Consider the following 59,924-nt stretch of genomic DNA (forward strand, 5'->3'; position numbering starts at 1 on the left):
CAGATTAAAGAGGGGAGAAAATCATCACACAAGGGGAGTTTTCGGGTGAGAAAAGCAAAATAAAGAGAGATTCGAACAGAATAAAAAATGAAAAAACCAGAGAAAAAAGAAAAACATTCAAACCAAAAGGAAGAAACCGAAAGATGAAATGAGAGAAACCTACCTTGGTCGGAGGAACATCAAGAAGCCCAAGGGTCATTGGAGTGCCACGTTTTTTCGAAAGGTAAAGGCTTAGATCTAGGGCTCTAGGGTGATTCTTAGGCTAAGTGGGGTAGTTTTTGAGTTTAGGAGGACGAGAGGAAGGTTTTAAGGGTGTTTTGTCTTCTCCGGCCACCGTGAGCCGCCGTGAAAGTTATCGACGAACGGTGACCCTTCTTCCCTGACGAGGGAAAGTTGAGAGAGTTTTGAAAAAACTATCTCTTTTGGGTTTTCTAAAACAATATGAAATGAAGAGGGTGATGGGGGAAAAGCCTTAAGTTCGAGCTTATATGCATGGCTCGAAATTGTCGTTTCGCACACACACCATTCCCGTGTTTTCCTTATTTTAGGGGAAAATTGTAAGTTTAGTCCCTTGAGTTTGTAATCTGGTGTATTGGTTCAAAATGAAATGGAATATTTATGTATTCGAGCGTTTTATGTTTCCATTTTTATGTTTTAGTCATCATGTATATGATTTAATGTTTTGGTTAAATACTTCGATTGATCCAACAATTTGTTTTTATTTCATGTTAGTCCTTTGTGTTTAATGTTCATTTGATTTTAGTTTATTTAGGTTATCAGTCCCTATGTATTTTAGTATTTGTAAATTAATCATTGTTCCATCTTAAAAATGTGTGGATATTTACCTGTTAACCCCTATTCTTGTTTTACTTTATTGTTTTGATCCCCGTTTATTTATTTATTATAGATTAGTACTTTAGAATTAGGGTTTGTATATTCGTGGGAAATATCGCTATACATGGTTTGCCATATTAAAAGTTTTATGTTTGAATGTTTAAATCTTTTCATCTATTTTACATATTTTTTTTATGTATGTATTTATATTTTCGTTAGATGTTTTATTACATAATAACATTGTAAATGCCACTCGTTTGAATAATTTAAAGAACAATTTGTAGAATGGACGTGGAAAGCATTGCTTAATCAAAGCAGTGTGATCCGATACGACATTCGAATGAAATATGAACTTGAAATAAATCGAGTTTATTTCACAAATTAATTCGTTTATTTTTTATTTATTTAAATGATGCAAGACATGTTTCTTTAGATAGTAATTTATTTTTTTTATGCAAAAATGTCGATATGCAATTTATATTCGATTCACATTTTTATATATTCGAAGATAGAATATTCTTTTACGAATGGAAAATAGTTGAGATAGTTTTCCCGACGGAGGATTGTAAATTTCAAGATTTCTTATCGAGTAAGAGAATTTTCTTTAAATAATCAATTCGAAGCGAATTAATCAATGCTTAATGCATGGATCATAATTTAACTTTATATTCGATTTATAATTTCCACCATTTACGATGATGTGTAAGCGATTTAGTACCAATTTTTTGGCGTTGTGGGGGTGTTTATCTTTTCCCACACGTAACCGACTCCCGAACCCGTTAAATCATGTTTTTGGTAAACACAAACAAATTTTTGTCTAAAAACGATTTTTCTTAAAATTGTTTTAAAAGACGTTTTTAGGTATTCGACCTACCTGACCCAAAGGTCGATCATGACTCCTTTCAATTTTATACAAATTAATTCATAAATCATCAATTGTTTAAATAAAAAGTCATTATTGTTTTTTTTAAAAATATTTATGACAGCTTGACGACTCTGCAGGGAACTTTTTTTTAGAGAGTTAGGCTATAAGTTGCTTACACATTGTCGTTGTGGTGAAAATTATGAGTTCGAGTCTATAGTTAACTTATGATCCATTTACTGAAATTTTTAATTTCTATATTTTTATCGTATTAACGCTTTAATTTATTTTTCAGCTTTGTCAAAGTTTTATCAAGTTTTTTTCTTGTTTCGTTTTCCTTTTAAGTTAAAGGTCTTTACGCCCATCCTCACACACATCACGTGCATTTGCATGATATAAGCTCTAGATCCGAGCTTCATTCCAAGTAAGTCGGGGTGAATGCTTTACTCTCGTAAGAATTTATTCTTTGTATGAGTTTTAGCATATAACCCCTGGGATACATGTCTTATATCTTCTTAGGGATTTATTCCTCGTATGGGTATAAGGAAGTGAATCCCCTCGAATTGAACTCATTCCGTTCGAAACCTGTAATGAGTGAGGATCGAGAGTTTGACAGCCCAATGGGGCACCAACAACAAGGACAATTCGAGTACCTTTTCTTGTTAGAGCCGAAACCATGCATATAGTGAACCGTAGAACGGTCACCCTAGGTATAGTCATATCGAACCTCTGTCCGTCAGTAGGTACCCAAAAATAAGTGTACACAAAGGAAGAGTGTTTTCGAACCTTTCATTTTGCTTTAAATTTTGTTGAATAACAGCATGTGAACTAGATACCATGCAGTTAAGATCAATTTCGTGAAAATAAATAATTGGGGGTAGAAAGCATATCCGGGTAGGATTGCTATCTATTGAAAGTATGCTCGGGTAGATACCATGATTGGGTAGGTGTTATAGTTATCTTTAAATAGCATTTTTTAATTTTATTGATCATCTTGCCCGAACTAACTTATTTCTTTTCTTTTGTTTGTATCATTTTTCATCATTTTTTTGCATTGCATTTCATCAACATGACATAATGCAAAAATGTTGATCCGCAAGGGGATATTTGAGAGAAAATTTTCATAAAAAGAGGTAAAAGTTTTCAATCAAGTAGTCGAATACACAGGCATAAACCAAGGGCTTAAAGAAGTTCAGAGAGTAGAAGGATGAGGCTCGCTCGAAGATTGTGCAATATTCGAGACTGGAAATATAATCCATTGATCCGATGAGAAATCCAGCAGTGGAGTCTTATCTACGATCATTTCATCGCTAATCATCAAGGAGCGACGCACTGGCTTCAGCACCGCCTGGACATTGACGGAGTTAGGTTACAAAATGCTGAGGGGCATCATTTTCAAGGACAAAGATCTGAGATGAAGCAGTGATCCATTTCAGACTCAACATCTAAGCGAAAACATGTCTGTAAAATAGAATACCTTGTAATGTGATGGCTTTCATCTCTGGTGAAAATTATTATATAATATTCACTTTTGGAATCAACATTTTGTATTTGCATCTTTTCATTCTGCATGGCATTCATTTAAGCATTTTTACATGCATTAATCATTAAATCATGGGTTTACCTTGTGGAAGATTTTGAGGAAGTGCTTCTAATTGTGCGACTTCGTTCACATAGTACTGAGACTGGAAGCAAAATTTGAGAAGATGAAGAAAGAGTTGGAAGAGAATTTGCGAAAGATGCAAACAGAGTGGGAAACTAAAATGGAGCAAGAGCAAAAGGCCACCGTGGATCGTATCTTACAAAACCAAGACAACCTAGTAGACCAAATTGTAGCACAACTGAATGGGCTCAACCAAGAAAGATGCAAAAAGAAGATTTACTCGACCAAAGGAACCTCCGAATGTGTGATGGCCCATGCTAATCCACAAATACTTATTTCGCCCGACAAGCTTCCAAGCCACCAAGTAGGCTTCTCCACCACTAAAACTCAAGCAACCATGTTAAATCCTCGAGATAATCCTACTGATTACAACATGCCAAATAGCCAAAAATGAGATCACTGAGAACTTAAAATAGCGGTGCAGATAGACATTCAAGGGAATGAGAGAACAAATCTCTTATAATGAAATGGATGCAAGAGAAATAGTTTTAGTTCCTGGCCTGGTGCTCTCGCCCAAATTCATAATCCTCGATTTTAAAAAATATAATGAAACTAGTTGTCTTAGTTCCCATCTCACGATGTTTATTCGAAGAATGACTGGATACACCAACAATGATCAGATGTTAATCCATTGCTTTCAAGACAGTTTGATTGGACCTACTTCTAAGTGGTATAATCAATTGAGTCGTACTCAAATATGCTCTTGGAAGGATTTGACTCGTGCCTTTTTGGGTCAATACAAACACATGACTGATATGGCCCCTGAACATACAACGCTATAAAATATGTAGATGAATAGTGATGAAAGCTTCCGACAATATGCACAACGATGGAGAGATGTTTCATCTCAAGTGTATCCATCGATAATTGAAAGAGAGTTCATCACTTTATTCATCGATACATTGAAATCTCCATATATTAACCATATGATAGGAGCTGCTACTAAGGGTTTCTCCGACATCATCATGTACGGAGAAATGATTGAAAGAGTTGTCAAGAATGGCAGGATAAGGGGCACTAGCAGTACTGACATTGAGGAAGAAGCTGAGATTAACATAGTGGGATCTTATCTAGCTAATCGAGGGACCATGCCTCATAAGGTGTTCCGTGAAATGACTCGCATCAATCCAATTCCAATGATGTATGAGGAATTACTCCCAACGCTAATTAAAAAGAACCTTGTGATTACAGTTCAATCCAAACCAAGAGAGGCCTCATAACCTGAAGGCCATGATATTAATGCCATATGCAGCTATCATATTGGGAGGTTAGGGCACACCACTTAAAATTGTAGGGCATTGAAGAACAATGTCCAAGATCTGATTGATTCAGGGGCATTGACATTCAATGGGGCATTCTAATCGTAAGTAGACAGTGGCATCCATTAGGAATTTTGTTGTATTCCCCATAAAAAGCATGTCATCTTGTTTGATCTTATTTTTCTTTTTCTTTCTATTATTGAATGTTCGTAAGTTGCTTGACGTTCAAACATTTTAAATAAAATGCAACCTTCCAAGGAAATGAGCAATGAGCAAATTTTAATCTTGCAATTCCTTGAATATCATCTTAATTAAAAGTTTTTTAATAATTGAGGCTGTAAATCGTTGATAAATGACAAGATTGAACCCTACAAAACAAGAATCCCGAATCTTACTCCAGACGATACACCATAATACATACCCCTTCTCTTGCAGGGACCAAGCTAACCATATGTATCATGTAGAATCAATTAAAATATTGACATTTAGGTATGTGTTGAAGGGGACAAAATAGGGCATCTAGCACATGAAATTGCAAAGCTAATTGGTTTCCACTTTCCTTGATGATGTTCAATGATGATCATGATCTTCTCAGATGGAATGGCCAAGTAGGTGAATCTAGTTTATGTTAGTTGCTTGGGGATTAAACTCTAACGATGAGATTTTCTAACCTTCAACAAACACCGGGAATATAACAGGTTCTCCTTGACAAGCTTAAAAAATTGGACCCGTATACCCATAATATAATTATACATGTATACAATAAAGCTGTGCTATTCCGATAAAGCAATTGGTTATAGAGGAAACACAAAAGTCCTGACTTTATTAATAAATTACATTCAAACCATGACATTGATCGGGTACTTGGAAATTCGGTGTTTGCTCTACTGTGATTGTCAAGTCAAAGACTTTGTGACGACATGAATTCTTCAGCTAGCCGAACAAAGGCAATTATAAAAAAATATATATGTACAATAAAGCTGAATTCAACTAGCCAAACAATGGCAAATTAAGTCAAATTTACTAAATAAGGAGTTTTAGTGAATATAGACTAAGGGAGTTGAGGAACACCTGTTATAGTCAACTTCACATGAGCACTCAAAAATCTCATTTTTAGACCGACATTTCTGCACTACTTTAGCTAGAAAAGCTTACGAAGCTTGAACAAATGGAAGATTTCAGAGAACTGAAATATAAGTGTTCTAAAAAGGATAGCAATTAACTATGCTATTTGTGTCATTTTGTCCGCCTCCAATTAAAATGACAAACCAAGAAAGAGGGGCATGTCCTAATTTTCATGATGACCGAGAAAAGGAAAAAGGACGAATCGAGGAAACAAACTTTAAAATTTCGGTAGCCAACCTCAAAACCAACCTTTCGATCTTAATATTTGTCAGATATTTACAGCTATCAAAGATTAAAAGAACAGTTAATTGTTTTAATATTCAATGAATTCATGTTTTGTGATTTTTGTTTCAAGAGAAATTATGTCAAGCGAGACAAAATTTGTTTTTAGAGAAATTAATCTTAGTGAGATCGATTTTGTTTAAAGAAAAATTGTTTCAAAAGAGACGAAACTTCGTTTCGGGAGAAACAATCTCTAAGGTGACAGATAATCTACTCTTGCATGTTGAGGAGATCTAGTTGCCTTTAGAAGATCTGATCGTTCACTTCAGGATGTAAAATCTGTGGATGACATTGTTCCTTCGTGTTGAAGACGTCTAGTCATCACCAAACTTTTATTTCCTGAAAGATCAATATAAAAATGATGTATTTATGAATGACTATCTTGAATGTTTTTATGAATGTCAAGATGAAGTTTATTTCATATATTTGATTTGAATTTTATTTTGATAAAAATGACCTTTTAAATTCGTCCTCATGAGACGAGAAAATGACCTTAAGGGAGAAAAATTAGATGATGTCCTCAAGAGAGGAGAAAAATGTCTTTTAAGAATGAAATAAGGATTTCAGGGAAACACAGTCTTAAGAAAGACTAGATTGATGTTTTTGGACGAACAATATTGAGAAATACGAAACTAGTTTCTCAAAAGAGATTATAAAAACATCCTTACTAGAAGGGAAAAACCTTTTTATTGCATGCGATGCTGAATGTATGATGCAAATGTGCAAATTCATGTGATGTGTATGTTTATGTTTATTCATGTTTTCTTGATTTGTGATTGGAATGGTTGAATGAGCAGTCTCCCCTCTATTCCTGATTCGGTTGTATGTGTTTTCCGCCAGAGTGTACCCCTTGCAAACTTGATTCGTATCAATTACTTATTGCCCCAGCAAAAAAAATTTTGCCCTTGATAAAATTGGCTTTCTCTGCCCGAACTTGTGTATAAATCTAATAGAGATTTCCTTCTTTCTTTGAAAAGATAATCCATCATTTCAAGCTTTGGAGACTGTGTACGTGCTACTGCTCTATAGCGAAAAATCAAAGGCCATTGCCTGGAACTAACCATCGCAGTAAATGATGGAATATCATACTGCCCCAGAGAACCATGAGACATATCTCTACCAAGGATGATGGTTGGAACCTTAGAAACAACTGGAATTCAAGGTGTTGGCTCAATTGCTAACATCGAATTCAATCCTCCAAGCTTTGCATTGATTTTTATAAGCAAATTCGTAAGGTATTGATCATTGACCCTAGTTGAAGCCATATACTATGTAATTGATCGCTTGTAAATGTATATGCTAAGGCAAGAAAATATGTGTAAGTATACACAGTCGAATCAAGTAATAAAGGGTAAGTGAGTTATCGTTTCCTCAGGGATTGGTAGGGTATTTGATGTTTCACCACAACTAGAAATAGGTGTCTAAAGCTAGTTCCTGAATTATTGTCAATATAGAAAAACAATTAGCAATAGATTATACTAACAAGTGTCAAAGCATTACTAAAACAATAAAATATTATGAAGTATGATTGTAGAAAAGTTTGGTCGAGGCAAAGTAAATATGCAAAAGGAACAACGTAAAAATAGACAAGACAAAGAGAAATGTTGATTCAAATATATTCAAAATAACCTCACATATTTAGACTTTTCACAGAGCACTCATGTTAGTCTTTTGCTATGCCAAGAAATTATTCTAAGTCTAGAAGGATTTGTTATGATATAATTAGGCTACCCGAAAGGATTACCGAGTATTCTTAGACGGTTTTTATGGCAATACCACTCAGCATTAACTACAACCCTTGCTTTGTCAGACTGTTGTTGTAGCAATACCCCTCAGCGTAGATCTGTCTTAATTCTCTCAACTCTAAGAATCAATTTCTAGACAAACAAAAATCTCTCGAAGCTCTTACAATATCCATACGTGTTTCACCTAGGCCCCAGACAATCTCTCGAAAGCTCTTACAGTGTCAAGGCAAATATTAAAACAATGAACAAAACACATAAGAAAAATCATATTGCGTCATTCGTAAACCATAAAATAATTGTCTCTACAAAACAAAAAATAATACCAAGTAAAGCAGTTCATGGTGTTACCAAAGAGTCATCCAAGAGTATCATCGTTTAATATAAACCCCAAAACAAGTTAAAGAAATTAAGAACAAAGGAATAACAACTCCCAACAGGGGGCTCTACCATGACAGCTCTGACCAGCACCGCGTCTGCTCTGGCGGCCAGCCTCTCTCGAGGCCTGACTGCCACTCTACTATACCCGGACTATGGAGGACACCAAGTACAATCGGTTTGGAGAACGGTGAAAGGTAAAGCACTGTAGCTACTTACTCTATGCCTCAGGTAAAACTCTTCTTTCTTCCTTGCCTCATCTCTTTTGGTAATTGTGACTGGGTATTATTAAGGGAATTTTCCTAGGGTTTCACATAATTAAATATTCCTTAAATACCCGTGTTAATTTTTCCAAGCTATAAATGGAAATGCGGCTATATATTGTTAGAATCTTGGGGTTTGATTGCACGTGAGGTCAGTCATACAACTGGCAGGTGACATAAGTAATTCGTTAGATCCGCTTCAGACTTGCAAGATAAATCTTGCCTTGTCAAAACTTGCGAAATATATTGTCACGACTAAAATGTTCCTCTTAAGTTAATTCATGCACACACAATCCACACAAGCCTTTTCTTCTCAGCAGCATCAGTCAAACCAAATAAATCTTGCATAGGCAAAACTTATCCACCATATGCAATTTTAACCTAAATGCAACTAATATGCTATGACCACCTTGTTTAGATGAGTAATAACTTAAGTAAAAAGACTAAGAATAGAGTTTTTTTATGGAGTTATCAGTCACTATGCCAAACTTGGTAAGATTCATAAAGATCAGAATTTTTCTTATCAGGTAAAACACAAAGAAGGAACTGTGGAGCTTTAGGAAGTTCAGATTGGGTTTTCCTGATCATTTCTTCAAATTCTTTCAACAAGATAGTAGTGTTTGCTCTAATTGGGCTCTTGACTCACCTTGAATAGAGGATCTATTTGAATTAAATCCTGAATGAGGTTATTTGTATCACATCATGTTGAGAAGTTAACGACAACCCATCGTTCAATCTTAGTTGGCTCTACTAGTTTCTTGCTGTTAAGATTTCATTGTTCATTCCGCGGCAAGAAAACTTCATCACTTTTAACCCTGGAACAGGAAAACACGACATTCTACTTGAGTGAAATTTGAATTTAGAAACCCCATAGGATCGAATCATTGGTTTAGTGCCATAGTTACTAGTTCGTAAAACATTTTAAAACTTATTCATACTTTCATGTGGCTTCTGCCAAGATTTTTCAACCAGGAAAGCTCTTTATATTGTTCAGAGCTTTTGTATAGCATTACAAGGGCATCAAATAACAAAGCTCAGTGGGAATATAAGTGGGACGTTTTGGCTTGTCGACATTAATGCATGAGAAATCACTAGAATAATGCAATTGTATGTTGTGATAATAGACAAGATAATCATATATAGCGAGCTCCACTGTTTCTGCTTCGCCATTTTTGACCTTCACGTCTTTCTGCCTCATTGAAAATAAATATCTGCTCAATTCAATGATCTTGTCTTCCTGGAAGATATAGGCTTTCAAAAAATGCCCAACATTTATCATTTCTTGCTCCAATATTGATTCTAAGTTTGAGCTTTTATGTTTGGGAGACATGTGTCAATTATCAAGACCCACTCCAGAGAGATTGTCTTGTTTGAAAATGTTTTTCTTCTTCTTTTCATTTCTAAAAAATTGAAAAATATCAATTAAAAGAATTTTAAAAAATGTTTAATAATTTTTTTAAAATATTGCTCATTTCTAGGTTTTACAATTGAGACAAGTCATAAAACAAGAGTTCATTGGATATCAAAGAATTATTACACTTTTAATCCTTCAAAAAATTATAGTTATTTGAAAAGTGTCAAAATTAATGCTAACTTTGATATAGGGTTAAGTAAGGAATTGATAAGTTGTCTCAGGTTATTATCTTTGGTCAAAAGTTTGGCATTCTCATTTCTTTTATGTTTACTGATATGATAGAGTAGCTTTTGTGCTTATCTACTGGAAGTGTTCTCCAGCTCTCAGCTCTTATGAGCATATTTGGATTGTGTGATGTCTTGTAAAGGGATTTGTGAAATCGCATCCTATACAACAGTTGTACAATCTTTCTTATTCGAGCCGTCGTTTCAGGTTTTCAACTCAAATTCTCATTTGGTTTCAAGACGTTATTCAAAATTTTACGTCTTGATCCCCGCTATTTCATTTTTTCTATCATGTATTAAAGATTTTAGAAAACCTTTTGTGAATAAAAGATTAATTCTTAAGGGCGAGATGAAATTTGAAGATAGTCTTATGTTTAGAAATACATGTATGATTAGAAGGGACTTTTAAGACACATAATTCAGGTTATGATTAATGATTATGAAAGAAATAGATAAATTGGCCCAAATAAGTTTAAGAGTAATTGAACCAATGATCAATTCATTCTGATACCTTCAATCTTGTCTTGATTGATTTGAGTCTGCTTGTATGTCTTTTATTTTATTGATTTCTATGATCTTCTGGTGAATTGATTCTGTAATGATTTTACTTGATCAACCTTGTGTCTTGAGGTTCAACGAGTCACTCATCTTGAAATACTTGATTAGTTTTCTTTCTTTTGCTTTTTCTTTCTTTTTTCTATGTCCTCAGCTTGATTTGATCTTCGCACTTTGCATTTGATTTACCTTTCAATATCTTATTTGGATTGATGGTCTTTACTCATGCGAGCATTTTCTTCACCTTACCCCCAGTGTAGAGAGTGATCCTTAGTTAGGTTAAATTAGAAAAAATATAATTCAGGCTCAAATTGGGACACAAGGGATATATATTTTCTCCTTTTGTAAAGGGATAATGAAAGAAAATCGTTCATAATTTCGTACACTGAACTTTTTTCAGAAGTGGTATCCCTAGGGGATAGATTTTTAGGATTAATTTTATTCATATGAAAACAATGTAATTAATCCATGATAGAACTATTTTGAAATAATTTCCTATTTTTCCGCTTCCTGCTTCTAGCATGTCTCAATTGTTTAGGCTCATTTTTAGGAAGTTGATTCGAGATGCCCTACATTGTTTCTTATTATAGGAAGGTTCACGTTCAAATGAACATCGTGTACTCAATGCCTTTAGGTTTTAGTGGTAGAGAAATGTCAATTTTGCGTCTAGAAAGATGATGGTGTGACTTTATTAGCTCAACAAAAGGTAAGGGTATGATCTTTTATGTCTCAAAAAAGATAAAGGTAATATTTCAAAGTCTCGAAGAGATGTAATGTTAAAATTTAGTCTTTTGGTAGTTACCATGAATTATTTAGGGTAAAGAATCGGGAGGTTTTATTTTTGGTTTTGGATGGTATAAGAAAAGTCTAATCTTGCCATATGTAAAAAATTTATAATTCTTAATAACTAAAAGAATATGTAATTCATTCGATATTCGAAGAACTACAAGATTACAACTTGTTCAATTATTTAACCCTAGAAGGTAGCATAAAGTTCAATCAAAACAATGCTCTTAAAGCAATTACAAAAAGCTTCCTGGTAGATGCAAAGATATATTCTTGATTAGCATTAGAATACCCCATCATTATTTGAATATCCATGCCCCCCCCCGATTCAATCAAATTATGGACCTTTAGCTTCAATGTCCCATAATTCTAAATGGAACGTCCTGAGCTTCCTATGTGATAGCTATATATGGCATCAACATCATAACCTTCAGGATATGAAGCCTCTTTTGGCATTTGGGAAGTTTTTTTAGGTGAAATAGTTAGTTGTGGAGCATGTATCATCACACGTTTAAAGGTTTCCATGGAAGAAAATACATGTTTTTTGCCTTTTTCTTAATTGAGCCCAGCCAATTTCCAAATCTCGTTGCATTCTCTGTAAATAATTTTGCAATTCTTCCTTCAATTTTTTGAAATTTGCTTCCATTACGTCATGTGATTAAGGTCACTTCCATTGAATTTCTCCATGAATTAATCCTCATGTTTTCATGGATAATGCATGTGAAAATGTTTAAATACACGCAGTGCATAATGTAAATATATAAATGCATATGCAAAAAATGTGGATCCCAACGATGAATATCATCGAATAATTTTCACCAGAGATAAAAATCTTCACATTATAAGATAGTCCAGTTTACAGACATGCTTTCGCTTGGACGTTGAGTCTGAAATGGGTCGATGTTTCATCTCGTAGACTTGTCCTTGAAAATTATATCCCTCAAGTGCTATAACCTAACTCAATTAATGTCCCTACAGTGCTAGAATCATACGTCACTCATTGGATATTAGCGATGGAATGATCGTAGATAAGACTCTACTACTGGATTACTTTTCAGATCAATGGATCATCTTTATAGTCTTGAATGTTGCATGGTCTTCGAGCAAGTATATTTCTTGTACTCTCTGAACTTCTTTTAGCCATAGGTGCATATATGTGTACGCAACTGCTTGATTGAAATCTTTTATCTCTCTATATGAAAATTTTCACTTAAATATCCTCTTGTAGATCAACATTTTTGCATTATGTCATGTTGATGAAATGCAATGCAAAAAAAATGTGAAAATGACACACAAAAAAAGAAACGAGTTAGTACAAGTAAGATAATCGATATAATTAAAAAAAATATTTAAATATAACACCTACCCAATCATGGTATCTACCCGAGCATGCTTTCATTAAATAACAAACCTACCCAAACATGTTTTCTACCCAAAATGATTTATTTTCGCGAAATTGATCCTAACCGCATGGTATCTAATTCACAACTTTTAAATTAAATTATTATATGAATTTTAAAGCAAAGGTAAAGGTTTAGAGTCGTTCCTCTTTCGTGTACACCTATTTTGGCACCTACTAACGGATAGAGGTTCTGCATGGCTCTACCTATGGTGACAGTTCTATGGTTCACTACATGCATGGTTTAGGCTCTAACGGTAAACGGTACTCGAATTGTCCTTGATGTCAGTACCCCCTTGAGCTACCAAACCCTCAACCCTGACCCATTACAGGCTCATACGAATTGAGTTCAATTCGAGAGGATACATTCCCTTGTGTCCATGCAGAGAAACAATTTATCTCACATAGATATAAGGTATATAAACCCCAAAGGTTACTTGCTAAAACCCATGCGGAGAAACAAATTATCTAACGTAGCTTAAGCTTTCACCTCAACTTAAAAGGGACAAAGCTCGTAAGTGAGCTTATGGTATGTAAATACATGTGTAGTGTGTGAGGAGAAACTCACAAACCTTTAAAAACGACAAAAGACAACACTTTTACAAGTTCAAAAAAAATATGTTCAAATCTAAAAGCAATAAAATCAAAAAGCAATTAGTTAAAAATAAAATAATGCATGATATGTTGAAACTCAAATAACAAAAGGATCATAAATTAAATGCAATTTAAGTTTGTAATTCTCAAGAATAAAAACAACGTATAATCGTTTATGGCTTGACTCTCAAAAGTCCCCAGCGGAGTCGCCAAGCTGTCATAACGTCTCTCTCGGGGATTCGTTAGACTTAAAAATTAATTTGGGCAAAGACGATGAAATTTAGGTTTGAAACAATTTGATTTTGGAGTCGCCATCAACCTTTGAATTAGGTAGGTTGAATACCTAAAATATCATTTTAATGAGTTCAGAAAAATCATTAAAAGACGAAACATGGTCTACGTTTTGCCAAAAATTCATTTTTAAGAGTTCGGGAGTCGATTACGTGTGGGGAAGGGTTAGCAAACCCACAACGCCCAGGTTTGGTATCTAAACGATTATATTATGGCTAAATGTTGGGAAATTACAAACTCAAAATATATTTAAATTACGATCCTTCTATTCATTCGGAATTTATTTAAAAAGATATCAATTCTCTCAAACTAAAACAACATTGCCTTTCCAAATAATAATATGACGACAAATAATAAATAAAATGGACAGAAAATTAAAGAGCAAAAATATGCTTTTATGGAGTAAAACTATTTATTTGACCCAAAAAATATATTATTTTTTAAGAGAAACTACATCGTTTTGTACGGATAATCCTTGAAAATGCACTTCCATTATAGTTAGGATACTTTTTCATGGATTCCCCTCACAAAGGATGCTTCTTTAATTTTATGGATAATATAATTTAAAAGAGTATAGTATCATAAAAATTAGAGATGCTTGAATAAAAGAATTCTTTTCGTACGAATAATCCTTGGAAATGCACTTCCTTTATAGTTATGAGACTTTTCTACGGATTCCCTTCACAAAAAGATATCGCCTATATATATTTTTATATCAAAGAAAAAATAAAATAAACTAAAAAATAGAACAAGATAGAATAAAATAAAATAAAACAAATAATAAGGTAAAAATAAAGCAAAAAAAACTATCGAATACAAAAAAAAATGACCCTTTGTGCGAAAAATCTTCGAAACACATTCCCTTGTAGTTGGGAGATGTCTTCATAGATCTCCCTCACAACGAAATTTATTATTCTTGTATGTATAAAAAAGAAATACGGCGATTTATAATAAATAAAGTTTAAGTAATAATAATATAAATATAATATGAAAGTACGTAGGTGAAAGGGATAACAATAACAAAGGTAATCAGTTTGATTTTGAGTATAAAATGCGAGTCAAGCATCGGTAGTCTACTAATATGAACAAGGGACTAACATGAAAACTTTATAAACTAACAGACAGATTAAAACACCAACTAAATATGATAAATAAATAAGGCTAAAACATAAACAATGAAGAATATAGCCATTGGAAATAAATAAACCACCATGATATTAATGACTAAAATAAAATGAGATGCAACTTAAGATGCTTTAATGAAACTACAAAAATTAAGGGCTGGAAATTAAAAGGACCGAAATAAAAGATTAAAAAATAAAGGGTAGGGAAATAAAGTACTGAAAATTAAAGTGCTGGAATAATAAATAAATATATAGAAAACATAAATATTAAATTGCATAAATTTAAAAGTTAGGGGGGTTATTTTTAATCTTTTAACCAGGACCATAAATAATGTGGATCGTACCTCAGAGCGGGTCACCGCAAGGTCGTACGATATTTCGAACATAAAATAAATAAATAAATAAGTAAAGAAATAAATAAAAATTAGCAGTTAGGGGTTAGCAGTTAGAAATGATAGTTGTTAGGAAAGTTAGCGGTTAGTGTTTAGCATAGTCTAGACCATAATAATGTGGATCGTTCCCCGGATCGAGTCACCACAAGGTCGAATCGAATATGAGAAATAATAAATAAATAAATAAAAACAATGGTTAGAATGAAAGAAAATAAAAGTCAATGGTTAATGTGTGATAAAATAAAAGTTAGTTGTTAATATGCAATTAAATAACATAGAAGAATAGTGACCAAATTAAAATAAAACAAAACAGGGGGACTAAAATCAAAGTAAATTAGTTACCACAATGTAAAAGAAAGGCAGAAGTGGAGGACTTACGGTGATTAGCCCCTAAAATGACCAAGAGTGATAACATTTTAAGATTGGGGTACTTAACGCGTGATTAACTCAATTATTAAAAAAAATCCCCCAAAACTTAACAGAACAACACGTGAAATCCCAGCGTAATATATACAGTCCTTGGGGCTTTTAAGATACAATGAGAAGGCAATGTCTGAAAATAGAGCGGAAAGGTTAACTTGTTTCAATCAAACTCCTAGGCAATTCAACTATATGTGTGTGTGTGTACATATTTAGAGTCTAAACGGATCAGCGTTTGCCGTTTAGGGTCTAAATGTTTCGATCCCCGGTTGTTCTCTGAGCCCCACATTTCTTTAACTGATCTTATCCAATCTAATCCGCTTCTTCTTCTTTAATCTTCATTCTTCAATTTCCCTCAAACAATTCAATAACAACTTGAAAACGGAAAAAGTTAGAAAACGGAAAGAGAGGCCCCTTTGGTCGTATCAGTGACCAAAGGAAGGCCAAAATCAATCTCTTTCCAGAAATAAAGTTTTAACTTTTTTATAAAATGATCCAACCCCATCCGTAAATATGACGCTTTCAAGGTATTTATTTCATTCCTGAAAGAAAAACCCTTTACCCTTTGTTCTTCATACATTTCTGCGAAGAATCCCAAGCGAAACAGTTGAAAAGAAAAGGGTTCGGAGGAAAGCTATTAACTTGTCTCGGGAATTTTAGTCTTTTCCTTTCTGGAATTGGGTTTTTTTTTCTTTGGGGATTTTAGATGCGATCTTACGGTCATCTTCCACCTTGGATCTCTGCCCTTTTTGGCTGCGTGGGGTCAGTTTTCTTATTCTCATCTTTTTCCTGGTATTATCATGTTAACCCTTTGATTCTTAGCCTTCTTTAGTAATAAGAATAGAGTTTTGATTCTTTTTTATATGTAGCTTTAAGTTTGCTATTGTTACTATTGAATTTTTTGTTTATTTCTTGGTGCTTACTTGTTGTACTAAAGCTATAAGATATGTCCAGAGGGAAGGGCTGAGAGCATCTGAGACTCTTCGATTTTGGGGCATTCTTTGCTTTGAGTTCTGGGTTTCTGTTTTTATGATGCAAGGGTCTTTGTTTTGATATCTTGATTATAGGTGTTATTAATTACCTTAGGTCTGGGAAGAAACCCTGTTCATTTATTGTTTTTTCTTGGAGCTTATTTACATGCTCTTACACTCTGATTGGTGGAGCTGTAATGGAGTTTGGATTGGGGACTGAAAGGGCTTATAAATTTTTTGCAATTAAGCTATAGGTAAAAGCGCTCATAAATTTACCTTCCTTGCATTTATTGTTTATTTTGTTGATAAGAACGAATGCCTAGTTGCAATGTTTCAAATGCCACAACTCTTTGATTATGTTCAAAATCACACGTTCGAAGTTGAAGTTTAATTTCATTTTCTTATTTCCAATGTATAGTTGTGAAGTTGATGGCTTTGCTTTCTATATGCTAGATCCAGGATTTAGTTGTTATAGTTGATAGACCGGTTATATGTGGTTAATCCTGGTTTGTAACAGAGCAGAGGTTGTTTTGGATGCTTCGAGCTATCTAAGGGTGTATTGATTCAAGACTGGAAAGGGAGGAGCTTTTCTGAAGATTTCTGGAGTAGCACATGTGAAATCGAACATGGAGCACTCAGGTCCCAAAGAAGCATTCCGTCAATCAGCGTTCCGAGTCATTCCCTTGACCTTTCTGGAAGCACTAGCCATCCTTCTGAGTTTGTAAATCATGGCATGTTCGGATGTGTTAACTTTATGCATGCTACTAAATAAAGCCAAATAGCATCCCGTTCTTTCATATAATATCATGTCCTGTTGTAAGGTTTTAATACTCTTGAAAACAGTATTGGTGGTAAAGCTTCTTGACGAGAATTTGTTTTTGCAGGCCTTCATCTCTGGAACCAAACAAGGCAACAATGGCTTGGAAAGAAAAAGTGTGAGAAGAGTGTACAACGTCGAAAATCCACGTTAAGGTTAGAAAATTTCCAGTGTTTCCTAATTTAAAAGTTGCACCTTAACCCTCTTAAGTAGAAGATAACAATCATTAAGCCAAGTTTAACTTGTTTCAACCATTTTCATCTTTTCGTTTAAGACCTTATCGAGTTCATTGTTTACGTGTTGAAGTTGCAGTTGCAATTGGAATGTACTCTATCATAGTTTACGTGGGAATAATAAGCCATTCTCTCATCCAGTTCCCCTGTCTGTAAGTTTACACTGCCGACCGAATGGTTTTGGATTAAAAACCAGGATTCATCCTTGTATTGTTTCTCCTATTCAAAAATGTTTCATCCCTGTATATTTACTCCAATTCTTGTTTGGGTTCACCGGCAGGAATTGGTGGATTTCCTAGACGAGGTTTGGGAGCAAGAGGGCTTGTATGACTGAGCAGGATGATGCTAAATTAAAGCTAGAAAACACGGGAAAATGTCGAGATTGTCGATTGCACCATCCTCTTCTCCGTTGGACCCTTCTTCTGTATATCAATGTATTGTAGTTTACAAATCCTTTGGATTGAAAATGCAAGTATGCAACACTAATTATCCAAAATGAAAAGAAATGCAATATTTCAGTTTTTTTTTCTTGGTGATTACAAATAGCCATTTGTGAATGCATACATGTAGGCCACATAAAGGATTTGGTTGAATACAAATTCCAGAACTTAAACAGTATTATGATCCAACCCATCGAATTTTTCATTTTTTTGAGCTACTTTTTGGAAGCTATGGGAAATTTGATTAATGACTAATGAAATGGACCACCATGTCATGAATGATGTTATGTGGTTCACATTATAATACCTGCTTTAATGGTTGCAACTAATACTAAGATTAGTATTAGTAAAAGTGGTAATAATTGAGAGTTGGAATGAGTCAGCATTTAGAAGCTTCATCAGATTTGACCAGAAATGAAAGACGGCATCTTTCTATGAGATAATACCAAAAATAACATTTTTTTCCCTATTAAATTTATCAAAATGACATCATTTTAATAAAGCTAAATTACTTTTAAAAAATAAATTTATATTTTCTTAATGCGACGGATTTTTCGAACGATTTCTCCTACACTAATATTATCACATATATCATCTATATTTATATATCTCAATTTGATGAGTTAAATGATAACAAGAATCTGTATCTTGCTAGAGATTCTTGCATATTGTTATATTATGTTTGTTAAAGAAAATGTAAGTATATATACATATATATCTGCACGTTTTTTAAGTGGAAGCTTTGGAAAACATCAAAATGAAAGAAAATCATATCCATATTGGTCAAAAAGAGTATATTTATGTAATGAGAATGGTTAATGTTATTAATAATTTGAGTTAAATCAAAAAAGAATTGCTCAGCTCCTTCAATGGAAGATAAGGAATTTCAGAAAAGTTATAAGGAAAGTATTAATATTGGAATCTCAAGATTTAAACAATTAAAATTATGGATATTATTCCTTTCTATGTGTGGCATTTCCTTTCTTCTTCTCATGGTACATAGGTCATAGTACATGCGACCGGATCCATTCGTCCAAGATACTTATCAAATACCACTATTAAACTATACCACTAAAATAAGCGTCTCATATTTTTTTTATTACATTTTTAAGTGTTTACCGTTAAAATATTCCGTTAAGTAATATATGTCACGTTTATATTTTTTTATCTTTTTAAAAATAAAATATTATTTAAGTTTTTTTTGAAAAATTTGAATGTGAAGTGTCATTTATTGAATTTTTAATTGTATGTACCTAAAAGTGTAATAAAGAAAACATTAAACATCTATTTTAACGAATAATTCTTTATACATCAAAAATCAATTTGATAAATTCATCTTTACTTTTATTTGTCACTCATCACTTCTTTGCTTAAGTCAAACTCTATTGTAAGCAGTTTGCCCCCTGTGGGTTAGACATTCGTAGCATTAATTTTCTTCCACTTTATTATTTGGTTTGCGACACGTATACTTGCGTACATGCTGTATCAATTTCGAAGCATCAGTGTTGTGTCTTTGAAGATGAAGATGTTGAGGGTTATGGAGACCTCTCTAGGAGTTTAGAAGGGAAGAAAGCAAAAATGTTGACTTGCTATTATTACCGTCGAAACTTCTAGTCGTGGTGGATTGGGCAAGCTTTTTATTCGAGGAAACCATTCCACACGTGGTGTGACTAGCATTGGACTAAGGGCCATTTCCCGTGGATGCCCTTCTCTAAGGGTTCTTTCATTGTGGAACTTGTCTTCTATTGGAGATGAAGGTCTGTGAGATTGCTGATGGATATCACCAGCTAGAGAAGCTTGACCTTTGCAACTGTTCTGCAATTACCAATTAGTCTTTGCTCGCCCTTGCTAAGGGTTGTCCTTCTTTGATGGATCTGACCATTGAAGGTTGTGAAAACATTGAAATAAAGGTCTCCAAGTTGTAGCTCGCAGCTATCCAAATCTAAAGTCTATTTCAATAAAAAAACTGCTCCTTGTTGGAGATCAGGGAATTGCAAGCATGTTGTCTTCAGCCTCATGTACCCTCACAAAAGTAAAGCTCCAGGCATTGAACGCTATCGATGTCTTCCTTGCTGTTATTGGACACTATGGCAAAGCAGTGACTGATCTTTCACTCACTTGCCTTCAGAATGTGAGTGAAAAGGGCTTTTGGGTAATTGGTAATGTTCATGGGTTACAGAAGTTGAAATATTTCGCGGTTATGTCCTGTCATGGTCTAACAGATTTGGGACTGAGGCATTAGCTAAGGGTTGCCTGAATTTGAAACAGTTATGCCTCCAAAAATGTGCTTTCTTATCTGATAATGGGTTTGTCTTTCTCCAAAACAGCGAGTTCACTAGAGGGTTTTCAACTAGAGGAGTGCCACAAGATAACCCAATTTGGGCATTTTGGTTTTCTCCTTAACTGTGGTGCAAAGTTGAAGACGTTATCTCTCGTTAACTGCTTGGGTATCAAGGACCTAAACCTGGGATTGCCTCTTGTATCCTCTTGCAAATCCCTTCGATCACTTTTGGTCCGTAGCTGCTCTGGTTTTGGTGATTCCAACTTGGTTGCATTAGGGAAGTTGAGCCTTCAACTGCAGCATGTGGAGTTGAGTGTGTCGCAGCCGTTCGGGTGGGTCCGAAATTTGGTTTCGACTTAAATATGTCGGGCTCGGGAGTCAGTTACAATCAAGGAAGGATTAACACCCTTAAATTGCCCTTTCGGTACCATTTTAATTTCTTGGTTGTCTTAATCGCGAAAAGTAGAAGTTTAAATAATAATTTAAATACAATATGAATTATTTTTTCTTTGATAATCATTTGAAATTTAATTGAATCCCCTAAAAAATAAAATTAGAGTTCAGAAAGAAAATAAAATAAATAAATAAATAAATAAAAATAATAAAATAAACATATACAAAATTAGAAATTAAAAGTATAGTCTTGATTACAAGAACTGAAACAAAACAAATAAAAGTTAGTAAAAACAAAATAAAAACAGGAAAAAAATAAAAAAATAAAGTCCAAAGAGGAACGAAATGAAACGAACTTATCCTGTAAGTAATGAATGAAAACATATTAGAGACTAAAATAATGAAAATCAGAACTAAATATCAAAACTAGAATTACAAGGAAATAAAGTAAAGGATGTGTCAAAACCAGAAGACCTTGAGAGGATTTTACCCATAATATTTGAAGGACCACAGGGAGAGTTTACCCCAAAGTCTAACTTCACGTGGGATTTGTTTAATTTTCATGTAACATTTTCAATTCATTTACATTCTCTCTAAAACTCAGATTGCTCTGCCTTCTCCCTTCTACGCAGTCAGGCGTTTACCATCGATGATCTTTGTCGGTTGGTCGTCAGTTGTTGTCAATGGTGACAGTTAGAGCCCAAATTCCATGACGAAGCCCATCTCGATCTCAGGAGCTCGAATCCGAGACTCGTTTCTCCAGAAAAGTCCTGGGGGTTGTAAAACGGGCAAAAACAATTTGGCTTTCCGCTCTCTAATCCACCGTTGTCCACCTTTAAATCGTTCAGATTTCAAAATATGTTGCTCATGATGATCTCTTCTCCGCTCTCACCATTTGGATTCGTGAACGGAGCCTCAAATTGCCGGAGAAGGACTCCATCGTTGAAAGGTAAAGTCCATCGTTCCCATTTTTGCTTGTATCGATCTTTCTCACCTCGGTTTTTAATCACGTTCTTTGTCTCTTTTTGTCCGCTGTTTGTGAGTACTATAAATGGTGCGGATATGTGTGCAAGTTTACACAATCGAACAAGTAATAAAGTGATGAGTGAGTATCGTTCTCTATAGGGATTGGGGGAAATCAAATAAGTTTGTCACAGCACTTTACTCTGCCACCTAAGTAAAGTTAGAGATGGTATATATACAAATGAGAATGCTGTGGCAAAATGGATGGAGATGTCGTGACAAATTAAATTGTGTTTAGTGCAAACAAATGGAAATGCAAAGGCAATATAAAATGTAAATATTGGATTTGATTATCAGGACTTTAGATTTCCTCACACGACAAGCTACTATGGGAATGAGTGATAGGAGTCACTAAGGAAAATCTAAGTCCACTTCTCAGAATGATCTTACTTCTATGCCTAATCTGCTCGACAGAGTTTACTAAAGGTTCCCTATGCTATCTCTAGTCAAGGGACTCGACAGATTGAAGATGCCTTGGCAAAATCGATTGGCGTTATCTACTGCAGGGATCCTATTGGTCCAGATAACAGGATATGTCTTGGCAATACCTTTTTGCAACATCATTAACATCTAACCTATCGCTCATGCATAACTCTTTTTTGTCGAGTGAAATCCTAGCCTTATCTCTAAGGTGGATTAGACCTAGTTACTATCTAGAACCCCTTGCTTATGTGGTTCATCCCTAGTTTCTATCGAATACTAAGGATATGCTACTTAGGCATTCTTTCGAACACTAAGTAATCACCTAAGGAATGACTACTCTCATAGCTTCTACAACCTTAAGGCATTAAAATTCATAAGCAAAACAAATTATAACATAGAAAAACAATCATTCATTAAAGCAAAACTTAAATATCCAAAATAAACTTCCACCAAATAGGATTAGTTCATGGTAGGTTTCGAAATAAGCAAGCACAAAGCAAGTTAATCCGTTCCTTACAACCCAAATAATAAATAACGAAAGCAAAGAGCAAAGGGAATGAGGAAAAGCCTTCAACGTGCACTGCCGAAGCTTCCATCGGCCACCACGAACAGTCCTAGTGATCTAGCTCTTCTCGTACGCCTAGTTCGCCACTCCCTATAGCCTGTCAACGGAGGAATGCCACGGTAAAAACGATTGATGGAAAAAGAGAGAACTTTTTCTCCAAATTTTTAGGCTCTTGGCGGCTGTCTAAAAATCTCAAAGTCTTCTAAAAAAGTCAGGCTTCATCTTTTATTTATAGGGGAGAATGAACCTAGGGTTTTGTGTTAAAATTACACTAGCACCCTAAAGTTCATTCCTTTTATGTGAGAGTCGGTGCAAAGATGGTAACTGGCCCCTCCATTATTACTGATTACAGAAAGCACTTTTTATGTCATGACAGCTGACTCTTACTAAAAATATTCTTCTTTCGTTTTGATCGCTCTCAAAATGCCAGCTGGTTCGGCATTTGCATTCTGCTTAACAGTCTCCTTATGTCATGTCATTTCCTTTTTGCTTTTCCTTTCTCCCAAATCTTGCACATCACCAGACAAACACCTTCCCCATAAAGCAGCACTGATTACAAAATAAAATGCCGCGGCAAACAGAATTTCACCACATGCAACTATATGCTCCTAAATGCATCTATATGATCCTATATGAGCTCTAAGACAGTCAATAACTTAAGTGAAAAGGTCCCAAATATGACCTTTTTACGGAGTTATGACACCCCAAACTTAAGCTATTGCTTGTCCTCAAGCAATTGATAGTATTAAGCAAAATAAAAATATCATGGCAAGTTCAGAAGTAGAATAGTTATATGGGATAAAATTTCAGCCCTTAGAACATTTGGCTTCAACATGCTAAACTGGTTTAAGAAATCAAGTATTGTTCCCTAGGGCAAGATTCTTTGTGTGGGTGTGTGCGTGTTTGTATCAAGTCGTGTTTGTATAAAGTCCATGCTTAACAAACCTAAAAATTTTCTACGCAAGTTTTCTTGTTTTGCCACGATATTTACATTTTTTACTCCCACTTTGTTTTCTTTTCATTTTTTCTTTTTTTTAACACTGCTACGAGGGGAGTCAGCCCATCACACCTACCATTCAACACTCTAGGTGAAAGGGAGCATACCTTCCACCCCCGAGCTAGTCAAGTAGAGTCATCCCGTGACTACTTTCATTCACTCATATATCATAGCTGTCATTTATTTATTTGGAGTTTCCAGGAAATACCATGGCATAGTGGAGTATCCCTCTACAGATATGCCGAAGCATTTATTCACAACTTCAATTTTTTTTACAAAGTGAGGTTTTCATCGTTTATGCCAAGACATAAAAGAATTCTCTTATAAAAAATTTCTAAGTTCCTTAAGCATGAAAAAATATACAATCGTGTATTCAAGGGTTTCAAAGAAGCAAGTCCTAGAGTTGGTTCTATTATCCTCAACAGTCATGTACCTTCAATCCTAGCCATCAAGAGTTCATCATCATCGGGCATCCTTAATTTATTCCAGAAAACCAATTCAACCACTTACTTATGTCATGACATATTCATTCTACTAATACTATCATGCAATGATTTAAGAACCCTACCTCCCCCAAACTTGAGAGAAGCATTATCCTCAATGCTAAATAAAAACTAAGGAAAAATCTAAACTACATGCTATGAAATTCAATGCAATGCAAGGTACCTTGACTTCATGCTTGTGGGGGTGCAGAGGTCGTGCGACGTGTGCGCTTTTGTAATTGTGTGGGGCTGGAATGTTCAGAATATGATGATGGCACGGTTGAAATAATGGACAACCTTTAAAATAGTTAAAAGGAAACTGCAAAATAAACATTTATTTATGCAAAAGAGTAAATCTAAAATGTCACGTCATCATTAAGATGTTGGGCCAGTATCAACTTCATGCAAGAAAAGTGTAGTCTTGTCACGTAATGGTGGGACTCCTTGGTATGCCTTCAGGCGCTGGCCATTGACTTTAAAGACGGATCCATCGTCCATGATCTTGATATCCACAGCGCCATACGGGTAAACATGGTGGACTTCGAATGGTCCCGACCATCGTGACTTCAGTTTGCCAGGGAAGAGTTTGAGCCTAGAGTTAAACATGAGCACTTTCTGTCCAACATGAGAATGCCGTGGAAAAATAATTTTTTCATGCCACTTCTTCGTTTTTCCTTGTAGAGCTTGGCATTTTCATATGCTTGTGCTCGAAACTCTTCCATCTCATTCAGATCGAGCAGTCGTTTCTCCTCAGCTAGTTGTGCGTCGAAGTTTAACTTCTTGATTGCCCAGTATGCCTTATGTTCTAGCTCAATTGGCAGGTGACAGACTTTTCCATATACCATCTTGAAGGGAGACATTCCCAAAGTTGTTTTAAATGCCATTCGGTATGCCCAGAGCGCTTCATCAAGTTTTGGGGATAAGTCTTTCCTTCGAGGGTTCACAATTGAGAATATGCTTGACTTCACGGTTGAACACTTCAGCTTGCCCATTTGTTTGTGGGTGATATGCCGTGGCAATTTTATGTCACACTCCATTTTTCTGTAATGCATTGGCAATTAGCTTGTTGTCAATGTGGGTGCCCTCGTCACTGATAATGGCTCTTGGTACTCCAAATTGAGTAAAGATATTCTTGTAAAGGTACTCGAGCACCTTCTTAGAGTCATTCCTCGGTGTGGCAATCGCTTCAACCCACTTAGATACATAGTCCACCGCAAGCAAGGTGTATAAATCTCCAAAAGAAGATAGGAATGGTCCCATGAAATCAATACCCCAAACATCAAAGAACTCTATCTCCAAAATATTTTGCAGTGGCATTTCGTGTCGTCTGAAAATGTTCTCAGAGCGCTGGCATCTATTGCATGCTTTTCAAAACTCGTGGGTATCCTTAAACAATGATGGACAGTAAAAACCTGATTGGAGGACCTTTGCAGCAGTCCTCGCACCTCCAAAATGCCCTCCATAGGATGTTGTGTGGCAATGGTGTAAGATATCTCGTTGCTCCTCTTCTGGGACACACCATCGAATCATTTGATCAACACATTGCTTGAACAAGTACGGCTCATCCCAAAAATAGAACTTGGCATCATGCAAAAACCTCTTTTTTCCCTGGTTGTTCAATTCATATGGAAAAACACCACTAACAAGAAAATTAACGAGGTCAGCGTACCACGGACTTGCCGTGGCATATAAAATTTTCTCGTCAGAGAATTCTTCTTTAATATAAAAAATGTCATGGCATTCATAAATGTTTTCTAGCCTAGATAAATGGTCTGCAACCTGGTTTTCTGTACCTTTCCTATCAACTACCTCTAAGTCGAACTCTTGCAATAGTAATAACCACCTAATGAGTCTAGGCTTGGCATCTTTCTTGTTCACTAAGCATTTTATAGCTGAGTGATCAGTGTGAACTATGACTTTGGTGCCTATCAAGTATGGCCTAAACTTGTCAAATGCAAATACCACAGCAAGTTATTCTTTCTCAATGGTGGTATAATTTAATTGTGACTCACTCAAGGTACGACTAGCATAATATATAACATGAAAGATTTTACCTCTACGTTGCCCAAGCACAGCTCCCACGGTAAAATCACTTGCATCACACATTAGTTCGAACGGTGTTGTCCAATCTGGGGGAACTACGATTGGTGCAGAGATAAGTCTTTGCTTCAGCTCTTCGAATGCGCCATGGAATTTCTGATCAAATAAAAACGATTGGTTCTGTTGCAGCAAGGTGAACAAGGGCTTGGATATTATGGGTAAGTCCTTGATGAATCGTCTATAAAATCTAGCATGTCCAAGGAAACTCCGAATGCCCTTGACAGAAGTTGGTGGCGATAGCTTCTCTATCACCTCAATCTTGGCCTTGTCAACCTCAATGCCCTTTGTAGAAATCTTATGGCCTAGAATAATGCCTTCGGTCACCATGAAGTGGTATTTTTCCCAATTCAGCACGAGATCAACCTCCTCGTATCGCTTCAGTACCTTCGCCAAATTGTCGAGGCATTTTTTAAAATCATCTCCAGAAACAGAAAAATCATCCATAAAAATTTCCAGAAAGTCCTCAACCATGTCTGAAAATATGGCTTGCATGCAGCGCTGAAAAGTAGCAGGGGCATTACAGAGTCCAAAAGGCACTCTTCGAAAGGCATACGTGCCATAGGGACACGTAAATGTTGTATTCTCTTGGTCCTCCGGTGCAATGACAATCTGATTATACTCTGAGTATTCGTCTAAGAAACAATAAAATGCCTTGCTAGCAAGTCGATCCAGCATTTGATCGATGAACGGTAAAGAGAAGTGATCCTTCTTGGTGGCCTTGTTGAGCTTGCGGTAGTCCATGCAAATCCGCCACCCGGTGACCATGCGTGTAGGTATCAACTCATTGTCCTCACTCGTCACCACAATTATGCCTCCTTTCTTTTGCACGCATTGGACTAGACTCACCCAAGAACTATCAGAAATAAGGTATATTACACCAGCGTCAAGCCATTTGAGAATCTCTTTCATCACAACTTGCTTCATGATTGGGTTTAGTCTGCGCTGCGGCTCTATGGATTTACTGTGGCATTCTTTCAGTAGGATTTTGTGCATGCAAATTATTGGACTTATTCCCTTGAGATCTGCCATAGTCCATCCTAATGTTTTCTTATGCTGTGACAAAACACTTAACAAACTAGATTCTTGGTTAGGAGTAAGGGCAGAGGAAATAATCATAGGCAAAGTTTCATTATTACCCAGATAAGCATATTTAAGATGTTGTGGCAAATTCTTAAGTTCTAGGGTAGGAGCATGCTGTAATGAGGGCTTAGGAGGAATAAACTCTTTAAAATTCAAAGGTTCAAAATGCGTACCTAGGCTATCTTTGAGGAAGCTAGCCTGCTGTTCCTCGATAGAAAAATCATTAGGCTCTCCAGCCTTTAAGTCTTCGAATAACCCCTCATCAGGTTCCAGCTGAATGAAATTGTCTTGAAAAAATTGATCTGTTTTTTTCGTGATTACTGTATTCACTTTTAAAATGCTTTGACATTCTTCATAATCATCAATGTACTTGAGGGATCGGAAGACATTCACAGTGACATGTTGATCGACCACTCTCATGGTTAGCTCGCCCCTCTCGCAGTCGATGAGAATACACATGGTATCTAGGAAGTGTCTCCCCAAGATGATGGGTGCTGTGGCATCGACCTCACAGTCTAGAATCACAAAATCAACAGGAAAAATGAACTTGTCAACCTGCACGATAACATCTTCAATTCGCCCTTTAGGACGCACATGTGATCGATCAGCTAATTGCAAGATGAGAGATATGAGTCTCGCATTTCCTATCCCAAGCTTCACGAAAATTAACTTAGGCATCAAGTTTACGCTTGAACCAATGTCACATAGTGTCTTCCCAACAAATTTGTTTCCTATCGAACATGGGATGATAAAACTGCCCAGATCATGTCTCTTCGGTGGCAGCTTGCTTAAGGATGAGCAAAATTCTTTTGCCGTGGCAATTGTCTCGTACTGCTCAAACTTTCTTTTCGTGGTCAAAATTTCCTTAAGGAACTTAGCATATGTAGGTATTTGTTCCATAGCCTCTAGAAAAGGAACATTGATTTGAAGTTGACTCAGAATGTCAACAAATTTTCTGAATTGAATATCCTCGTTATGCTTTTTTGGTCTTTGTGGAAAAGGAGGTGGGGTTTGGCTTCCTCTACTGACGGGGTGGGGACAGAATTTTCCTTGGCATTTTTGTTTGCTCCCTCAGTCACTTTACTTGATGAACTCTCATCTTTATCATCTTCCTCTGGTGCTTCTTCTAGTACTTCTTGATCAACTTGTACAGTCTCAGGGGGTGAATTATCCTTCGATCTTCCCCCAAACTTATTTTTGACATTAATTCGTGTACCACTTCGTAGAGTTAGCACACTACAGTGCTCTTTGCTATGAGGTTTTGTGACTTCAGTGTCACTCGACAGATGTTTTGGTTGTCGTTCTTGTAATGCCGGGAAATTTGACCAACCTGATTCTCCAATGTCCTCAATAACGAAATGTGGCTCTGAAGCAGAGCCCCTTGGTTTTTTATGGAGGTTGCATGGTCTTGCAGTATTGTCTTCGTTGTTGCTATGAACTCTTGCATTGTGGCCTCCAAAGAACTGGTGTTAGATGAAGATGGCCCTCCCTTGTTGGAATTATGCCATGGCATATTCGATTGAAATCCTTGGGAGTCATTGAAATTCTGCTGCCGAGATGGTTGATGAGCATTGTTGGTTCCTTGGTTTCCCCACGAAAAGTTTGGATGTTGACGCCATCCAGGATTATATGTGTTAAAATAGGGGTTGTTGTTACCTCGTTTGAAGTTACCTACATAATTGATGGATTCTTGATTGGTTGGGCAGTCACTCTCATTGTGATTAATGTGGCATAATAAACATTCTGAATGGGTTTTCTTTACTTCTCTCACCTCGCTTGGTCTTTGCAAATTCTTCAGCATATTAGTGATAGCAACAAGTTGGGTGGACACCGAATCCTTAGTGTCTAGCTCGAAAGCTCCATGTTATTTTCACCCAAGTTCAAGCCTTATGGATGGAAACTGATAATCATTGGTGGCAATCCTATCCAGAATGTCAAATGCCTCTGCTGGTGATTTGTCAAGTAAGGTCCCATTTGCCGATGCATCTAGCATCATCCTCGTGGATGCATTAACTCCATTGTAGAACATCACCACTTGTGTCCAATCTTCAAAACCATGATTTGAACATTTACGAAGCAATGCTTTGTATTGATCCCAACACTCATACATTGATTCGTCATCAGCTTGACGAAAAGAAGCTATGTCGTTCCTCAGTTGGGTGTTCATGTTCGGAGGATTATACTGTAGCAAAATTTTTTTGCACAGAACATTCCACGACTCCATTGAACCTGCTGGAATGCAACTCAACCAAGCCCTTGCTCGGTCACGCAGAGAATAAGGAAATAACTTTAGTTTCAAAACATCTTCGTGCACTCCTTGTTGGAGAAAGGAATCACACACCTCCAAGAAGTTACGAATGTGCTGCCTGACATCTTCATTTGGTATGCCTCCAAATTGCCCTATGGAATTCAACATATTAAACCTGACAGGTTTGAGCTCGAAGTGGGCTGCCTGAATTTCTGGTGCCACAATTCTAGGATTTAAGTCATTTAAGATCAGGTTTAAGTGATCACGAATGGAATTTTGAAAATGTTGCCTCCTTCTTCTAAGTTTCACAATTGAAACGAATCATAAAACAGGAGTTCATTTTATATCAAAATAATCAACTCCTATTTTAATATTTGGTAGCTGCAAATCTTTGACAAATATCACGATCTAAAATGTTGGTTTAGAGGTTGGCTACCTAAATTCTAAGGTTTGTTTCATCAATTCGGTCACCTTGAAGATCATGGAATGCCCCTCTTTTTTGGTTTAACATTTTGATCGGATGCAAACAAAATGTCACAACTAGCATAGTCAATTGTTAGACTCTTTAGAACACTTTTGTTTTAGTTCTCTGAATTCTTCCATTTGTGCAAGCTTCGTAGACTCACCTAGCCAAGGTAGTGCAGAAATATTGGTCTAAAAATGATATTTTTGAGTGCTCGGGTGAATTCGACTATAACAGGTATTCCTCAACTCCCTTAGCCCATATTCACCGAAACTCCTTATTTAGTAAATTTGACTTAATTTGCCATTGTTTGGCTAGATTAATTCAGCTTTATTGTACATGCATCTTTTAATTGCCTTTGTTTGGCTAGCTGAAGGATTCATGTCGTCACAAAGTCTTTGACTTGACAACAACAGTGGAGCAAACACCGAATTACCAAGTACCCAATCAATATCATGGTTTGAATATGATCTATTCATAAAGCCATGGCTTTCAAGTTTCCTCTTTAACCAATTGCTTTAGCGGAATAGCTCAGCTTTATTGTATACATATATATATATATATATATATATATATATATTTTGTCTGGGTATATAGATTTTATTTCTTAAGCTTGTCGAGGAGAACCTATTATAATCCTGGTGTTTGTTGATGGTCAGAAAATCTCATCGTTAGAGTTTAATTCCCAAGCAACTGACCTAAACTAGATTCACCTACTTGACTATTCTATTTGAGAATATCATGATCATCATTGAACGTCATTAATATAAGTATAAACCAATTAGTTTTGCAATTTCATGTGGTAGTTGCCCCATTTTATCGGATCCTAACACATACCTGAATGTCAAATCCTTGATTGACTCTTCACGAGAAGAGAAAACTAGCTAGGTTCCTGCAAGAGAATGGTATATATTCATGTGTATCTTTTAGATTAGGATTAGGATCAAGGGGTCCTTGTTATGCAGGGGTTTAATCTTATCATTTGTCAAAGACTTGCAACCTCAATTATTAAAAAGCTTTTAATTAAGGTGATATTTAAGGAATTCAAGATTAAAATTTCCTCATTGCTCATTTCCTCAGAATGAAGCATTTTATTTAAAATGTTGTGGAAGTGCAAACACAAGTATGGCTACCATGTGCTTGATATCCCTTGAGCTGAATAGAATTGAACTCGAAGGTTTTTGTTGACAGATAATCATTCTCTCCTTGAGCTATACTGTAAATTTGACTGGGATATAGTTCATTGTGGCTAAATTACAGCCCATCCCGGTTCTTCTTCTTGACTTAAAGACCTCAGTTTGAGCTTCAACCAAAAAATAGTTCCTTGTTGCTACCATACAGTTGATATATTATCGAGTTGAATGGAATCGAACTCGAAAGTTTTTCGTTGACAAATAGCCCTTCTCGCATTGAGCTATGTTGTAAATTCGACTGAGAGATAGTTTCGTATTACTAAATTGTAGCCAATCCCAGGTTTTCTTATTGACTTAAAAACCTCAGTTTAAACTTCAACTTAAAAGTAGTATATCGCAACTACTGTACGGTTGATAAGCCTTCAAGCCGAATGAAATTGAACTCGAAAGTTCTCGTTAACAGATAGCCCTTCTCGCCTTGAGCTATGTTGCGAACAGTTCCTTTAAGTGAAGGATGACTCCCCTTCGCGGGTCTAAGCTGGTTATAATTCTTCTGGTGGTTCCCCTTAGCGGGTCTGAACCAAGTGAGATGATCTTTGGATGACTCCCCTTCGCGAGAAAGTCATGTAAGATGTTCTTCAAGTGACATTGAAATATGGCTTGAAAACTTTAACTGGAAACTAGTCGCTCGCTGTTAAGTCAAGCTAAACTGGATCCGCTTTGAATTAACTTTCGAACTTTCCATAGTTCAAGTTGGTTGAGGTATAGGTATCTTTCGCCTTGAAGTTGAAACTTGACTCTAAAGCTACAAAAATTATGTATGCAAAAAATGATAAATGTGATGCTCTTAAGTATGTCTAAGATGATTGTACAAATAATTAGTTCTTGCTTTATTTCTCAGACAAAATATCATTCTTTGTCTGTTGTTCTTGCCCTTGGAATCAATCATGCCCCTGAATAGATCAGATCTTGGACTTTGTGCTTTAATGCCCCATTGTTCTCAATGGTATACCCTGAGTTCCCAATATGATAGCTGCATATGGTGTTAATATCATAGCCTTTAGGATATGGGGCTTCTCTTGGTTTAGATTGAACTATAATCACAAGATTTCTCTCAACTAGCGTTGGGAGCAATTCCTCATACGTCAATGTAATTGGATTAATGTGAGTTTTTTTACGGAAGACATTGTGAGGTCTAGTCCCCATATTAGCTAGGTAAGATCCCACGATGTTAATCTTAGCTCTTTCCTCAATGTCACATATATGGCCATTCTTGATAGCTTTTTCGATCATTTCTCCACACATGACGATGTTAGAGAAACTCTTGGTGGTAGTTCCTATCATGTAGTCGATATATGGATACTTCAATGTATCGATGAATAGAGTGATGAACTCTTTTACATTCATTGGTGGATGCACTTAAGATGTGACATCCTTTCATCATTGAGCATATTATCAGAAGCTCTCATCACTCTTCATCTCCATATTCTACAACGTTGTTTGATCAGAGGCCATATCAATCATGTATTTGTATTGGCCCAGAAAAGCACTAGCCAAATCCTTCTATGAGTGAACTTGAATATGATTCAGTTGATTATACCATCTTGAAGCGGGTCCAATAAGTCTGTCTTGGAAGTAGTGGATCAATATCTGATCATTGTTTGTGTATCCAGTTATCCTTCGAATAAACATCGTGAGATGGGCATTAGGAAAATAGTTCCATCATGTTTTTCAAAGTCAGGCATTTTGAATTTGGGTGGAAGCATCAGGTTGGGAACTAAAACTAGTTCAGTTGCATCCATTTCATTGTGAGAGTTTTATCCTCTCATTCCCTTGAATGTCTTTCTACATTATTTTTTTAAATTATCTGAGGAACACCCATTCTTGGCTTTTCTTGTCGCCTCAGGAGTGGATATGTTATGATCAGTGGTAGAGAATCCTATTGGGTGACTTAGAAGTTTATGGGGTTAAATGTGTATCGGTGGATTTGCATGTGCACTCATACATTCAGAGGTTCCTCTAGTCGAGAAAATCTTCTTTTTGCCACTTTCTTGGTTGAGCCTAGCCAGTTTTTCTACCACTTGGTCAACTAAGTCTTTTTGGTTTTGCAAGATACGATCCATAATAGTCTTTTGTGCCTGATCCATTTTAGCTTTCCACTCTGCTTGCATCTTTTGCAAACTCTCTTCCAGATCTTTCTTCAATTTATCAAATTTTGCTTCCATTCTCAGTACTGTGTGAATGCAGTTACCGTTAGAAGCACTTGCTCAAAGTTCCCCACAAGGTATGATTAATGCATGTAAAAATGTTTAAATGAATGTTATGGAAAATACAATGATGCATGAAATGTTCAAGGCATTGATCCAAAAACACGTATGTTATTATAAATAATCTTTATTGGGACAAAAGTGGTATTTCTTAAAAGATAAAAAAACCCTAAAGGTACATTCTGACTAAGTCTTCTAGACCCCGAATAACTTCTAACAGGTTGACTAGTCTTCTGCATTCGTCGATCACAGGTTGAATACCCTGTCGAACCGCTATGGCTTCTCTGGCTAAACCATGTAAGTATTGAGCTACTTGAATGATTGCATTTCTAGCTTTCACCCTTCGCTGAACCTGTTCCCAATGGAAATGCCATTGGAGCCCTCCATCGAAAGTAACTATCTGAAGTTTATTTGTTTGTTTCTTGAATTCGTCAACAATGGTCTCCAATTTCAGCTATCGCTTTATCATCTTGTTCTTGTTGTATGTGAAGGGACTCTCCAGGTCAATAACCCTTTTCTCATTTTCCCTTACCACTTTCGCCAACCCATTTTTGAAAAGTTGACTTTTGATGTAATTGATGGTGTGCATCACGTCTTCTTAATTGAATGTGACACATAATTGCCTTGTAGATTATCCTACTTTTCCTTCTGAGCCTTTTCTGACCATAGTCGGACCTCTGTGTTTTTCACCTCCTATATTATAATCCCTTTGTCCATTAATACAAATTACTTATGTTTAACGAACACATTTATTTTTGGATCAACACCTCTTTTGAATGATGTAAATGATAAAAATAAAATGAAAGAGAAAAAAAATGAAAGGCAAGAGTTAGTGAGGTAAGGATAGTAATCAAAACAATCATGAAAATAAAAAGTCTTACCACACATTATTCCTAGTCGGACATGATCTCTATCCCGCATGTTAATTTTGAACAAGTCCTAACCACATATCTTTCTAGTTCACATGCTTTGAACAGAAAGTAAAGCAGGAAATAACTCAAGATAGCCTAGGTTTTGAAGTGAAGTTTTGGGGTGGTCTCTAACTCCTTGTAGTCTCCCAATTTAGGTTCTAAAGAATGTACTCAAGTTCTTCTTGTCGGTGCCTCTGGGCTTGCCAGACCCTTAGCCCTAGGCCCATTACAAGCTTATGTGGACTAAGTTAAACTCGATAGGATACATTCCCTTATGTCTGCACGGAGAATAAATTCACACGAAGACATAAGGTATATGAATCCCGAAGGTTACTTGCTAGGCTCGCATGGAGAATAAATTCTCACGAAGACGTCGCTTTCACCCCCACTTAAAAAGAGTTAGGAGCTCGGGTATAGAGCAAAGATGAAAAATTTTAAAATCTGAAATCATTGAAAAAACGTTAGTATAACTATTTATTTGGAAAAAAAATCAAAGATAAAAAATATGAATCGAATAAATAAATGAAAATTTAAACCTTTTTTTCACTTAAAAGACAACAGGAAATTAATTCTGGCCTGACTCATTTACTTGTCCCGGCAGAGTCGCCAAGTTGTCGCAACCGTCTTTCGGGTGGGCTTGGAATTGGGCTTCAACTTAAATAAGACACGTTAGAGTCGCCATCGATTATTTAAAAAAATTTAGGCTGATCGGACACCATCTTACCTGATCCGCGTTTTACCAGAAATATGTCAGGCTCGGGAGTCAGTTACAATCAAGGAAGGATTAACACCCTTAAACTGCCATTTCGGTACCATTTTAATTTCTTGGTTGTCTTAATCGCGAAAAGTAGAAGTTTAAATAATAATTTAAATACAATATGAATTATTTTTTCTTTGATAATCATTTGAAATTTAATTGAATCCCCTAAAAAATAAAATTAGAGTTCAAAATGAAAATAAAATAAATAATAATAATAATAATAAAATAAACATATACAAAATTAGAAATTAGAAGTATAGTCTTGATTACAGGGAACTGAAACAAAACAAATAAAAGTTAGTAAAAACAAAATAAAAGCAGAAAAAAATAAAAAAAAAATAAAGTCCAAAGAGGAACGAAATGAAACGAATGTATCCTGTAAGTAATGAATGAAAACATATTAGGGACTAAAATAATGAAAATCAGAACTAAGTATCAAAACTAGAATTACAAGGAAATAAAGTAAATGATGTGTCAAAACCAGAGGACCTTGAGAGAATTTTACCCATAATATTTGAAGGACCAAAGGGAGAGTTTACCCCAAAGTCCAACTTCACGTGGGGTTTGTTTAATTTTCACGCAACATTTTCAATTCATTTGTATTCTCTCGAAAACTCAGATTGTTTCTGCCTTCTCCCTTCCACGCAGTCAGGCGTTTACCATCAATGATCTTTGTCGGTCGGTCGTCAGTCGTTGTCAACGGTGACCGTTAGAGCCCAAATTACACAGCGAAGCTCATCTCGATCTCAGGAGCTCGAATCTGAGACATGTTTCTCCAAAAAATGTCTCGGGGGCTGTAAAATGGGCGAAAACAGTTTGGTTTTCAGCTCTCTGGTCCACCGTTGTTCGCCGTTGGATCATTTGGATTTCAAAATATGTTGCTCCTGATGATATCTTCTCCGCTCTCACCGTTTGGATTCGTGAACGGAGCCTCAAATCACCGGTGAAGGACTCAATCATTGAAAGGTAAAGTTCACCGTTCCCATTTTTGCTTTTATCGATCTTCCTCACCTCGGGTTTTAATCACGTTCTTTGTCTCTTTTGGATTTGGGTTGTTGTTTGCAAGTGTCGGGTTCAATGATTTGTTCGGCTGTGAACACATAGAAGCAGTGAAGGTTTCAGTGCTAGTCTCGGGGGTAGGATGTTATATCGGTGATCGTCTGGTAGCGGGTTTAAACTCTATGTTGATGAGTGATGGTGATTTTGGATTCTGCTAAATCCCGCAATAAGCCAAGTAGAGTGGTTCAGGCCCCGAACTTGAATGTTGACGAGATTAGTGCTCGACCAAAATTTTTTCATGGGTTTAACACAAGTTGCACTGCTGGTAGTGATATCGCTTTGGGTCTTGGAAGTGGTGGGAGTAAAAAGCAAAGCAACTTTGGTCCACAGCAAGTAAACAACTATCAAGTCCAGTTACCTCCCCTGGACATATTGATTCATCTTTTTCATATAAGGTGGTTGACAAATTTTGTTTCCTGTTTTTAGGAGTTTTGTGGAATGACAGGAGATACGTGGGGTTGAACATGGAGCCTATAAAAATATTAATAAATAATAATAATAATAATAATAATAATAATAATATAATATAATGCTTTTATAGACCAGGACAAAAACGAGTATCTACCTTGTGGGCTCATGGAATAACAGATGTTGGGTTTCTTCCATTGGTTGAGAGTTGTGAGGCTGGTTTGGTGAAGGTTAATCTCAGCGGTTGTGTGAATTTGAACGACAAAGTTGTCTGTACATGGCTGATTTGCATGGTTGGACTTTAGAAATGCTGAATCTGGATGGTTGTAAGATCATCGATGCTATTTTGGTTACGATTGCAGATAACTGTCAATTGCTCGATGACCTTGATGTCTCCAAGTGTGCTATCAGTGATTCCGGAATTGCATCTCTGGCTCGTTCTAATCAAATCAATCTGCAGATCCTTTCTGTATCTGGTTGCTCTAAGGTCTCTGACAAAAGCTTTCCTTTTGTTGGAATATTGGGTGAGACTCTTGTGGGTTTAAACCTACAGCACTGCAAGGTAATCAGCAGCAGTGCAGTTGACCTACTCGTAGAGCAGCTATGGAGGTGCGACATCCTTTTGTGAACTTAACGTATACAGGCCCCTCCATGTACTGCCGAGTGGCGAGTATCGTTTATCAACAATACAAGATTTGATCAATCAAGAAGCCTATGAATATACCTTTTGTGAGTTGCCCCAGATTGTTTAGTTTTTGTGTCCATCAATCATAGGTCTTATATATTCTAGAGCTCAGTCCCTTTTTACAAGAAACACGACCATTCTCCCCTTTTTTGCAAGAATCCTTTTATGGAGACCTGTTACTGGATATTGACGGTGTCAGTTTCTCAATGGCCAGATTTCTCTTACTACACAGTTACTGAGTTCTGGATTTTAGTTCTATAGTTTGTTCTTTGTTGGTTTTACCGAGTCTTCCTCAATGGCTGATTTGAAATTCTTCAAGTCACCGTAGTCATGGTTGCTTTCGACAGTTCAAAATTGGGTGTCTAGCTTCAAATGGGTTTTGTCATGGCAGCAATATAGATAATCTGCCATGACAACTCTTGGGAGTTGTTTTTTTCTCTCTTTTTTACCAAAACCTCACTTTTACTAGCTTTTGAACTGTTATAGGGTAAAGTATGGCTCATAAATCGGTAAAGAGGACAGGGGATGGAGTGGTACAAGATTAATTTTGTAATTATGTATCAGGTTTATCTATTATAAATAAAGATGTAACATAAACCTATGACATATTGAATAAAATTTCTAGCGCCGCCTAGGCACCGAGACGTAAGCACATTGCCGAATCTCGTTAAAACTCTTGTGTTCTTTCGTTTACTTTGCCCGATTTTTCAACGTATAGTCTGCAATGTTGAATCCATCATTAGAGGCCGTCGTCAATGTTTCTGTTTCCACTAAGATTTATAAAAGATGATCAAACTTTGATGTAGAACGATTGCTAATTTGATTTGATATGATTCATGGAAGTTTTGTCTGGAGCTGTTAATTGAGGTGGGTATGGGTTGATTATTTGATTTGGCTGCATTTAACAAAAGAAAATGAGAAAAAATCGAGAGTTATTGGGAGGTATCAAATAAAGTGGAAACATTATCTTTTTTTCAACAATCATTCACCATCCTAATTATACGACCTCTGATTCCAATGGAAATCTTTAAATAATCAACAAATATGCAATCATCTAATCTGTGCAAAATAATTACAATGACACTAATTTCATAGGATAAACAGAGCAATTTACACAATGTAGGAATTCACAATTACTTAGCAGGTTTATCATTGATTATCTATGACAGCAACAGCAAACAACTTTAGAAACTCAGCAAGCCATCCTTAAAAGACACAACATAGACCGACTTTGTTAATGATTGACACACAGTAGTGTAAACACTGATATGCATAATGCTCCACTACAATTGGCCCTTGCTCTCTAATCACCGGTCCTCGCTCTCTAATCACCGGTCCTCAATCCATCTCAGACCGATTTCCACCTGAATCAGCGTTCCAAACTGCCTCCGGCTGTTGGATTGGAGATAATTCCTCATTTGTCAAACCAGATGACGTGGTGTTCTCCTCGTTTGTTTCTTTAGTTGAGGTTATCTTTCCCTCGGTTGTTGCTTCTGATTTAGTCGCCTTTTCCTGATATGATGCTTTCGGATCCTCATTCCTTGCACTGGACAAAGTAGTCTTCTGAGAAGGCAGTTTGGGAAGTGATTTTCACTGTGGCTTCTTTGCATGGACATGAGAAATTACTTCGGCAGAAATCTTCTGAAATGTATTCTCATCCAAACTTAGTCGGCCTGATTTATGAAAGTTATTGTTGTTACTATCAATGTCTGAAGTAGTTGAGCTTTTTCTCCGACCAAGCTTAGGAGATTTATCTCTTGTAGTTAGTATCTGCACCCAAGTAATAGAAAAAACATTAATTTTGTAAATCATGAGAAATTCACAATAGCCCTATAGCAGCAGATAAAGAAAGAAGAGTAATGAAACTTTCTATGCAAAATAATGCATGTCATTGGGAGTTAAAATCAAAATACAGAGACGAATCTGCCTATGCAAAATTTCTATACCCAAAAGACCATCGAGCCTTCTATCTATATCAGCAACACATTCAACTAACCTTCTTTAATTCCAACTTTGGCGGTGAAGGTTCCTGATAGAAGCTTGCCAGTGGAGTTGCTTTAAAGTTCAAAGTCTTCCTAAACACCTTAATCTCAGCCTCTTGAGTTTCCAACAGAAAAGTTAGATATCATTATGAAAAGAAATGATTCTGGACCATAAGCCATCATGTTCACAAAATAACACCTTAGACTTGGCCTGCAAGTTGCTCTTTCTACTTTCATTGCATGAATCTTTTCCTCAAGTTTATTGTCGAACTGTGCAACACAATGATAAAGACTGAAAAGTTAAGTACAATTGCTGCAAGAATAGAACATGTAAAATCTGGGGAATATCATATAAAGCACCAACCTCTTTTCTTTTCTCAGCCCATTCGCCACACTTGAAACTGAAACCATAATTTGGAAGAGTATTGATCTTATGAGCTTTATCATCAGCTGCCATGGGGCTTCAATCAAGCAATTAAGGATAAACAGAAACATGCCAATGAAAAAAATGAAAACTTATAGACAACGTCGGAAAGAAAACTTATAGACAACGTCGGAAAGAAAACTCAAATCGTGATACATTTCAACATTTATTACCAGACGTAATAACAAAATGTTAAAACAGACAAGGATACGATAACTCAGAGTCTCCTTCAGCTTTATTTGGAGGTCCTTTCTTCAGAGGCTTTAACTTTGATTTCCCCTGTAATAAATGGTAGAACAGTTGTGAAAATGCATGAGAAAATTTCTTTTATCATGCAACACATAAAGTACGATGCTCCAATTCTAGGGGAAGATAAAAAGCTCCCCTCTCGGTTTACATAATCAATAAGAATGGTAGATGGTTGCATAAAGAAAAAAAAAAGGGAATTCAAACAAAAATTACACATTCATACCTATTACCTTCAGAGAAGGCTGCATCAGGTTTTCCAGGATGCTGTTGTAAGTAAACAGAGGGAGGAAACTATATAATCAGAAATGCAGGAACAGTGATAACAAAAGAAATAAATATCCTCAGAAAAATAAGTAATTTGTGTTATAATTGTAAACCACTAAACCCTAACCTGGGATCCGTTAACTTGTCTTTCATTCAATGATCTACTTTTAAGAGGTTGTTTCATACGTGAATTTGCAGCACAGAACCATCATTAGGAGGTGTTAACATTGCCTTAGCAATCTTTCCATCTTTACTTTTCTTCACCAAAGCCGGAGTACAATTTTAGGATCAGAGGGCTTCTCGATCTTGGTCTTACCTTGAATCTTATGAGGTTTGGATTGCTTCAATTTATCTTCGGCTTCCCCTTCCTACCAAGAAAGACAATCATGCACATGAAATTAGTCTAATGGTAATTACTAAAAGACTCAAAGTCAAACAGAATTAAAGCCCGACTACCTTTGAACCAATCAATCCACTGCTTTCCACATAGTCATTCGACCCTTCTTTAGCTTGCTCAGTTGTTCCATTGTCATCCATTTCGATCTGCAAATAAGCCTTGAATGTTTCATGGATATTTCCATTCACATTATTCAAAACACCACTGGTGTACTCATCCCCAGACACCTGAAGTCGCAGACAAACACCATTTTGATCGGCAATCTCAAGCCCGTCCTCAGATAATAGGTAATCCGACTCCATCACACATTGTAATAGGAACAGACAAAAGGGCAAGGCTAGTAACAAACAAAAAAAGAAACGAAAAAGAATTAACACGTAAACATCATTTTGAAGGGCATTTTCAAGCTAACCCTCAGACATTAGATTATCCTAATCCACTAAGATGAATAAAACTATAGAGCAAACCTAATTATAGAAAAATTAATAGGAACAATCACTTTCAGTAATTTTAAATTCTCAGGCCTAACAGCTATGAATTATACAAAATTTGATAATTTCCATTGGTATAAAACTATCCACATTATCAGCTCAAAGGTATAAAAGATAGAATATGAATTCCCCAAAAAGAATATATTCATCACATTTATAATGTTCTTTGTTGCTGTAATTTTAAGAAAAAAACTAGCAGAAAAATGAATTAGATCTCATATAAGCAGATAAGCATCAAATTTCGAATTCTACGCGTCAAGTGTTGCATTTGAAAAATAAAAGGTAAACGGAGTCAGTGAAAGACCAGAAAATGGATGCTTTTAAATAGAGTAAAGCTCCAATGTATAAAGAGATCTTCAACGCTACCAAACAACTAACACATTTCGCTTCACGTTGATCTACTCTTTGAAACAAAAAAAAGAGGATGAAATATTTCCCTCGGTCTTTCTTAGGAATCAAACAAACAAGATTTTCCTTTCAAAAAAGAAAAGGAAAGAAAAAATAACTTTACTAATTTACTTTCTTACCTCGTAAATGAAGCTAAGAATGAAGATTTATGACAGAACCAATGTAGAAAAATGAGAAGGATATGAGATAAGGAAGATAGTGACATAAACAGTTAAGATTAGAAGATTTAAGCAATTCAAAAATAATAGTAAGATAATTGGATTGTTTTTAAAGTATATTTTTGAAAATTTGAAAGCTCATTATATTCAACATAAATATTAAAATAATATAATATTGATTTATTATATAAATTACTTTAATTGTTAAAAAATGTTATTTTATAGAAGTCTCAAGTTTGAACACAAATAACTGCATAATAATAAAGGTGAATGAACTTTCATTATCAAATGATTAAGTTTGCCATAAATCAATACTCCATGACTATGAAGCTAAGAATGAAGATTTATGACAAAATCAATGAAAAAAATGAAAAGGATTTGAGATAAGAAAGATAGTGAGATAAATAATGAAGATTAGAAGGTACAAGCAATTCAAAAATAATAGTAAGATAATTGGATTGTTTTTAAAGTATATTTTTGAAAATTTGAAAGATCTTTATATTCAACATAGATATTAAAATAACATAATATTGAAATATTATATAAATTACTCTAATCGTTGAAAAAATAGTTGTTATTTTTAGAAGTTTCAAGTTTAAACACAAATGATTGCATATCAAAGACGATTGAGTGTTTATTATCAAATGATTGGGGGTATTGAGAATATATATTATTTTATAATCACATTTAACTTAATAATTTTTTTATTCAATTATATTTTGTATAATTTAAGCAACGGTTAAATGTTTAAATTTAAAATTTGTTTTTAATAATAATTTTGTATTTCAATTTTATTTGTGAAATAATATTAAACATATATTGAGCTAGTGAATATTTATTTCAACGATTAAAATTTTAGAAAATGATTCAATTTCCAAAAGGCATAATGCAAAGAAATACCCCTAACGTTTGACACTATATGCATTTTTGCCTGTATTGTTTTTTTGGAGCATTTGTCCCCACAACGTTTAAATATGAGTCAGAAGTCCCCCGTGGGATGGAAACAGTCAGTCAACTGACAGTCAATGGGTCCATCTGACTAAGCATTCACAGCAATGATGACGTGACGTTTCCACGTTACTAATATATGCTGACGTGGAATTGACACATCAACATTTTTTTCTTAAAAATATAATTTAAATTAGAAGTTTATACCAGTAGGAGAGTGACACGTGTTACTCTCCTATTGGTACATATTGGATGGAAGGGATAAAAGGGTCCTAAACGCAGGGAATAGGAATCAAACCTGGGGCAAGAAAGTGAAATGGGATGACCCTTGCCACCAGGCCAGGCATGTTACTTGGTTATTATGTGTAACAAAATATTAATAAACCCAAAATAAATGTTCAGGTTAATAAACAAAATAAAAATGATATGTGCGTTTAGCATGAATTATATACACTTCAAACGGTATTTCTCCCAAACCCAAGTATCCCCAAATAAAAATCAAACTAAAACCCTAATCATATATCCCCTTTCAATTCCATCTCATTTCTCCTATAAAATTCTTCATTTTCCTTCAAGTAACAACCTCAAACCGATTACAGAAGCGTATATTTTGAAAGTGAGTCGATTTGTTTGAATGGAATCATAAATTATTTCCACAATTTCAAATGGGTTTTTGATTTAGTTTTGTTAAATGTTTTGGTTTTGTACGGGTTTCGAATGGGTTTTCGATTAAGTTATCTTTTATTCAAGTTTTTATTTGGTTTAGTTCGAAATGAACATTGATTTGTGAATTGCACTTGAATTAATTTAATAATTAATGTTGTTTGTTTTTATTTGGGTTGTAGTAGAAATTGTGTAATGGATAGGTTCGCATGTCCAACCATCATTAGTGCTTCACGACGAGATTTCGTCTACGACGGTGACCCAAAAAAGTGTTATTGCAATAAATTGGCAGCTAGGGAAATTTCATGGAGCGATTTAAACCCCGGAAGAAGGTATTTTAGTTAGCTTGAGATAAAGAATGCATGAACGATAAAATTTTGTTCCATATATCGATTGATAACAAAAATGTTTTTCCCTTTATTGTAGCACGGTTATAGGTATTTTGAATGGTATGATGGTAGCATGCCAGAGCGAGCTAATTACTTACTACGACAATTACGTGATAGTGAGCGAAATTTAACGAAAGAGAATGCAAGACTTAGAAAACAGATTAGAAGTTGTTCTTTGACTTCTACTGCTTAAATGAATAGTGTGTTGTTGGAAGAGATTGAAAGTAAAAGTGTTCAAAGAAAAGTGAAAGAGATTGGAAGTGTGCAAAGCGAAGACAATGACAATGAATTAAAGGGAAATACTAAGAGCTTGAAGGAAAAATCTAAAACAATGAAGAAAAGGAATTTTATAAGACAATTTGTATTTGCTCAATGGTGTGTGTCATATGTATCTTTGTGGTAATTGTACTTGCAATAGCACTTTAGGAGTTTTGTTAAAGATTAAGTGTTTATGTATATGTAATATCAAGTGTTTGACTGTTACTTATTGAGAAGAAATGACTATGTCTAATATTAAGTGTTCAGTGTTTTCTATTATCTTAGCTAGTTAATTTGAAAAATTTTATTTTCTTCATATATACATATAACTTACCTTCATTTTTTTCCTATTTTGAAAATGTTCTCAGGGCACAATGAACACTAATATGCTTAAACTGAATAAACAAAAAATAATCGAAAAAGCTAGAAAAGAAAAGTTATTGATTCTTGAGTTAGGCAGATATTTGCCATAGAAAAAAAAAGCAGATATTACTGCTACAAGGTATATCATATAAAGTTAAGAAGATATTTTCCATACACAAAAAAAGCACAACCCAAACATATACTCTAATAAAAAGCAGCACAACCAAAAGACCGACTCGATCAGACAATTCATTTCTTCTTTTTTGGTACTATTGATTCTTGAGTGCCCATAGGGTCCTCAACTCATTTCCTCTTCTTTGGTGCACTTTTACCAGACTGATAATAGATCAGAAAATTAAAATATTATTTAAGTTTTTGAAGAAAAGATTGTTACTTATTTAATATGTTCTTACATAGAATGTATGCTCTCCAGTCCTCAAATTTGTGTAAAGGCTTATCCCTTCATATCATTTTTCCTCATTGATCTATCAGAAGTAACACATGCCTTTTCCTTCTCTTTTCCTTTCCTTGATACATGTGTTGGGTTTGATACGATTGTACTTGGTGATCTTGTTGAAAACATTTTGATGTTTCGATATAACAAATAAAGTATTATTGAATTTTAAAATTTTATATTCATTTTTTAATTATATATTTGATTAAATTATTCAAATATCAAAATTATTACTCCAAGTTTTCAAATGTCAATTTTAATCCTTACTTAAGTGTAAAATTATGTTTTAATCTGAAAATATTTTGAAACAATTTTTACAAAGTATTTCGAACCATAATCGGGCCAAAAATAATTTTTACAAAAGGATGTACCAATACACTCATAGATGTATCGATACACCCGAACTTCAAATGTAATTAGTTAACCGATACACAGTTGATGTATCGACACACTCCTGGCTCCGAGAAACATCGAATGCAATTAGTGTATCGATACACCTGTGATGTACTGATACACTAGGTCAACTAACGGTTGAAATATTTGAATTTTATATGGAGTGTACCGATACACTCTGATAGTGTACCGATATACCTACGCTCCCAACATATTTTTTAAATAGAAAACATACAACAACGGCTCTATTGACTTCATCAATGATCCCCAACGTTCAGAAGTAATCCAAGGTGTATTTAAACAAGTTATGAAGCCATTGATCAACAAGTATTGAGAGAGAATAAAAGAGAAAGCATCAAACCTCAAGTTTGAGAAATTCAAGTCTATTTTCCATTCAATATTCATTTTGCTTTCAAGAAAACCATTTTTGCTCAATTGTATTTATTCTTGAGTGTTCTTTCTTTGTTCTAGAATTGTGCAAACATCTTGTCTAGTGAGATTTTTCTATAAGTTTACGAAATATGTAAGTTTCTCTTTGGGAGAGAATGTTCTCAAGAATTTGGGGTATAATTCTTGAGGGATTTGTAAGGTTACTCTTTGTCCTCAAAAGAAAGATAAATTACTGAATTTGTGGAAAGTCCTTAGTGTGGATAGCTAAGGTAGTGCACGTAGACATTGGTTGAGAAAGTCGAACCAGTCTAAATTGTTGTACAAATATTTTCAATTTTCTGCAAAAGCTTCCACCGACGTTTTAATTGCCAATTCACCCCCTCTTGGCCGATTCATCCAATCGATTAACTCAACAATTGGTATCAAAGATACACTCATTTGAAGGTTTTACCACCTCTTGAGTCGATTCAAAAAGAGTTATATTGATATTCAAGTAATCAATTGTAACACCCCCAACCCGTATTCGACTCAAATACAAGTCTGAGGTGTCACATTGACTTTTCAAAACATTTACTTGTATAAAATAGTGAGTAATTTAAAACTTTTATAACATATAACTTATTCAAAATGTTTACAAAACTATTCAAAGCTTATACAATATATTCTTTTGAATACATGCCAACTAGAACTTTATATATTAAAATACTTATTATTCACCTCTCTTCTGATATGACCTTCAGTAAGGAGAACTGACATGTCTTGTTCCACATTGCTCTTTACTCTTCTTGAAACCTACGTATAAATCACTTACACGCTAAGTCTATGACTTAGTGAGGCATAAACATAATGTAAACTATAACTTGTAATCATGTATGAACAATTACTGCTATCACATCATACCCAAACATATATCCATTCATATATCAAATCCACACATGCATATAATTATATTCTTTTCTATCATTATCATATTATTACCATTCATATTTCTATTCTCTTGTTTATATGATCTATTATGTTCATATCATATATCTTATAAAATATATAATAATCACTAACACACATATATCATATCATATAATTCATATCACAAAACACATATATATATCACATACATTGTATTCAATGTTATCTCTTATTAGCCCATGTACACCTACGAGAACTGTAGATATGTGAGTCTATTGAGGTTGTGCACTATGCTGTCACCATAGCTCGTAAGGGGTCCCACTAGGGGCTATAAAATTTTATCCCGAATGACCACTATGAAATATCCCGAAGGATCACAGTATGTCCCGAAGGACCGCATAGACCCTCGACTCTTGGCATGCCAACTATACCTATAGCTCTCGTATCATATAACATGGGTATTTTCACTTATATCATTTCACATATACACTTTCATATTACATGTCATATAAGCTCATAGCTTCTTTCACATATACATGTAGTCACATAACTTCTTTTCATATTCTCATAGGATCACATAGCTCATATCTTATACTTTGATTTCTCATGTTCACATATATCATGTCATATGGCTCATATCTTTCTCATGCAGTTACATAGTTCAGTTTCACATATGTTCATATATATACATCACATAGCACATACTTCTCATATCATTACATTCAAAAGCATGTTAACACATATAATCATGCATACATACAATTCATGTCATTCATATACGTATAATCATATATTCATGCATTCTAATATAGGAAATAGACTTGTCGCAAGTCTTGTTTCCATTTAGCACCATAAACTAATTAATATACACTCACCTTGGCCTCACTATGTTCCAATCCACTTTTATGATTTCCTCTCTTTCGATCGAATCTTAACTTGATAATCTTTCCAGAACTTGTTCGTTCTCGATATCTATATAATCATACATTGATACATATCAGTATCCAATTGATATATTCTAATCTATCATTTCTTAGACAAAACAAATGTATAATTCTATTTTCCCTTGAAGTGCATCGATACATTCTACAGTGTATCGATGCATTCTTTAACATGTGTATCGATGCATTCTTTAACATGTGCATCGATGCACTATCCACGCATCAGTACACCATTCACCTTCGATGTTCTAATCTTAAGGGGGTGCATCGATGCACTAACTGTGCATCGGTACACTCAAGCCATTCAATGCTTCTTCTTTAAAGAGTGCATCGGTACACATTGAATGTGCATCGATACACTTTGCCCAGAACTTGTATTTTACACCCGAAAATCATCAACTCTTCATTTAATTCTTCTATTTTAAGCCCCTATCATGTCATTAAACTCAACTACCATTACTTAAACCAACTTTTATTCATATAAACCATCTCTATCTTCCATATCTCATCATGATTCTTAAAATTAAGAATCTTACTAAACTTTCAACTTTGTTATTAATCCTTTCTAACTTCATAAATCTCTTATTCTTAGAGATGACAAGTCAAATTCCTTCTCAAATTTCACTTATTAACTCTTTTCCAGAAATTCATCTAAAAACTCATTTTCTTTAATCTCTTCTATATCTTTCATCTTGTTGTTTTAGAACAAACTAAGCTCTCCTTAATCTTAATTATCATCTAATGATCATAACCCAACCTTAAAATCAACAATTAATCAACAAACAAAGAAACTCACCTTTGAGCTTGGAGATACGGGAGGAGGAGGAGGAAGAAAGAAAACTTTGGAGAATTCTCTCATTTCCCACGTTGTTCCCTTATCTTATAAAAGGAATATAAAAATTGTTCTTGTCAAATGACCATTTATGCCCTTTAATTCCTTTAATAATTACAAATAATTTTTAGGAAATATTTTTAGATAAATCATTGAACTATTCAATTATTCTACTTTAATTACCAAATTCTGAAATATTTCAATTTGGTCACTAACCTGGTTTGAGGATGTTACAAATCTCCCCTCCTTTAAAGAAAATTTGTCCTCGAATTTTCACTACACATCTTGATAAAAACATATCTTCTAATATTCTCATGTTGTTTTCTCAACTTTATTCCTTCGTAATTTATGATCAGTGATTTGACTTCAATTTCCCAAAGAACTCTATTCATTTATGTCTTTTCTCTCCTTTGATTATGCATATTTCCTTTGTCCTTTTAAAAATTTATACAATGTCACTCATCATGTAGACAACAACATCCATTTTCATCACTCAACATCATAAATCCATCTCTAATTACTTCATAACAATAATCAAACTCTTATTTTATCATCATTTGACCAAAACACTACTTTAAATCTTCTTTAATTGCGATTAAACACATACTTTATAGAATTAAACATCTTTCCACATTACTTTGCACACTTTTCTTATTTCTATATCGACTTATCATCTACACTTCCATATAACCTTTATCATACTTAACCCTTTAATTTCTTTATCCTTTTACTCATTCACAATTCAAAATATCCTTGTAACATAGATCATATATTTTCTTCAGTGTCTCATACGCTATTCATATCACTTAGACTTATCCCTGATTATCGATCTTCATCACATCTTCATAACTTTGATAATTCCTTTTATTTATACGTATCCTCTTCCTTAACCATCTCTTGTACTGATAATTTATTCCTTAATCTTATACAACTACTTATTTCTTTGTCTACATCATATCTATATGATCAGAATGCACAACCAAATCCAGATTCATCATACTTAATTAACTTAACATTATATCTTTTCCAAATCTTACAACTCCATCACCTTTGCTATTATAGTTAATAAACATCAACTGTTCAATCTAGGGCACAAGCCCTAATCATCCAATCATATATCTTCTTTTCCGTCAAAATTTTACTCCACGGTATCGTACTCAACTTTTCAAACTCATACTTTTACTCGTACACTGTACTATTCCTCTGTTTGAGAGTCAAACATTGTAACTTTCTTTGTCTTATAAAATGTTCACCAATATACTCATTCTTAAACTCTTCTTATCAATCCCCATCTTTACTCAACTATATGAATCCTCACTTCTGTCACGATATCACCTTACTATGATCAAAATATACAACTATATCCAATACATTTTCATCACGAAATCTTGTTAGCCCAGGCTAACTCTTTCCTTCTATAGTACAAACCCTTATCATATCCACACTCTTGCTTATACACCATACTATTTTTTTGTTTTAAATCCATAACCCTGATTTTATTCATTTTATAAACGTATCACTGATGTACTTATTATTGAACTCTTTTATAATTCTAACCATATCATTTGATATTTTAACGTTCTTATGGTAATATTTGTCCACCATACTCTAGCTTTCTCTCATAATAACGAAACTTCTCAATTTAACTTCTCCCCTTTAGAGAAATAAAAACCATCTAACATTATCTTCCTATCATTTATTCAAAGGTCTGTAACAACAGAACCTTTCTCAAATTCACCATTGAACTCAGGTGCTCTTAACTCTTTTAATTATTTATATACATTCATTCAACATTATGAAATATTCTCTAATCTTATACAGGCATTCCCTGAGGTTTTCTCTCTTCTCCTGCCTGTTCAGGGCAGGTGAATGCTATTACCTTCAGGTCTATTGCCTTGTGCTTCACTTTGGAAGCTCTCATATATTCATGTGCTCATATCATTTCTTCTCTCACATATCACGTGTGCATATGATCATCCAATTCATATCATATAACATATGTCATTTGCATATGTTCACATATCATCTATCATATCATAATATCTCATAAATCATTCTCAGGTATTCACTTATCATATATAACATAACAATTTAACTCTATTAACAAGACAACACACTCATTACCCTATCAGATCAAAAAAATTTCCACTTTGTATTGGCATGTATACTTTTTAAAACACTTTTGACTTCGTTTTTAGCCTAGAATAGGCTAAACCATAGCTCTGATACCATTAAATGTAACACCCCCAACCCGTATTCGACCCGAATACGAGTCCGAGGTGTCACATTGACTTTTCAAAACATTTGCTTGTATAAAATAGTGAGTAATTTAAAACTTTTATAACATATAACTTATTCAAAAACGTTTACAAAACTACTCAGAGCTTATACAATATATTCTTTTGAATACATGCCAACTAGAACTTTATATATTAAAATACATATTATTCACCTCTCTTTTGATCTGACCTTCAGTAAGGAGAACTGACCTGTCTTGTGACACATTGCTTTTTACTCTTCTTGAAACCTACGTGTGTAAATCACTTACACGCTAAGTCTATGACTTAGTGAGGCATAAACATAATATAAACTATAACTTGTAATCATGCATGAACAATTACTGCTATCACATCATACCCAAACATATATCCATTCATACATCAAATCCACACATGCAGATAATTATCTTCTTTTCTATCATTATCATATTATTACTATTCATATTTCTATTCTCTTGTTTATATGATCTATTATGTTCATATCATATATCTTATAACATATATAATAATCACTAACAAACATATATCATATCATATAATTCATATCACAAAACACATATATATATCACATACATTGTATTCAATGTTATCTCTTATTAGCCCATGTACACATGTGAGAACTATAGATATGTAAGTCTATTGAGGTTGTGCACTATGCTGTCACCATAGCTCGTAAGGGGTCCCACTAGGGGCTATGAAATTTTGTCCCGAATGACCACTATGAAATATCCCGAAGGATCACTGTATGTCCCAAAGGACCGCGTAGACCCTTGACTCTTGGCATGCCAACTATACCTATAACTCTGGTATCATATAACATGGGTATTTTCACTTATATCATTTCACATATACACTTTCATATTACATGTCATATAAGCTCATAGCTTCTTTCACATATACATGTAGTCACATAGCTTCTTTTCATATTCTCATAGGATCACATAGCTCATATCTTATACTTTGATTTCTCATGTTCACATATATCATGTCATATGGATCATATCTTTCTCATGCAGTTACATAGTTCAGTTTCACATATGTTCATATATATACATCACATAGCACATACTTCTCATATCATTTCATTCAAAAGCATGTTAACACATATAATCATGCATACATACAATTCATGTCATTCATATACGTATAATCATATATTCATGCATTCTAATATAGGAAATAGACTTGTCGCAAGTCTTGTTTCCATTTAGCACCATAAACTAACTAATATACACTCACCTTGGCCTCACTATGTTCCAATCCACTTTTATGATTTCCTCTCTTTCGATCGAATCTTAACTTGATAATCGTTCCAGAACTTGTTCGTTCTCGATATTTATATAATCATACATTGATACATATCAGTATCCAATTGATATATTCTAATATATCATTTCTTAGACAAAAAAAGGTATAATTCTATTTTCCCTTGAAGTGCATCGATACATTCTACAGTGTATCGATGCATTCTTTAACATGTGCATCGATGCACTATCCACGCATCAGTACACCATTCACCTTCGATGTTCTAATCTTAAGGGGTTGCATCGATGCACTAACTGTGCATCGGTACACTCAAGCCATTCAATGCTTCTTCTTTAAAGAGTGTATTGGTACACATTGAATGTGTATCGATACACTTTGCCCAGAACTTGTATTTTACACCCGAAAATCATCAACTCTTCATTTAATTCTTCTATTTTAAGCCCCTATCATGTCATTAAACTCAACTACCATTACTTAAACCAACTTGTATTCATATAAACCATCTCTATCTTCCATATCTCATCATGATTCTTAAAATTAAGAATCTTACTAAACTTTCAACTTTGTTATTAATCATTTCTAACTTCATAAATATCTTATTCTTAGAGATGACAAGTCAAATTCCTTCTCAAATTTCACTTATTAACTCTTTTCCAGAAATTCATCTAAAAACTCATTTTCTTTAATCTCTTCTATATCTTTCATCTTGTTGTTTTAGAACAAACTAAGCTCTCATTAAGCTTAATTATCATCTAATGATCATAACCCAACCTTAAAATCAACAATTAATCAACAAACAAAGAAACTCACCTTTGAGCTTGGAGATACAGGAGGAGGAGGAGGAAGAAAGAAAACTTTGGAGAATTCTCTCATTTCCCACGTTGTTCCCTTATCTTATAAAAGGAATATAAAAATTGTTCTTGTCAAATAACCATTTATGCCCTTTAATTCCTTTAATAATTACAAATAATTTTTAGGAAATATTTTTAGATAAATCATTGAACTATTCAATTATTCTACTTTAATTACCAAATTCTGAAATATTTCAATTTGGTCACTAACCTGGTTTGAGGATGTTACAAATCTCCCCTCCTTTAAGGAAAATTTGTCCTCGAATTTTCACTACACATCTTGATAAAAACATATCTTCTAATATTCTCATGTTGTTTTCTCAACTTTATTCCTTCGTAATTTATGATCAGTGATTTGACTTCAATTTCCCAAAGAACTCTATTCATTTATGTCTTTTCTCTCCTTTGATTATGCATATTTCCTTTGTCCTTTTAAAAATTTATACAATGTCACTCATCATGTAGACAATAACATCTATTTTCATCACTCAACATCATAAATTCATCTCTAATTACTTCATAACAATAATCAAACTCTTATTTTATCATCATTTGACCAAAACACTACTTTAAATCTTCTTTAATTGCGATTAAACACTTACTTTATAGAATTAAACAATCTTTCCACATTACTTTGCACACTTTTCTTATTTCTATATCAAACTTATCATCTACACCTCCATATAACCTTTATCATACTTAACCCTTTAATTTCTTTATCCTTTTACTCATTCACAATTCAAAATATCCTTGTAACATAGATCATATATTTTCTTCAGTGTCTCATACGCTATTCATATCACTTAGATTTATCCCTGATTACCGATCTTCATCACATCTTCATAACTTTGATAATTCCTTTCATTTATACGTATCCTCTTCCTTAACCATCTCTTGTACTGATAATTTATTCCTTAATCTTATACAACTACTTATTTCTTTGTCTACATCATATCTATATGATCAGAATGCACAACCAAATCCAGATTCATCATACTTAATTAACTTAACATTATATCTTTTCCAAATCTTACAACTCCATCACCTTTGCTATTATAGTTAATAAACATCAACTGTTCAATCTAGGGCACAAGCCCTAATCATCCAATCATATATCTTCTTTTCCGTCAAAATTTTCCTCCACGGTATCGTACTCAACTTTTCAAACTCATACTTTTACTCTTACACTGTACTATTCCTCTGTTTGAGAGTCAAACGTTGTAACTTTCTTTGTCTTATAAAATGTTCACCAATATACTCATTCTTAAACTCTTCTTATCAATCCCCATCTTTACTCAACTATATGAATCCTCGCTTCTGTCACGATATCACCTTACTATGATCAAAATATACAACTATATCCAATACATTTTCATCACGAAATCTTGTTAGCCCAGGCTAACTCTTTCCTTCTATAGTACAAACCCTTATCATATCCACACTCTTGCTTATACACCATACTATTTTTTGTTTTAAATCCATAACCCTGATTTCATTCATTTTATAAACGTATCACTGATGTACTTATTATTGAACTCTTTTATAATTCTAACCATATCATTTGATATTTTAACGTTCTTATGGTAATATTTGTCCACCATACTCTAGCTTTCTCTCATAATAACGAAACTTCTCAATTTAACTTCTCCCCTTTAGAGAAATAAAAACCATCTAACATTATCTTCCTATCATTTATTCAAAGGTCTGTAACAACAGAACCTTTCTCAAATTCACCATTGAACTCAGGTGCTCTTAACTCTTTTAATTATTTATATACATTCATTCAACATTATGAAATATTCTCTAATCTTATACAGGCATTCCCTGAGGTTTTCTCTCTTCTCCTGCCTGGTCAGGGAATGTGAATGCTATTACCTTCAGGTCTATTGCCTTGTGCTTCACTTTGGAAGCTCTCATATATTCATGTGCTCATATCATTTCTTCTCTCACATATCACGTGTGCATATGATCATCCAATTCATATCATATACATATGTCATTTGCATATGTTCACATATCATCATATCATAATATCTCATAAATCATTCTCAGGTATTCACTTATCATATATAACATAACAATTTAACTCTATTAACAAGACAACACACTCCTTACCCTATCAGATCAAAAAAATTTCCACTTTGTATTTTCATGTATACTTTTTAAAACACTTTTGACTTCGTTTTTAGCCTAGAATAGGCTAAACCATAGCTCTGATACCATTAAATGTAACACCCCAAACCCGTATTCGACCCGAATACGAGTCCGAGGTGTCACATTGACTTTTCAAAACATTTGCTTGTATAAAATAGTGAGTAATTTAAAACTTTTATAACATATAACTTATTCAAAACGTTTACAAAACTACTCAGAGCTTATACAATATATTCTTTTGAATATATGCCAACTAGAACTTTATATATTAAAATACATATTATTCACCTCTCTTCTGATCTGACCTTCAGTAAGGAGAACTGACCTGTCTTGTGACACATTGCTTTTTACTCTTCTTGAAACCTACGTGTAAATCACTTACACGCTAAGTCTATGACTTAATGAGGCATAAACATAATATAAACTATAACTTGTAATCATGCATGAACAATTACTGCTATCACATCATACCCAAACATATATCCATTCATACATCAAATCCACACATGCAGATAATTATCTTCTTTTCTATCATTATCATATTATTACTATTCATATTTCTATTCTCTTGTTTATATGATCTATTATGTTCATATCATATATCTTATAAAATATATAATAATCACTAACACACATATATCATATCATATAATTCATAACACAAAACACATATATATATCACATACATTGTATTCAATGTTATCTCTTATTAGCCCATGTACACATGTGAGAACTATAGATATGTAAGTCTATTGAGGTTGTGCACTATGCTGTCACCATAGCTCGTAAAGGGTCCCACTAGGGGCTATGAAATTTTGTCCCGAATGACCACTATGAAATATCCCGAAGGATCACTGTATGTCCCGAAGGACCACGTAGACCCTTGACTCTTGGCATGCCAACTATACCTATAACTTTGGTATCATATAACATGGGTATTTTCACTTATATCATTTCACATATACACTTTCATATTACATGTCATATAAGCTCATAGCTTCTTTCACATATACATGTACTCACATAGCTTCTTTTTATATTCCCATAGGATCACATAGCTCATATCTTATACTTTGTTTTCTCATATTCACATATATCATGTCATATGGCTCATATCTTTCTCATGTAGTCACATAGTTTAGTTTCACATATGTTTATATATATACATCACATAGCACATGCTTCTTATATCACTACATTCAAAAGCATGTTAACACATATAATCATGCATTCATACAATTCATGTCATTCATATACCTATAATCATATATTCATCCATTCTAATATAGGAAACAGACTTGTCGCAAGTCTTGTTTCTATTTAGCACCATAAACTAACTACTATGCACTCACCTTGGCCTCACTATGTTCCAATCCACTTTTATGATTTCCTCTCTTTTGATCGAATCTTAACTTGATAATCGTTCCGGAACTTGTTCGTGCTCGATATCTATATAATCATACATTGATACATATCAGTATCCAATTGATATATTCTAATCTATCATTTCTTAGAAAAAAAAAGGTATAATTCTATTTTCCCTTGAAGTGCATCGATACATTCTACAGTGTATCGATGCATTATTTAACATGTGCATCGAGCACTATCCATGCATCGGTACACCATTCACCTTCGATGTTCTAATCTTAAAGGGGGTGCATCGATGCACTAACTGTGCATCGGTACACTCAAGGCATTCGATGTTTCTTCTTTAAAGAGTGCATCGGTACACATTGAATGTGTATTGATACACTTTGCCCAGAACTTGTATTTTATGCTAAAAAATCATCAACTCTTCATTCAATTCTTCTAATTTAAGCCCCTATCATGTCATTAAACTCAACTACCATTACTTAAACCAACTTGTATTCATATAAACCATCTCTATCTTCCATATCTCATCACGATTCTTAAAATTAAGAATCTTACTAAACTTTCAACTTTGTTATTAATTCTTTCTAACTTCATAAATATCTTATTCTTAGTGATGACAAGTCAAATTCCTTCTTAAATTTCACTTATTAACTCTTTTCCAGAAATTCATCTAAAAACTCATTTTCTTTAATATATTATATATCTTTCATCTTGTTGCTTTAGAACAAATTAAGTTTTCCTTAAGCTTAATTATCATTTAGTGATCATAATCCAACCTTAAAATGAACAATTAATCAACAAACAAAGAAACTCACATGTGAGCTTGGAGAAACGGGGGGAGGAAGAAGAAAAAAGAAAACTCTGGAGAATTCTCTCATGTCCCCCGTTGTTCCCTTATCTTATAAAAGGAATATAAAAATTTTCCTTGTCAAATGACCATTTTTCCCTTTAATTCCTTTAATAATTACTAATAATTTTTAGGAAATATTTCCAGATAAATCATTGAACTATTCAATTATTTTACTTTAATCACCAAATTCAGAAATATTTCAATTTGGTCACTAACCCGGTATTGAGGATGTTACATCATTGACCTCTACATCAAACTTTGACTTCATTCTTGATTCTCAGCCCGTAAACAAGCCTTCTTTATTCAATAGTGCTAATTATGCCTATTAGAAGAATATGATGAGATACTACATTCAAGCTAGTGACATGGGAGCATGGAAAATCATGGTGAACTGATACATCGAACCATCCACACATCCAAATTTGTGGAATGAAGAAGAGACGAGAATGTTCCAGCTCAACTCAAAGGATATCCATATTCTATTTTGTGCTCTTGGACCAGATGAATACGGGAGAGTTTTATATTGTACAACCGCTAAGGAGATATGGGATAAACTACAAGTCACTCATAAAGGCACGTAAAAGAATATAAATTAGTCTTCTAACTCATAGTTATGAAAATTTCAGGATGAAGCCAGATGAAGACATCAAAGCTATGACGGATAGATTTTCCGTGATTGTCAATGGTCTTAAGGCACATGGACAGATCATTCCAAATGAGAAGCTTGTGAGGAAGATAATATATTCTCTTCCTAAAGCTTGGCAATCAAAGAAGATGACGATCATTGAAGCTAAAAACCTAAAGTCTTTAACTCTCAACTCATCGGTTCTTTCCTTAAGCATGAAATGATCATTCAAGATGAGGTAGACCTTGAGAAAAATGACGAGACAAAGAATGAGACAAAGAATAAGAAGAACGTTGGAGTTGCTCTCAAATCCATAAAATATGAGAGTGATTATGATGATGACGATGATGAAGAAATGTCATTATTTGTCATACGGTTCAAAAAATTAATGAAGCCCAACAGAGGAAGAAAATATAAAACAAATGAAGGCTCCAAAAATGAACCAAAGGAGAAGGACCTGATCATTTGCTACGAATGCAAAAAGCCTAGGCATGTCAAATATGATTGCTCGTAATTAAAGAAAAATGGTCAATCCAAGAAGAAACACAAGGCACACGTGGCTGCTTGGAGCGATGATGATGAATCATCAAATGAAGAATAACAAGAAGTAGTAAACCTGTGGTTGATGACCATCGGGGAAGATTCTCAGGTAACTTCTAACTCATTTGATTTAGAAGATTATTCTTATGATGAGTTAGTAGAGAAATATACTGGGTTGGCTTCGGATTATGAGAAATTATTTTCAAAATACAAGAAAGATATTTCAAAATTGAAAAATGAAAATAATCTCATATCCAAGACCAACAATGATATTGAAAGTAAAATTAAAAAATTGCAAATCAAAATCGTAGATTTTAAAAAGAAAAATTATGATTTGTATAATTTACTTTCAAGAGTTCATGACGATCATTAAAAAGAAATTGATGATCTTAAAGCTTCTTTAAATAAAGTTGGACCAAAACGTTTTGAAAAAGAAGAAGGTTCAAAATCCAACTATATTAGAAAGAGTTTTAAAAACTATAATCATAGAGGTCCTCAAAGAACCTCTAATAGAAAAATCGTTAGAAGTATATGGGTCCCTAAAGAACTCAATACTACTAAAGATAAGGATATCCTAAATAAATGGATACCCAAGGGGACTAGGATTTTAGAGACTAATGAATATGGACCCAAAAGAATTTGGGAACCAAAAATAAAAAATTAATCTATGCTTGTAAGAAAAGGAGCATTGCTACAAGGCACAAAATACAAGTTCAAATTCATGGTTCCTTGATAGTGGATGCTCAAGAAACATGACCGGAGACAAGAGCCAGTTTATTGAGTTTAATGACAAAAATGGAGGAGTGGTAACCTTTGGTGACAACTCAAAAGATTACATTGAAAGTATAGATACTATAGGTAATACATCTTCCATACAAATAGAAAAAGTATTATATTTGAATGGGTTAAAGCATAATCTATTGAGTATTAGTCAATTATGTGATAAAGGATACAATGTCTTATTTGAAACAAATGGGTGTAAAATCGTTGACATTGCATCTAATCAGATTATGATGATTGGTCATATAATAGGAAACATTTACATGGTGCATTTAGATATAATAAATATAACCAATTTGTGTCTAGTTGCGAAGGATGAACATGATAGTTGGTTACGGCATAGGAGACTAGGACATACTAGCATGAGTGTTTTACAAAGACTAATTCAAGGAGATTTAGTAAGAGAGTTACCAAAGCTAAAATTTGACAAAGATAAAATATGTGATGCATGTGCTAAAAGAAAACACAAAAGAGCCTCCTTTAAATCCATTAATGATGTATCAACTAGTAGAGTATTACAATTGATCCATATAGATCTTTTTGGGCCGACTACTAGCTTGGGTGGAATAAAATATGCATTTGTCTTGGTAGATGGCTATTCTAGATATACTTGGGTTCTATTCTTAAGTACTAAACATGAAGCATTAAAAAATTTCATAACGTTTTCAAAAGTAATCCAAAACGAAAAAGGTTACTCCATTTCTAGTGTTAGGAGTGATCATGGTACTGAATTTGAAAATCTTGGATTTACTGAGTTTTGTAATTCTAACGAAATTAGCTATAATTTTTCAACACCTAGAACCCCTCAACAAAATGGAGTTGTTGAGAGGAAAAACAAAACTTTAGAAGAAATGGCTAGAACCATGCTTTGTGAAAACAATTTGCCAAAATATTTTTGGGCGGAAGCCACAAATACCGCTTGTTATGTTATAAATTGAGTAATGATTAG

The 59,924-nt window shown here is 34.4% G+C and overlaps 1 protein-coding gene and 2 pseudogenes across 1 annotated transcript; 2 read left to right on the forward strand and 1 right to left on the reverse strand.

Annotated features, from left to right (window-relative positions):
• Positions 1-15,753: 15,753 nt before the first annotated feature.
• Positions 15,754-18,153, forward strand: LOC120169228. Its single transcript, XM_039177427.1, has 5 exons — positions 15,754-16,369; positions 17,101-17,309; positions 17,463-17,550; positions 17,702-17,780; positions 17,909-18,153. Exons 1-5 carry the CDS (start codon positions 16,314-16,316, stop codon positions 17,960-17,962), a joined length of 486 nt encoding a protein of 161 aa, XP_039033358.1. The 5' UTR covers positions 15,754-16,313; the 3' UTR covers positions 17,963-18,153.
• On the forward strand, positions 18,002-37,289 carry LOC120169364 (annotated as a pseudogene).
• Positions 37,290-38,479: 1,190 nt separating this feature from the next.
• Positions 38,480-42,186, reverse strand: LOC120169365 (annotated as a pseudogene).
• Between the last annotated feature and the right edge of the window lie 17,738 nt (positions 42,187-59,924).

The sequence above is a fragment of the Hibiscus syriacus genome, unplaced genomic scaffold, assembly GCF_006381635.1.
Source record: "Hibiscus syriacus cultivar Baekdansim isolate YM2019G1 unplaced genomic scaffold, ASM638163v2 tig00111758_pilon, whole genome shotgun sequence".
In the NCBI taxonomy this organism is placed as follows: domain Eukaryota; kingdom Viridiplantae; phylum Streptophyta; class Magnoliopsida; order Malvales; family Malvaceae; genus Hibiscus; species Hibiscus syriacus.

What these genes read in the sequence shown, in the direction of transcription:
- LOC120169228 (XM_039177427.1), top strand. Translation starts at nt 16,314, where the DNA reads ATGCGATCTTACGGTCATCTTCCACCTTGGATCTCTGCCCTTTTTGGC. An exon ending in GCCCTTTTTGGCTGCGTGGG is followed by an intron (nt 16,370 to 17,100) that starts GTCAGTTTTCTT and finishes GTAACAGAGCAG; the next exon opens with AGGTTGTTTTGGATGCTTCG. An exon ending in TTCTGAGTTTGTAAATCATG is followed by an intron (nt 17,310 to 17,462) that starts GCATGTTCGGAT and finishes TTGTTTTTGCAG; the next exon opens with GCCTTCATCTCTGGAACCAA.